The sequence below is a fragment of the Ostrinia furnacalis genome, unplaced genomic scaffold, assembly GCF_004193835.3.
Source record: "Ostrinia furnacalis isolate ACB-3 unplaced genomic scaffold, ASM419383v2 OfSCF0635, whole genome shotgun sequence".
Taxonomy (NCBI): Eukaryota; Metazoa; Arthropoda; class Insecta; order Lepidoptera; family Crambidae; genus Ostrinia; species Ostrinia furnacalis.
This window is the reverse complement of record NW_021130874.1, coordinates 618,010-685,245: the sequence shown is the minus strand read 5'-3', so window position 1 is coordinate 685,245 and position 67,236 is coordinate 618,010. Positions and strand designations below refer to the sequence as shown.

At 36.8% G+C, this 67,236-nt stretch overlaps 2 protein-coding genes and 1 non-coding gene across 3 annotated transcripts; 2 read left to right on the top strand and 1 right to left on the bottom strand.

Moving 5' to 3' along the window:
• Positions 1–8,980: 8,980 nt before the first annotated feature.
• Positions 8,981–9,053, bottom strand: TRNAA-CGC (transfer RNA alanine (anticodon CGC)). The gene has a single exon. It is a non-coding gene; the product is annotated as a tRNA-Ala (tRNA).
• A 21,681-nt stretch (positions 9,054–30,734) lies between these two features.
• Positions 30,735–37,020, top strand: LOC114366512 (uncharacterized). The gene is made up of 8 exons (XM_028323404.1): positions 30,735–30,865; positions 30,996–31,112; positions 31,226–31,362; positions 32,047–32,564; positions 32,847–32,946; positions 35,690–35,785; positions 36,668–36,826; positions 36,923–37,020. Exons 1-8 carry the CDS (start codon positions 30,814–30,816, stop codon positions 36,968–36,970), a joined length of 1,227 nt encoding a protein of 408 aa, XP_028179205.1. The 5' UTR covers positions 30,735–30,813; the 3' UTR covers positions 36,971–37,020.
• A 3,242-nt stretch (positions 37,021–40,262) lies between these two features.
• LOC114366511 (uncharacterized) lies at positions 40,263–45,863 on the top strand. Its single transcript, XM_028323402.1, has 8 exons — positions 40,263–40,375; positions 41,067–41,183; positions 41,306–41,442; positions 42,174–42,691; positions 43,903–44,002; positions 44,112–44,207; positions 45,360–45,518; positions 45,688–45,863. The coding sequence occupies exons 1-8, from the start codon at positions 40,324–40,326 to the stop codon at positions 45,733–45,735; spliced, it is 1,227 nt and encodes a 408-aa protein (XP_028179203.1). The 5' UTR covers positions 40,263–40,323; the 3' UTR covers positions 45,736–45,863.
• Positions 45,864–67,236: the final 21,373 nt, after the last annotated feature.

The following is a 67,236-nucleotide window of genomic DNA, read 5'->3' as shown; positions in this document are numbered from 1 at the left end:
AAAAATTTCGAGGACTTTTGTGCTAACTTGTCGTTAATTAAACAGCAAGTGGACATATTAGTTCTTACTGAGTGTAGATTAAACCCAGATATTCCGTTACCGCAAATAACTGGTTTTTGTGTGTATAGTACCACTTACAAAGTAAATCAAAATGATGGTGTTGTCGTGTATATAAATAGCGCACTTGAACATAAAGTTAAGGAAATCCTAATTAACGAAGCATCATGTCTGGAGGTTATTGTACACAACTGCCTAATCTTATGTATTTATCGATCACCATCGAACTATAACATCGATAACTTCATTTGCTCGTTAGATTCACATCTTGACTCAAATAATATAAATAAAAATATTATTATAACTGGCGATATTAACATTAATATAATAGAAAACGGCACTGACCCACGCAGTGATAAATACCTTCAGATGATGGCTCAGCATGGTTTACTTCCAGGACATAGGCTCAACACCAGAATAAATAGTTGCATTGATCACGTTTTCATTGGCCTTGACCCAAGTAAATACCGTGCCTCAATAGCTGTCTTGCAAACCACGGTTACTGATCACTTGATGGTTTTAGCCAATGTCTATTCAAAAAAAGCATTTATTTACAGCAAAAATAAAACCAAAACAATCACTGACTACACAAACGCAATTAATACTCTGCGTGAACTAAATCTAACTGAACTTTTGAATTTAGAAGACCCTAATCTTTTAGCAGACAAACTAGTAAGTAATATAAATGAATCAATTTTAACAAACACAAAAACAATTAAAATACCGAATAACCAACGTGTAATCAAGCCTTGGATAACTCCCGGGCTACTTAAATGCATTAAAAATAGAAACAAGCTTCAGAAACAATCACAACTGGATAAACAAAACGAAACACTTAAAATTATATATAAAAGATATCGCAACTTCTGCAACAATTTATTGAAAAAGCTAAAACGGCAATATGAACGTGATTTACTTTCTAAGTCCTTAAGCAATAACAGAATACTCTGGAACTCAATTAAAAATATTACCAATCTTAATACTGGGAAAAACAAAAATCATGAGCTGCTACAATTGTCTGATACTCCAATAAAGTCGGCCAACTTATTAAATAAACATTTCCTAGATGTTGGCAAGTCACTTGCCGAACAAATTATCTCCAAACGCGTAATGAATATTAACTCTTCTGACACAGAGGAGCAATCTAATTTTCTCCAACCAAACTCTATTGGTGTCATTGACCCGGATCCAGCTGAAATTGAAACAATAATTTGTAGCCTTAAGTCTGATTGCGCATCAGGTTGGGACAACATACCAACAAAATTTATTAAAATGGCAAAAAACTATATCGTACCTATAATTAATCACTTGTGCTGCCTTTGTTTTGCAAAGGGTGTATTTCCGACACTTTTCAAGCGTGCAATTGTACATCCTATACATAAGTCCGGGGATAGAGACGATGTCAACAATTACAGACCTATTTCTGTTCTTACGGTTCTCTCCAAAATTTTAGAAAAATTAATAAACAAACGTCTCCTTAATTTCATAAATAAATATAACATTCTATCAAACTCCCAATTTGGTTTTCGAGAAAAGATAAGCACAGAAGACGCAGTTTTGGCTTTGACCAATAGCATTGTTGACTATCTTGATTCTAAAAAGAAAGCGCTATGTATATTTCTTGATTTGAAGAAGGCATTTGACACCGTCTCTATCCCTATCCTGATTAAAAAACTTTGCAATCTGGGCATTCGCGGGCATTTTCTCAATTTGCTCTCTGACTATCTGAATAACAGGACCCAGCAAGTCAAATTAGATAGTAATACTCACAGTTCTGTAGAGACATGTACACAATATGGAGTCCCGCAGGGCAGTGTGCTTGGACCTACCCTTTTCTTGCTCTATATCAACGACCTGACTGAAACCAGACTAAGGAACGGCAAAATTTTTTCGTACGCCGATGACACTGCTTTACTGTTTCATGGGGAGAGTTGGGAGGATGTATACGATTTAGCTTCCAAAGGTCTTTATACGGTTACAAAGTGGCTTTGCAGAAACCTACTCACTCTGAACACCAACAAAACCAATTACATCACATTTGCTCTACAGAACTCATCACAACCCAGCAGTGATCTAAAACTTATAGCTCACTCCTGCGATTACTCCAGCTATTTGAGTGTTTGTGATTGTAAGCACCTTGAAAGGGTTTCTTTCACTAGATATTTGGGTGTTTACCTCGATCAGCAATTAAACTGGCACAAACAAATTGATATGTTCACACTTCGTATTAGAAAGTTGCTATGGTTGTTTAAATATCTTAGGCACATTGCTGACCGAGAACTACTTACGTACATCTACAAAGCGTTAGTTAAATCAGTCATAACCTACTGTTTGCCCATTTGGGGTGGTTCCCACAAAACTTACATGCTATCAATCGAAAGGGCCCAACGCTCGCTGTTAAAAGTGATGACCTTCAATAAATTTACCTATGGGACTTTCAAACTATACCAAGATTGTAATTCGCTGACAGTGAGACAGTTGTACGTTCTAAACTGTGTCCTTAAGATCCACAAAACACTCACACCGGATCCTGTAATCACAAATAAACGCAACCCACGTTCGGTCGTCACCCGTCCTATCGTCAGAACTAAGTTTGCTAGCATGCAATATACCGCTCAATCTATTACCTTATACAATGTAATAAACAGAAAAATTAATATTTATAATAAGTCCTTCATTGAATGTAAAAAATCTTTAACGTCTTGGTTGAAACTTCTTGATTATGACGGCACTGAAGCACTCTTGAATGTCGTAACGTAAAATTGTCTTCTATTGATTATCCTACGCTTTGCAATATCCAGTGAAAAAAAATTATATATTTATTCATTTTACGCTTACACCCGTATTCACAAACATTACTATGAGGTTTCACAGTGCTCGTGGACGCGCAGGGTGACACATGAACCAATCACGGAGCTCTATTCAGCGCCGTGCGTTCGATTTGCTGCTTCACTTAAGCGGGCATCTTAAATATTTACTGCTCCGCCACCCCTACTGGTTGTAAGATTGTAATTTTATACTATGACCTAAAGCCTTCCTTGATAAATGGGCTATCGAACACAGAAAGATTTTCAAATCAGACCTGTTGTTTCTGAGATTAGCGTATTTAACTAAACTAAACAGACTCTTCAGCTTTATATATTATTTATTTATTTATTTATTATATATACCTATTTGGATTAGTGTAATACATATTATTGTTTCCTCATTAATTTATCAGGCATTTAGTCTATTATATATATAATAATATATCAAACTTACATAATTATTTATAGTTCCCACCCTCCTTCGATAGTAATACAACACAATGGCAATGTGAAATGGAAAGCAAATTTGATATTTTACACCTACCTACCTTATTTTACGTATTTACTTACTTCTCACTTTAAAAGAGAAAAAAAAAAATTGTTTAAATGTTCACTTATTTTCTAACTTCTACAGTCTTATTTCTAAAGGCTGGGTTTCACCGCCAAGCTTTGACCTTGACTATGACGATGACCGTGTTTTTGTATGGAGTTTGAGAGATTTTTGGCGTCTGTCAGGGTTTGGGGTGAGATGGTGTAACCCGGCCCTAGTTGTCATACAGAAGAGCAGTCTCATTCTAACACAAGTTTTACAAACTTAAAAGGATGAGACTCACAATATCATTGTTAAGACTTTTATCGATAAATAAATAATTTTGAATTTTGAATTTTTGAATTTTTTGAATAATATTTAGAGCTGTAAAAATAAAAAAGCAATAGCAAAACATTTTAGTAATTTCCGAACGATACCTCCGCCGCCANCTTCTAGTGTTAAAACTTAGACGTTGCGTTAAAATTAAATAAACCTTTCAATATTTACTTTACTTACATCTACTTAGTTTATTTGTTTTGAGTGTGATTCAGTTTCTTAAAGCTGGGCCTTTAAATGTTTGTCTTAGACCGTTTTGAGATCTAAACTCAATAAAGAAGCACTTAGTCCCGATAAGTGAACTTAAAATCTTCTTTGTCTTGAAAATTGGGTTTTATTTCGAAATCTTTTTCTTTGTATGCTACAAAGTCATCGATTTCGTCGAATTCCGACTGTCAAAAGCGAATAAGTACAAATTTTGTTTTATGCCAACTTTTATACCTTTAGGCCCGGTTTCCACTAAAGCGGAGCAATGCGGAGCGGAGCAGAGAAGTTTTTTAAATAACCAATTAGATTCCATTATTTGCTCTGCCTCGGTGGAAATGGATCGAGCGGAGAAGAGCGGAGAAGTGTCGGGCAAACTTGTTTTTCTATAGAATTTGACAGCGGCGGCGTCGCGGCGCGTTGCGGAGAAGTCAAAGTCAAAGTCAAAATGTGTTTATTGCATTTCATGAATGTTTACAAGATGTGGTTATCATATTATCCAGTACACCATGTTACCCATTTAGGCTTAGCAATTAAATGATTGATTTAGTAATCAACGTGTAACGGATACAATAATATTTTTAATTTAAGTTTAAGTCACTGAAGTACTCGTTTAGGCTGTAGTAGCATGTTTTTATTAGTAGGTCTTTTAGATCTCTGAGGAATATTAGAATAGGAAGAGCGGAGCGATGCGAAGATCTGTGGAGCGGTGGGGTGTTTCATAGATAACAATAGACTGACAGCTGACACACATCTCCTCTCGTCTCCGGACCTCTCCGCTCTTCTCCGCTCCGCATTGGTGGAAATTAGGCCTTATACCTACCTCTGCAACAATGTATCTGAACTGGCAAAATAAACTGAAATTAGATACGGAACGCTGTAAAAACTACATAGAACGCAACAAAAGAAGCGAACGTCTAAGGTGACGACCCCATAAAGTTCCCGGAAGAATCTCACCCTTATTGGCACTAGATCTGGGATAAGGAATAATGGTCACAGTATACATGCAAGTTAAAAGTTACAGAACTTTGTTAATAAACAGAAAATATTAGAAAACAGGAATTTTTAGAAGATAAAAATATCAAATAGAATACACAAAATTAAATATCTAAAACAAATATAATATTAAAACAAACTACAAAACCTATAATAAAATATATTACAGTAATATTATATTAGTTATAATGTAATAATACACTGGATACAATAATTTAATATTTATTCTAATTAATAATATTTAAGAATCTAGTTTAATACAATAATAATTATTATTTTTTAAATTCCTCCTCTCCATTGTTGTTGTGCCCGACAGGGTTCATGGTGATCCAATTATATTTAAGACCTAATGTACACTGTGAAATGCAATAAAGATTTGAGTATTGAGTATTGAAAACATTTAAAAACATAGTAGGTAGGTAAACTAAAACGTTAATACGCGTCTGAGAAGTACCTATGTCTTAAGCCCGTTTTCACCATCAATCCCAAATTTTTAAGTAGGAATTTTGTTTTCATAGGGGTCACTTAAAAATTATCGATTGATGGTGGAAACGACCATTATTCTATGAGTAAACTTTCAAGACTGAAAATAAACAATCATCAAACATAAAACGTAGCCCATGGGAATCAAAATAAATAAAATATATTTTTTTTACCGGTCATTATTATCACACTTAGGTACTTATTTTATTGCGAAAATATCAGTCTGTCGTCGCATTACTTTAAACTGCCAGTTTGAGAATATTATTGAAGTATACAAAATAAGTTAGCTACGCAATATAAAATTGTATGAATAACAAGCGATTCATTTGAATCATAAATTATCGGCTATAGCTATACTAATGAAGATTTTTATAATTTTAAACTAGCTACTTCTATAAGTATACTGTGGCACAATGCAGCAGCCATCAAGTGGATTTGTTTAAATCGCGATTGTAGGTCAAAAGAGAGTAAAAAAGAAGTAAACTGTTTTATATTACGAATAAAAGGCAATGGTTAAAGTATCAACTTAATAAGGGCAAATGGTACGTAAACGAAATAAATTATTTGTTTAAAAACGAAGCATAGATTGAAGACTGCGATTGTTAAATTTGAATCGGATTCAGACCGATATAAACAATTTATAATTATGTATAATATAGATTGTTACAGTCAAAACGCATAATAGGTCAAACCCACTTTTGACCGCAAAAATCACTCAAAAATGCTTTTAACCAAGGACGTTAGTCACTCAAAACAACTTTTGAGTGCAAACAATCACTCAAAATTGATTTCGCCTGATTTAAAATTTTACCATTTACTCAAAATTCATTATAAAGTAATGATTAGTGTTTTAATGAGTTCTTCTAACTTATAAACATTGGAGAGGTTTATAAAGATAATTAGCAATTAAAACTCAAGGGGATCGGGTGAACTTAAAAATAAACCCAGTTCTAACTAACAAAGGAGTTTTATCTGGGATATAAGATATTACCCATCGGTGGATAAACCGTCTGATAAAAGCGAGGCAGTTTAATCAAGAGCCTTTAGACGTCTAATAATCCGTACAAAGGGTGTGTGGTAGTTCGATTGTGGATCCAGAAGTTTTGTGAAACGGCTAACTTCTAAACGAGTAGGTAAAAGGATAGAGATAACAGAAAAATACGAAGAAACAGGCATTTTGGAATTTGAATTACTTAAAATTTGAATTACTTAAAGATTATTGAAAAATATTTTTTTAAATGCGAAGAAAAATTGAGGATTATAAATCAAAATTAATACAATAATTTTGTATCATTATATTTTGACGCATTCATAGAGGTTTATTTTTGACCTATCCAATTAATTCTAGTCCGTAACGCCCGTAAACAAAATAAACAAATAATACTTAGATAATAGATATCTACACGAAGTTAATCTTTTTCACGCTACGTGTATCACACCTTGGAATAAAATCATTACATTTGATGCAAAGTTAACTTGGTAACTACTTGTCCACCCCGAGTCGAACCTTAACTTCGAACTCCTCCTGTGTTCTTCTGATTAATTTCGTTGCGGGTCCAATGACAGTTTAACTTTCCCCGGGACAGACTTGACCTCCACTGATTGGGTTTTATTGGCGGTCAAGCTGTAGATCCTGGCTACACAGAAGTTGCAGCGGTGGGAATGAGAGGTGGGAATAGTCCCGTAACTACTGGTTTACATGAGCGTTGATTTTTTTTCCAAAATGCTTAGTACCCAACGGGTTTTAGTCTTAGTTTGACAGCAGCATAACAGTTTTCAAATTCCCCTTATCTTAAATGTCTGGATAGAACTTAGCCATTACGCACACTGCCTTAATTTACCACTTTACGGCAACTCAGACACCAATATCCAAAAAAGAAGGGAGCGAAAAATAATAATACAATATGTATGTCGGGTGTTTTGACAGATAGCATGATACGCTTTGATGTGTTAATATAGGTCTGTTTGCCAAATAAGGATTCTTTTAGGGGAAACCCTCCCTTTGTTTGGTACAGACAGCATATCAAGATACTATAAGTTACTGTGCAACATAAAAATAGTAATAGGTGCGGTTTTACAACGTCGTTAGGTCTAATATGATGTAAAAATGTGTGTTTGAAATTCCAATTCCAGATTACAGTAAAATAAATATAAATTAATAGTTTAAAAAACTAAAAACACGCTTTTAATGACTGCACTAAAAAGTCAAAAACTCAAACTCGATGCGATTCCGCCGTTTTGTTCCGGAGTTCATATGGCCACCTTGGCCTTCCAGTCCCATCATCAGACCAGCTCGAAGGTACTATAATATTGTATTGTCATCTAATCTACAATAATTGCCAAGTTTCATGATGAAACAAGAATTAGAAGTGCTTATAATTCAGATTCTTATATTCCATTACATAGTTAGTTACATACACGACGTCCTAATAAAAGCGTGTTAAAAAGTAACTAAACAAAAAAATACATTTTTGATTCTTCAAGACAGGCAAGATTGGTGTGCTGTGAAGCCAAATTAAGAAATATTTATTTTTTTATTTATTTTCTTTATTAGGAAAACATACAGCTTATATTATGATACATGTAGAATAAAAATAATAAGTCTTACACAAGCCTATGAATATAGAAAGAAAGATACATTATTACAATGGACATCACACAAATACATGACAGTGGCACATAATAATGGAAGAAAATAAAAAATAAAAACAAGAGTAAACTGAGCAGTGCCACCCATTCACCAACAAGATGCCCACTGCAACGGGACACTCAGCATATGCCGTGGCCCACGGTGACGAAGGCCACGGCGCTGGTTTTCAGTGTTTCAGTGTTTCAATTACTGGACGTCAGTCTTTGACTGCTGGATAAAGGCCTCCCTCAAGGATTTTCATAACGACCGGTCCTGCGTCCAGACACCTCCAGCGACCTTCACCAGATCGTCAGTCCACCTAGTGGGGCACCTGCTTATACTACAGCTGTCGTCTGACGGGTTTACCTGCCTAGCTCGCACTTATTGCGTGTCATGTAAACTATAAATTACTATATTTTATTGAAAAAGAGGCTGACAAAGGTGACTCGAGTTTCATCCGCCACTTCTTTTCAGCACCAGCCCATATGTTGTCCCGAAGTGGTGGTAGAGCAAGCTATGTTTATTTGGGACGTGTATAATAAAGGGATTAGGTATGTACTGAATAAAATATTTGAATTTGAATTTTGAATTTGAATACTTGGTAGGTACACATTGAGATTTTCCATTGATACTCGAATTCCAAATAAAAGCAATTCGTTTAGTCCTCTACTATTGATCAGACCCCAGGGTGTAATAACGAAAAAACACTTATCTACATAATTGGCAATTAGGTAATCGTTACAAGCAGCAACTGACGTGACCTGCAAGCAAGGTATGGTAGTTATTCGACCAACTATTTTGGTTCTAACACAGAATTTTTGGAGCTGATTTTGAAATGGTTATACCAAATTGGAGAGGAGAGGAGGTTATTAAAAGTTCTTAGCGATAAGAGTCGCTTCTCAAACTAAATTTCAAATAAATAACTTGATAAAATCGAACTGCCTAAGGCGGGAATCGAACCCACGACCTTTCGCTTGCGGGGCGACTGCTCTTCCAACTGAGCTACATAAACATTTTTTTTTTTATCCACAACGAGGAAGCTCTTGGCCTGTATCTCACCTGATGGTAAGTGACGATCAGGCCGAAGGTGGAAGCGAGCTTCACCCGGAATCCTCAACCACGGAGGAACTGGCTATCTTACCTCTAACTGCCGGAACACAACAATGCTTTTAACATTGTTGTTATGGCGACAGACTTAGGTAAGATGGTGGTAGCTAGCTAGGCGGACTTAGAACAAGCCCTACCACCAACCAAACCGAACAGAAAAATCTGCCCCCACTGGGAATCGAACCCGGGACCTCTGCGTCTGAAGCAGGTGGTCTTACCACTAGACCACAGAGGCGGTTACTAGACCACAGAGATTGGATGAACCCGTCGAATTTTCAAGTGTAATACGCTGTTATGGCCGCGTTTTATTTCATCAATGTTGGGTAGTATTCCCCTAAACATCCAACGTGGGTTCGGTTATATTACAACCAATCAGATTTCGTTATTTCCCATCACCTCTTCGCTTAGGTATGGAAATATGACTGGACATTCAATTGGCAATTTATCTCTGAACTATCTTAAAGTCATCATTATTTTCTATGACAAACGACTATTTTTACATGTATACAGAATGTTTATATTTTTATTTTTATCTAAGCCATCAAAGATAAGCGACTGCGAAATCCTTTGTCTCAGACGCTGTTATACAGCGCTGTACAGCGCTGTGCAAGTCTGATACAGCGTGAGCTGCATAATCCCACCTCGTTTATTTGACCTCATAAACCTGAGAAAAATAAAATCCAGAGACAAAACTAATATGGAGTTTGAAAGAGCCCAATAAAAGAGATACGGGGGGAGAAAAGGATATTGTAGTTTTGCGACTTGTTTTTGTTTTTTTTTTTAACAAAAAACGTTCACAACTTATCTTGTATTAATTAGTTTGTCAAAGATACGACAACGTCGAGTAAATGGTAAATAATGAGAGAAAATAGAGTAACTTAAAAGTTACCTAAAAATAATAAAAATTGTATACGACCTATTAGCGGAAAAAATGATGAACATTGAATGAGGCAAAAATTAGTTTAATATGCAGATCATAATCACACTACCTATACGACTTTACTTCTTTGTCCGTGTCTTAAAATACATTAGTAACTAGTTACATTTATAATACTGTCGGCTCTATTGCGCTTGTAATTTGACTTATAACAACTTAGTACACTTTTAGGGTTCCGTAGCCCTGACAAGGAACCATTATAGTTTCGATATGTCTGTCTGTCTGTCCGAGGAAACTATTGGCACCAGAGAGCTGTAATTTTGTGGAGATATGTATATTAATCACGCCGACAAAACGGTAAAATAAAATTTTTTTTTTTTTGGTGTGGTAGCACCCCTACATTTTTTTTTTTATTTATTATTCATTATTGAGCAATTACATATTTGATCCAAATGTAAAGTGGGTATGATTTTTTTTTTCATCTTCTACCCCATCGCGTGGTGTATCGTTGGATAGGTCTTTTAAAATGGATTAAGGGTTTCTAAGACTATTTTTCCATTTAGGGATCTGTTTGCAAATTATTAAAGTTTAAAGTGCCAATTTATGTTCGAGTAGGGCGTCCTCTAATAACTAAACTGTTGGCTTGAAAAATCTGGAAAAAAATATTAATAATAATACTGCTTTTCATGAACTTTTAAGGAAAACTAAACGGTTAAGATACCAAGCTAACTACGGAATCCTACACTGCGCGTGACACGACACGCACTTGGTAAATTTTTATTGTATTCCTGGTAAAGCAATCTGCGACTTCTTAACCCTAAGTAATGGTTGCTTCAAACTCCAAGCGAGTATGTCAACGAAACCTTTCTCGAAACCCAGAATTGGCTGCCGAAGGCACAACTTTTTACGGTTATTAAGAATTAAACTCTGTGGCGGTCAAACCGCACTTTCCCCGCTCCCAAGAGAAATCATTCGAAGCTGGGGAAATTGTGAAAAAGATTTTCAAGTTACAACTCTTAATAATTGATTGCGATAGGCCGGGGAATGTCGGGTTTTGGTCGTTAAAGTAAGAAAAAATGGGGGCGTAGTTTTGTTTATTGAGTGAAATAGGCAAATACCGAATTTGAAACGTGTAGGCCTCCCAAGAAATTCGCTAGATTAAATTTTAATTCCCAAGCGGCTTGACTTTTTGGTTCTACAATAAATTCGCTAACATAGCCCGACGGATTAGTAAGCTGAAGTGGCAATGGGCAGGGCACATAGCACGCGGAACTGACGGCCGATGGGGTGGCAAGGTTCTGGAATGGAAGCCACGACGTACCAGCTAGCGCAGCACGGGACGTCCACCCACAAAGGCTGACGACCTCATAAAGGTAGCAGGAAGGCGCTGGATGCAGGCTGCTGCCAAAAGACCAATGTGGAAATCATAAGGGGAGTCTTATATTCTGCAGTGGACGGTATATGGCTGAAAATAATCACGATGATTGAAATTATATTAAAGAGCGTATGAGAAATTCACTCACTTTCATAATCAGTCATTTCTGTCAGTCAATCAAAATCGAAAATATTTATTTCTTATTTTAACCAATACTTGGCACTACTATGACTTTGCAAAAAAAGGTAGCACTTTCGTTCGTTTCAGCTAAAAGACGTCCACTGCTGGATCAAGGCACCTCCCACGACCTTCACCTGAAATTCAGTCCACCTAGTGGAGGCCTGCCCCCACTACGTCTTCCGGCACGTGGCCGCCACTCGAGAACTTTTCTGCACTTTACAATAATAAATATATCTCCTTAATTATCTTTTGGGCCTCACCAGCCCTTTGAGACAAACATAATGGGAAGCCGAGAAGAATCAAGACGGTAGTAAAGCAAGTCTTTGAAGATTTAATTGCGACAGGTTTCTCAGGTTCAATTTAAGGGTATACCTTAACCCCGAAAACCTATTAGACCCTGCCTCACAACAGCCAGGATTAAACTAAAACTCAATACCGGTCAAAACTAAATTTTGTTAACGACTAAAATAAATTACTAAACACTCCCAACGATATAGTTTGCCCTTAATCTCTTTAATTTTATGGTCGTAAGGGATTAATTGAGTTTATAGTGGAGTGGATCCATTTGGGCTTCATACTTAGAAAGTAACGTGAACCTTTGAAAATTCTGTGAAATTTCATCATTCATCTTAAATTGTAAAGTCCTTTTAATAATTTGTTCTTCAAATATAACTTTCAGGAAAAGAAATCGTCTGACGGAGCTATTACATCATCAGGTCATATCATCCCTACTTCAGGACTACGTTTTCTCTATTTCATCATCATCATCATCATCTCAGCCATAGGACGTCCACTGCTGAACATAGGCCTCCCTCAATGCTCTCCATTTTGCGCCGTTGGTAGCGGCGGACCACAAGGTGGACCGACGACATCGTAAAAGTGGCAGGAAGGCATTGGACGCAGCCTTCTTATGCGCCGATTTTGTTGTTTTAAAACAATTTCATGAAAACACTTCGAGGAATAATTGTGTACAACTGAAACTCTTGAAATCCAAAAATAGCATCGCATGTAGGAAAAATCTAGCAACTCTCGCTTGTAAACCCCATTTATTAGTCCATCCCCTCCCCTAGCTAGCCCCTTTATCCAGATCCTCTTTTTAGTTTTTTAATTAGCACCGACCGATGGCAAAGGAACACCAATTCAGGTCAAAGCAATTAGATGCTTGCTTTTATTTTGCGTCTCTGCCAAAATTTTTTCAGAAAACAAAAAATGAGGCACTTTTTGAATGGCCGCCAACAGTGTTAGATTAACTGATGCTGTAAGAACAGTGGAAGATGAGGCGGTAAGTTTATATTCATTATACTTCCAAGATACAGCAATGAAGTCAGTTAAAATATTCCAAGAATTTGCATTGGCATGTACCTATTGTACGTACACACGACAGCACGTCAGGTACCCATTTTTGTTGCAAACTCGCCCCTATAACAACTGCACAAGAACCCACAGTGGTTACGTTGACGTGCCGTCGTTTGTACATAGAACATAAGGCCTGCAAACATCTTACCTGGAAATAGTACAAGGACATAAGGGAATAAGCACAAGCATAAAGAAAAGATAAAACTTAGAAGACGAAGTCCAAAGCATGATATATGTATACAGTTTAGTAGCTTACTTAGCTTAGTTCTGAGGATTTTTAATAAAAATCGTTAACGAACAGACGGACACTCTGATTCAATTTACAAGTAGCCATAGGTCGAGATGTTCATGATAGAACGAATAAGAAGAACCCGCTGCATCTCACTCTATTGTGATGTAAGTTCCTCTGGCGGCTGGCCAGTTAGTTTGGCATCACTGATTTATATGGACGCGAAAGTGTGACATTGGAAGGTGGATTTAGGGTCTTTACTCCATACTTGGTAAGGGAAGTAAATATAGTATAGGATGCCCTACAACTAGATGGACTGACAAGTCAAGGAGACAGTAGACAGTGATTTGACAAAATAGCGCAAGATCAGTCTTTGGCGTACAAGGGTATTACAATACAACTAGATGATAATGAGAACAAAGTGTATGATGATGTATTGTTATGATGGGCTTGACTGTAGGTTTTTGGGAATCTTTCGTGAGCGAAAACACGAATGTAATTAAATATTAGGATAGTCATCCGAAGATAGCAAGTCTGTTTTCTTTTTTCTTTTTCTTCTTCTGTCAAGGCTCACGATACTATTATAAAACTTGTAATCCAATAATAGATATTTTATTATTAAAATTAGGACTTTTGATTGCATTTTTCATACTATACGTTACTCTATCTTTATCTCTATTTGATCTTTTTCTATATCAGCCGGACTTTATAGCTTTAAATTCCATAAAACGTCTAAGTGGCAGCATGAGGTTAAGGGCCAATAACTGGAGATCGTTTCGAAGCATTAATCCTAGGTTTAAACCCATAAAACACCGTAGAAAGACATTTAAGAAGATATTAACGCGCTAAAATAGGTGATAATTCAAGTAGTGCAACTGACCGTTGCTTAAGTCTTCGTTAAATTAATCGGTCAATGGAACTGGCTGGAAGCCAAGGTTCAAAGTTTGGAATAGTTCGACGTGACACTAGCACAGACGTATAAGGAAGTAAAGGTGTAAACACATTGGGACGGGGCATGTGCAGTGCGTTCGATGGATATAGTTCGTTCATCCACGAAGATGCGCCCAACCATTCTTCCGCGAATGTTTGAGTGTTGAACACGCTAAATTATCCATGGCTGGACACGCACACTACAATAATGCCGCTCGGATTGCTCGGATCAAACTCCCCGCACCCCGCGCTTCCCTCGACCAAAAATTGGTGGGGCGCGTCTTCGTGGATGAACGATCTGTAACGTCTAAGCTACTTTGAAATCTATGAATAAAAATACAGTTTAGAATCAATGGGTTTTGAAAGGAGCTGCTTCTAATTAGGTAAAATTTATGAGATTGAATGTTGAAATTACCAAACGGCCATGTCCATAACTTATGCAAGAAGTTAATCGAAATTTTGAACTTGGAATAAAATATTTGTGTCATTTCAAAACCATCACCATTTTCGTCAATGAAATATGTAGGTACTTTATTAAGCAAACTAGCGGCCGCCCGCGACTTCGTACGCGTGGATCCCGTTTTAACCCCTTAGGGGTGAAGTTTCGTAAAATCCTTTCTAAGCGGATGCCTACATCATAACATCTGCATGCCAAATTTCAGCCTGATCCGTCTAGTGGTTTGGGCTGTGCGTTGATAGATGTCAGTCAGTCAGTCAGTCACCTTTGAGTTATACATACGAGTATTTAGTTTATTTGTAACAAGTTACGTTATAGGCATAACCCAGTCCGTTTTTTATGTCACAATAAACAAAAACTAATAATCGAGTTGATAAGCACCATTTTTTTCTATTACATAAAAAGAGTATAGAGACATTATACCGAATCCACATTACTAACGTAGCGCCTTTTTAATGTTTACAAAAAGCCTTCGGCGACCACGGTAGTAATTACGTTAATAGTTATTACGAATTAGACACGGTTGCTGTGTGGTTTTTGCTTCTGGTACGGGTAGAGGAAAGTACGGACATCTTGGATTTTGTCTGTGTTAGTAAAGTTTGTCGCATCGTGAAAAAAATGTAGTTTGTCGATATTCAATTGTTTTAGTTGACTTTATTAGTGTTCAATTGTTCTTTTTTGATGCTGTTACGGGACTATTCCCACCTCTCGTTCCCACCGCTGCAACTCCTGCGTAGCCAGGATCTAAAGCTCATAGGCAATAAAAAACCCAACCAGTGAAGGTCAAGTTGATGTCTTAAAGTACACCTAGATAAACTAATGAAACACGTTGGGCACATCAATTTAGGAATGCCAAAACCTTTTTAATTTACCAAGGGCAAATGGAGGATTTGACCATATAGGTACACAAAGAGAGTTTGCAAACTTTACATTATTTATCTTGGTGATAAAATACAGAACCTTTAACTCGAAAGAGTTGAACTTAGTTAAGGACTTATTTTGAGAGATATCTCTATCTAGAGAAAACCAATTTTCAACGCGACATTTTTTATGAAAAAAATATGAGTAGGTACTTACAGCTTAGCGTTTTGGCTGTGGTGTTATATGTAGCTGTGGTAAAGTTGTAATAGAACGCGAAAGTTTAAAACTTATCTACCGATACGTACTAATCCTCATTGTATATGGACTTATTTAATTATGTCTAAAATGAAAAATGATTTGATTTGATTTGATTAACCCTCAAAAATAAAGATCCGTACTTTCTCCCTCCCACATTTCTCTGTCAGACAGAGTCATTACATCGAATGTATCCACAATTGAATTAAGTTTCTCGACGCTTGCTGGGATGAAAACATCATACGAATGTGTGTTGCTATAATAATACGTACGTTCAAATATCTCTAGACTATTCTAAGAAATGTGCACGACGACTTACACCGGAATTCACAAACTATGCTTGCTTAAGTGAAGCAGCAAATCGAACTCATAGCATTGAATAGAGCTCTGTTATTGGTTCGTGTGTCACCCTGTGCAATGTGCATCCACGCGCACTGTGAGACCTCATAGTAATGTTTGTGAATACGGGCGTCAGTTAAGTTAAGCAGAGGAGAGGTAGGTATCTGAGTGCTCAATCAGCTGATGGTTGTATGTTTAAAAAGTCTCAATCCGTATAGAGTCAAAATAACAGACATTGCCTGCAGAATTGCCAAACTAAAGTGCCAGTGGAAGGAAGGCATACGCTCGTATTCACAAACATTACTATGAGGTCTCACAGTGCGCGTGGACGCACAGGGTGACACACGAACCAATAACAGAGCTCTATTCAATGCTATGAGTTCGATTTGCTGCTTCACTTAAGCAAGCATCGTTTGTGAATACGGGTGTGTGTTCAATTCAGCTGGAAGTGTCCTGATTCGTATAGGAGAGTCAAAAAGGAGAGAGGTGACATTGTTGATTTTTGGCAACCTATTATCTATCAGCGAGCTCGCAACTGCGCGTATTTATTAGCTCGGGACTAAAAACGCGCGCTATTACGAGCTCATCATCATCATCATCATCATCATTTTAGCCATAGGACGTCCACTGCTGAATATAGGCCACCCCCAATGTTTTCCATATTGATCGATTGGTAGCGGCCTGCGTCCAGCGCCTTCCTTCAACCTTTATGATGTCGTCGGTCCACCTTGTGGGTGGACGTCCCACGCTGCGTTTTTAATATACTAAATAATTTTGAAGTTTATGTTTTGTGAGAGCGCATTTAAGTTTCTGATTTGCAAAACATTTCACGAACCGTTGCCTTGAAATGTACAAAGGATTTGTTTTACAAAGGATGTGTATTGTTTGTGATATTTCTGTCTAGTTAGCCAGACAAAGCTATGGAAAGCTGAACCATATAGCTCCCTACTCAGACAGGCCCTGAGGCGGTCTAAGTAGAATTTATTCATTTTCTAATAAAATCTTCATATTCAAATAAAATCTAGTACTAGGATTTCGCGAGAGAGATTAAATAACATCTCTACATGCAAGAATGGTTAAGGATGATACGGCTGTGATGAGGTTCCAAAATAATAAATTATTATAATTACATAATTATTAACTTTTAAGGTTTTTGTATTATTTGTTTTTTGAAACTCTAATGTTAGGAAGCGATAGGTGGACCAACCACTTTGATATTTGTTATTATTATTTTTGATACCTTTTGTTTTAAAGTTTTGAAGTTTATTTTTTGATAGCCATCTGGGCATTTTTATGCAAGAATAAACCTTTATTCAACCGAAAGTATTTCTTATTTTTGCCCACCCGAGCAGCTGTCCACTACATCTATGTTTATTTTTTTTAGTATTGAATCAGAAAAATCACACGCTACAGTGATTCAAAAGTGTAACAACGCCATCTCTTAGTCTCCATAAGAACTAAAACCTAACTAAAGCAAACTCTCGCACGTAAGCAAGTCAATGAAATCTTACAGATCAAGTAAATTATATTATTGTGCTTTTGTAAAGCCTGCTCTACTTTCTCCAAATATTACCTTTATAAACCCTTTTGTCGCCAAAACAGTTGCAACCCAATAAAAACGGTATACGAACACCAGAAAGGCTTCACAATTTATTTGTTTTACCGTATAAATAAAGGGGAAATATTTTCTTATTGGGTAAAGTAGGGAGTGGGTTAAGGTGACTAAGTTATAGGGCACTGACTTACGTGAAATTATTGAAGATATTGGCTCTTTTTGTGTGCTTTTAATAATTCAATAAATGATTATACAGCAAAAGTAGATGTATTGCGAATATACGTCAGTATTTTATATTATTTTTGATTAAGTAACGCTTATGTTATAAGCCTTAATGAACCTGATAATCCCTATTTTTTTTAGAAACACACTATCGTGCCATTACAAGGCAATAAAGTAATACCAATCAAGATAATTACAGAAAGAAGGAGGCTTTCTCATAAACTCTAAACGTAAGTTTGCAAACCTAGTTATTGTCGGCATTAATGTTGTTTATAGGTAGGAATTACCACTTCTTCATTAAAAACATAATTCACTATATTTAATTTCATATTAAAGATATTATGCTTAAACATCGCTGTGGTAAAATGTCAACGTCACGTTTTAAACTTTACCGTATTCCCAATTAAAAATTACAAAAGGTTACCAATAAAAACAGCTTAAAATGGTTTTCGGTAAGACTTGTATCGGTAACAACAAAAAATGTTTACGCGTCGCGGGTCAAGCTTGTGGGTAATTATCGTGACAGTATATGTGAAGTTATGAGATGATTCATGTTTAATACTCATAAAACTCATTTAGTTTTGTAAGTGGGCTTTTAAAAAGCACTGTGCTGAGAAGAAGCAGCGCAAGACAAACAGAACAATGACAGACAGATCAATGAGAAATAAAGCTTATGCCCGTTTTCACCATCAATGCCTAATTTTTAAGTGACCCCTATGATGGTAACACAACAGGCAGTTTGTTTTCAAAAGGGGTTACTTAAAAATAAGGGATTGATGGTGTATTTGTTAAACTCTATTTTGCAATAATCAGGTAATACAATAAAGTCCTTAGCTTTTGTCTTTAGCGTAAAACAGATTTGAGGTTTTAAATTAATCTAGTTTTGAACCAAATGCTATTCCTTTAAAATGCTTTTTTTTCTGAAATAAGTATTATCTTCCTTAAAAATATTTTTTCAGTTTTATATCCATGTTTTAGACTAACCGCATTTGAAGCAGATAAAGATTTTCTTAGTATTATTCTACACTTTCCGTTTACTACATTCCATTTTAATCTTGAGCGTGCCGTCAGACAGAGAGAGTAGTATTTTTTTATACTCGACAGAAAGAGACGGATGATCCGAGCGATCATTCGTAAAGTGTGACTGATTTGTGCCGTTATTTATTTTTGGTGACAATTAATTGTACAGTGACTTATAGCCCAGAGAGAGAAGGCAATCCAATTTATATTTTAGGCTCGCATTTGACTTAGATTATTTATGTAATTTGACTGAGTTACTAGGTCGATTAAAAATAATGCAAAACAAAAAAAAACCCAGAGAGGTAACAACCGTTACAACGTTGTCTATGAAGTTGAAAGCTACTTATTAAATTTTTACCATGGATATGGTAAGATTTTTTTTCAGAAACTTACTAGTAAGAAACTCAAACACAACTCACACAGGTAGCAGGTAGCCTCTCTTTATATTAGGAGAAAACCCAAAAAAATGAGTACCTACTTACCATGGTCATTGGTCATTATCATCATAATAATATGATTTTATGTAATTATACTAGCGGCCGCCCGCGATTTCGTACGCGTGGATCCCGTTTTACCCTCTTAGGGGTGGAGTTTCGTAAAATCCTTTCTTAGCGGATGCCTACGTCATAACATCTACCTGCATGCCAAATTTCAGCCCGATCCGTCCTGTGGTTTGGGCTGTGCGTTGATAGATCACTAGGTATGTCAGTCAGTCACCTTTGAGTTATATTATTTAGATACCAAGTAAATGATAAGGTCTGGCTTTTCTATTTGCGATAAAAACATTTTTTGCCGACATTAATTTCAGAAATAGTAATCTTGCTGGGAGGCTAATTAGGTGACGAAACTTTTTGATCGTTTTAATTAACATCAGTTAGTGCTAATTTTTATCTGCAAACAACGCCCGTATTCACAAACATTACTATGAGGTCTCACAATGCGCGTGGACGCACAGGGTGATACACGAACCAATCACAGAGCTCTATTAAACGTTGTGCGTTCGATTTGCTGCTTCACTTAAGCAAGCATCGTTTGTGAATACGGGCGTTAGTGTAGTCAGTTAGGTGACTAAACAGAAAACATTTTTATGTGCATATGTTTTATTACACACTCAACAATAATTATTAATTTCATAACAACTCTCGTCTCTCATTTAAGAACACTTATAGCTTCTGTATCTTATAATGAAGTATAGTATACTTGAAGCTGACATATTTCCAATATGAATCATGCATAAAGTATGTGATCCAACTAAATAGTGTAGATATAGAAATACGATCTAAAAGGTCCACATGCAAGGCACTTGTATTTTTTTAGATTTCGTGATGAGCGAGTGAGTCAGTCAGTCAGTGACCTTTCGCTTTTATATTATAGATACCATGCATATTATTTTATTTTGCTTTAGTGGCTTTTACTGTGTCGTTTTTCATGTTTTCGAAAAGTAAGCGCTTAGGTGTATGTACATATTTATTTATTTTAGGTTTTGCAAGACAAAAATTACTGCTCAATCCCAAATTTTGAAAATTTCAGGTAAGTAATAAATGTGCAGTGGCGTTAAAACTTATTTTCATATTGAAGCAAAAAAACTGGAATTTGCGTGGGTAAAGAATCTTTATAGCGTATCATCAGCACTGGAACAACAGCTTTAACTCATCCCACTCGTTAGTCACCTAAAAGCCCCAGAATCTCTATTAATGATTATTATTTATCGGAATTTATTTATGAGCTTTGCCTTCTGTTACTTAGGTTTCGTAATTTGTGTAAGAAACAAAGTATCTGGTTTATGAGTAGGTATTTTACTAACACCACTCACCACCATGGTAGGGAAAGGCAGGTTACTAACGGGACTATACCCACCTCTCGTTCCCTCCGCTGCAACTCCTGTATAGCCAGGATCTACAGCTTGACCGCCAATAACCCAACCAGTGAAGGTCAAGTTTGTCCCGGGGGAAAGTTAAACTGTCATTGGACCCGCAACGAAATTAATCAGAAGAACATAAGGAGTTGATCTACATTCCTAACACTGGCCAGAAGAGTTTTGGAGCCCTGATTTTTAAGATTATTAGCAATTGTATTGCACAAACTACTAATAGTCCCGTTAGCCCCTCGTGGTAAGCTACATAAGCTTGTGTTATGTGTGGGCTCACCACAATAGTCGAGCGGCGGTGGGATTCGAACCCGCGTTCCTCGGATCTCGAGTCGGACAGTCCGACCCCTTCACCGTTCAGCTATCGTAGCCCTAATGTTTGATTACCTATTTCTTCCGTAGTCGCCTCTTGCCACATCCACGAGTGGAAGGTAGTCTTATTTTATTTTGCTGGAACCACTCAGCTACTTGCCCACTATTTTTTTAATTCCATAAGTATTTAAACCAGTTTATCTAAGTATACAAAGCTACCAAAAACGAGGTATTTTCTCAAAGATGTTACTTTGACGGATTAATTTAATTAAATTAACTCAGTCCACTTCGACTGCCTGTTTTACGGCGCCAGAAATTAATGCCACAGTACAAAAGATAGCAAGTAGGTTTAATTATTAGAAAAATAAGTCTATCACTTGTAATAATTATTTTCAATATAGTTCCAAAATACTGAACTGTCCTATCCATGACATTGACAGCGGGGCGCCACCGTCAATACCGGATCGCTGGTTCCGATTTTTGCCATGTTGGAAACCATAAAGTTGAACGATGGTAGCGCCCCCCTGTCATTGAGTTTGGTGGGACAGTTCAGCGTGGGTCATCTATACAATAAAATTGTAAAAGTATGCATGTCAGTTTTGTAACATGGCGATGGTAGAATTGATGGCCGTTGGGGTATAAAAGTTCTCGGGTAGCGACCATGGCCCGGAAGACGTAGTTTAGGTAGGTCCCCAACTCGATGGACCGTGGGCCTGTTGGTCATTGTCCAGCAGTGGACATCTTATGGCTGAACCAAATAAAAAAACGATGTTTCCGCAATCTTACTAATATTATAAATGCAAAAGTTTGGATATCTGGATGTTTGTTACTCTTTCACGTAAAAACGACTGAACGGATTTTGATGAAACTTTACAGTATTATTGTTTATGAACCAGAATAACATATAAGCTATAACTTATGACGATCTGTGACAGACTAAATTTTCCGCGGATGAAGCCGCGGGCAAAAGTTGGTATTTAACTAATTTAAATATTTAGTTCAATCACAGGCCCAAATCTTTAATCGAGTTTTGAATTATGTTTTGTATTACAGACGTTAATGTTTGCTATACAAACTAATTACTGCCTTATGTTTTACTGTGGCATGTAGTAAAAACGAGTCATTTGTGGTTTGGCAAAATTTCACCAACTTTTAAGTCCTATTTCCCGTTTATATTGTTTTAATTTCTATTATATTATTATTATTTAATTTTATATTCATTCCCGTGAGTAAGACTTACATTAGAATAATATAAAAATTATATTTAGCCGTGCAAATACGAGTATTACGCCCGTATTCAAAACGATGCTTGCTTAAGTGAAGCAGCAAATCGAACGCACAGCGTTGAATAGAGCTCTGTGATTGGTTCGTGTGTCACCCTGTGCGTCCACGCGCACTGTGAGACCTCATAGTAATGTTTGTGAATACAGGCGTTAGTCCTTGTATAAGTGGATTTTTTTTTATTATGTAAGATGGATTGTAATAATCTACTTTTAGCACAAAAATAGGAATCTATTAACGAAATCATTTGTATCAAACTCTCGTATTCACAAACATTACTATGAGGTCTCACAGTGCGCGTGGACGCACAGGGTCGAACCAATCACAGAGCTCTATTCAACTCTGTGCATTCGATTTGCTGCTTCACTTAAACAAGCATCGTTTGTGAATACGGGCGAAAGTTTACTACCATATTATGACTATTTAAAAATAATAGTAGGTACTTAAGTGAGTGTGACTCATCTTGTGCTATAAATAAAATTAATTTAAAAAATTTCCCACATTCACTGCATAAATGATAAAAATGGTTAATAATTCATTAGCCTTGTCTTAATAAGGCTTTTGACAGCACGTCTACCTAACTTACCTAAGTATCGATGTATTATGAACTTTATGCTGAATGTCAAGAGCTCTGACTGAACTGAGTGTGGATAAGAAATTACATGCTCTTCACACAGAATTTTTAAGGTTGGAGAAATTATAAGCATACCTACATAAAAATTTCTAAAATCGGTAAATGAAAGTTATTCCTCCCATAACGTTAATTTAAAGAAAAATCTAATAATTATTGTTGTTAATTAGTCATAATTAAATTAATGTTTTTATTAATTGCATTGTAAAATGTATAATATGCATTTTCATAACAAGTATTGTTATAAAAGCTACGATTTGATTATTAGCAAAAATAACAATATTTTTTCGGCAATATTCTGGTATAGTTGTTGCAATTCACGAAGGCGAGTGAGCTTTACATATGTGGTGGCTCGCTACTGTTCGTTTTTCAAAAGTTTTGATAGACATTACACTATCGTTATGTGCATGTACGTACACACACAAGTATAACTCAGTCGCCTTCGTGAGTTGTATGATGCCACATTGTTCGTTGTGTTTCATTTTCCGTCTACATTAAGTATGACAGCAGGTTTGCTATACTTTAATATGCATAATGTAAGCCAGGTAGCTTTTAAGTGTCTCGGCACAATACAGCGGCTTTCTCCTTGCTACAATAATGCACACAGCTTTCCTTGCGATGAACTGGGAGTGCCACGAATCATGGAAAGTTTTAGGAGAAGGCATTTTAGAGGTCATAAGAAACGTTAATCTATTTGTAAAAAGGCTTTTATAAAGCTCTTCGTTATGGTTACACAATACTACTGCTTTAAAGCCACGATAGCCCAACGGTGAAGTGGTCGGACTGGCCGACTCGAGATCCGAGGAACGCTTCGAATCCCACCGCCGCTCGACTATTGTGGTGAGCCCACTCGTAACACAAGCTTATTTAGCTTAACACGAGGGGCTAACGGGACTATTAGTAATTTGTGCAATACAAATTGGTAATAATCTTTTTTTCTTAAAAAAAAGCATGTATATTTCGTTATTTTCATTTAAAGTACATAGTGTGTAGAGCCTTTCCAGGGTTCCTTTACAGGTCCTAAGTATAGATTGCCTGCCACCACTACGGAGCGACTTAAATCAGCTGAGGACGGAAGAAATATTGTAAGGGATTTGTGCTCTTTATTTTCGTGGCTGTCGAGTCTCCACACCAATGTCCTAGCCCAGACTAAGTAGAGTTTTATTACGTAACGCGCGGCCGCCCGCGAATTCGTACACGTGGATCCCGTTGAGTTTCGTAAAATCCTTTCTTAGCGGATGCCTACGTCATAACATCTACCTGCATGCCAAATTTCAGCCCGAACCGTCCAGTGGTCTGGGCTGTGCGTTGATAGATCACTATGTCAGTCAGTCAGTCAGTCAGTCAAATTTGTGTATATTTAGACAAGACAACAAAATGTCCAGCAGTGGAATTTAGAGATCATGTAACAAAATTTCAAATAGATACCTAAATATATATACACTTACATACGAAACACGGTGCTAGTAATATTACGTTCATTACTCTTACGCCCGGTTCACACATGTCTCCGTTTTACTGTTCCGTTTTATCGTGTACGGTATTTTTTTCGTCGATGGCGTATGTACCTAGTTGTATGAGCGACTTCACACATGACACAGTATTCTGTATACAGTAATACATACAAAAAACGTACACGATAAAACGGAACAGTAAAACGGAGACATGTGTGAACCGGGCGTTACATTTAATTTTGTTCCCAGCGAGATTCGAACCCACTACTGTAGTTGAAATGAAGTCAAACCATCGCCAATTTCAATTGCAAGCTTTTACACTCACAATATCATCATCGTACTCCGTTACAGCTGAATGCTCCAGTTGTTTTGTGAACAATTCAATTGTGAATTGAAACTATCGAAAACTCAATAATTTGTAGTCCACGTAGCTGTGTTTTTGCTGCAAAACAGACTCTATTACAATTGTATTAGATGCAACATTGTTTAGCTTGTAGTGCAACATTTCAGGCAGGCGTACGGTCTCTTTAGAGACTGTACTGTAGTACTGTTTAGGTACTGATGAATTTAGACTTACTAGTTTTCGAGATAGCTGCCTATCAAAATATATAAATGATAGGTAATGATAAAATACTAAACTAGATCAGCATAGTTACATTAATTAACACTTATTTTCTATGTTATGTGTTCCGACAGTTATGTATTGTGTTCCGGCAGTTGGAGGTAAGATAGCCAGTTCCTCTGTGGATGAAGATTCTGGGTGAAGCTCGCTACCACCTTCGGTCTGATCATCACTTTCCATCAGGTGAGATGCAGGCCAAGAGCTTCCTCGTTTAAGATTAAAAAAAAAACCTTCGCCAACAGGTCAACCTACTATAAAAAGACCTAATTCCACAAACTGTTTTCAATATTCATTTAAATGATTATTGCCCGTTTTCACCATCAATCCCTAATTTTTAAGTGACCCCTATGAAAACAAAATTCCTGTTATGTGTTACCATAGGGATCACTTTAAAATTAGGGATTGATGGTGGAAACGGGCATAATTATGACTGTCCTTTGTGACTTGATACTTTATATGAAGTGAATGAAGTACGATTTCTCTCAATGCATAAAACAACATTTACTCGAACCCTACAATCCCATTCTATGCCATTTTGTCACGTACAGCCGCCTCATTGCAGTACAAGAAAATAACCTTATTGCATTAATATAACAGAATATCATTCAATAAAATTTAATTATGATTACGTACAATGGTAATCTAATTCCCTCACGGAGACTCCTATGAACAGTGAAGCCAGAATCTCTACAACTTGATAGCCAAAAATATCTTACCTATGAACGTTATCTACTTAATTACTAGTAACAGACTCTACTAACCCAAAGCTTAGCGTAACTTTTTTGAACAAACTTGAATAAAATATGTGGTCCAAGGTTTGATTCTCAGCTGGGACATAAACTCACTGCGTGTTTGGTATTGAAATATTTCAAGCCTCTACTGAACTGAGACTCAACTATCTGAAATGAAAATTATTTTTGTCAATCGAGGCACATCACACCTTTGGTCACACAAAGTGAACAAGAATATGAAATGACTTGCTGATGATGAATAAAGGGTGCATCGCATCAGATTCTTCCACCAATAAAGGTTAAGAAGCTGCAAGTCAAATCCTCCAGTGGTAAATAAGAGAGGCTCTATCCTACACTAGAAAATGACCTGATATGAATAAAGGGTAAGGTAAAATTGCCACATCCACATTTACCAGCTCTCCTTGAAGATATTCTCAAAGTAAGCCAATTCCTCGCGCACAATCCTTTGTGACTCCAGATTGTCTCAGCACTGCGCGAGGGAGATTGCCGGGAGGTGCATAATCCTCCCTTTTATTTGAGCCATCTACCATACTGATGGCCGTTGGGAAGAAAAGTTCCCGAATGGTGACTTAGGGCAGGCATCCCACTAGGGGGACCGACGATCTGGTGAAGGTCGCTGGAAGTACCTGGATGCGGGCAGCGAAGGATCGGTCGTAGTGGAAATCCTTGAGGAAGACCTTTGATCAGCAGTGGACGTCATTTGGCTGAAACAAACGAAAGAACTAATCTACTTTGTCAAGTCTGCGAGAATGAGATTTAAGAGATTAGAATAGGGATGTTTCCTGGGTCAAAAAGCAAGAGTTTTAATTAGTCCGTCAGTTAACTTATCAAAAAATACTCTACACGTGTTTTTCACTTTTCCAAACTAATGAAAATTTAAAGAGATAAAGCGCGCCAAAGTTCATAAGAAGAGGCCCGTGACGTCAATGCTTGCATAAAAGTGCCGCACGTTGTGACGTCGTGCGGAACTTCAACGCACCATAACTATGTAATTATTTGTTAGATTGACAAATAAAAATATATGTGTCCAATATTTTTTAATATTAAACATGAAGGACTAAAAAAAAATTTTTAGGAAACTAGCCTATTTCAGCCATATTAACCATGCCCTGATTTTGGTTCTCTGTTGGGACACAAGCCTTTAAGTCTCTCTGTTCCTAATTTGATTACGATCTTGCAGGCTCTTATTAGCCTAATGTCAATGAATAGTATTTTTTCCATTTTGACATATTTTATTGTCAAAATTGCCGCATCCACATTTACCAGTTCTCCTTGAAGATATTCTCAAAGTAAGCCAATTCCTCGCGCACAATCCTTTGTGACTCCAGATTGTCTCAGTACTGCGCGAGGGAGATTGCTGGAGGTGCATAATCCTCCCTTTTATTTGAGCCATCTACCATACTGATGGCCGTTGGGAAGAAAAGTTCCCGAATGGTGACTTAGGGCAAGCATCCCACTAGGGGGACCGACGATCTGGTGAAGGTCGCTGGAAGCACTTGGATGCGGGCAGTGCTGGACCGGTCGTACTGGAAATCATTGAGGAAGACCTTGTCCAACAGTGGACGTCATTTGGCTGAAACAGACGAAAGCACTAACCTACTTCGTCAAGTCTATGAGGGATATAAATGAGGCAATTTTTGTCTCAGGTGCAAAATTTAAGGTGGAGATTACGTTTTCAGCCATAGTAACCATGCCCTGATTTTGGTTATCTGTTGGGGGACACACCTTAAAGTCTCTCTAATCCTAGTTTGATTACTATCTCGCAGGCTCTTGTTAGGCTAATGTCAATGAATAGTATTTTTTCCATTTTGATATGCTGGTAAAATTGCCGCATCCACATTTACCAGTTCTCCTTGAAGATATTCTCAAAGTAAGCCAATTCCTCGCGCGCAATCCTTTGTAGCATAAGTCCAGTATGTCTCTTTCTTGATACCTTGTCCATCCTTGGCCTTCGTATTGGTCGACTCACGTCAGACGCCTTTTATGGCACACTGACACCAGATCAGTGATAGTTATTTCCAGTACTACCTATGCTACATAATATCTCTTTTATTTTGGTAAAATTGCCGCATCCACATTTACCAGTTCTCCTTAAAGATATTCTCAAAGTAAGCCAATTCCTCGCGCACAATCCTTTGTGACTCCAGCTTGTCTCAGCACTGCGCGAGGGAGATTGCCGGGAGGTGCATAATCCTCCCTTTTATTTGAGCCATCTACCATACTGATGGCCGGAAAGAAAAGTTCCCGAATGGTGACTTAGGGCAAGCATCCCACTAGGGGGATCGACGATCTGGTGAAGGTCGCTGGAAGCACCTGGATGCGGGCAGCGAAAGATCGGTCGTAGTGGAAATCATTGAGGAAGACCTTTGATCAGCAGTGGACGTCATTTGGCTGAAACAAACGAAAGAACTAACCTACTAATGGTTTCCGCAGAATAGCAGCGTCATGTTCTCGGTTTTACTACTACAGAGCATGACTGAGAGGTGGTCAATTTTGGTTCAAACTACTTGTACATTCTTACTTTTAATCTGTGTTGTTTTTGTTAAGTTGGAACCAAAATAAATGTTTTTCTTTCTTTCTATTTCGTTAAGTCTGTGAGGGCTTTAAATGAGGCTATTTTTGTCTCAGGTGCAAAATTTAAGAGATTAGAATTTCAGCCATATTAACCATGCCCTGATTTTGGTTATCTGTTGGGACACACACCTTAAAGTCTCTCTAATCCTAGTTTGATGACGATCTTGCAGGCTCTAGTTAGTTTAATGTTAATGAATACCTAGTATCTTTGCCATGCTGGTAAAATTGCCGCATCCACTTTTACCAGTTCTCCTTGAAGATATTCTCAAAGTAAGCCAATTCCTCGCGCGCAATCCTTGGTGAATCAGTCCTGTATGTCTCTTTCTTGATACCTAGGCCTTCGTATTGGTTGACTCACGTCAGACGCCTTTTATGGCACACTGACACCAGATCTGTGATAGTTATTCCCAGTACTACCTATGCTACATAATATCTATTTTATGTTGGTAAAATTGCCGCATCCACTTTTACCAGCTCTCCTTGAAGATATTCTCAAAGTAAGCCAATTCCTCGCGCGCACAATCCTTTGTGACTCCAGAATTGTCTCAGCACTGCGCGAGGGAGATTGCTTGAGGTGCATAATCCTCCCTTTTATTTGAACCATCTACCATACTGATGGCCGTTGGGAAGAAAAGTTCCCGAATGGTGACTTAGGGCAAGCATCCCACTAGGGGGACCGACGACAAGAGGACCTCTTTTTTGTCGATAAAAATAGGTCTAGTTTCATCTATTTTCATATGTACACTTTAACGTGACTCACACTGTATAATAAACGTCAAAAATCTGTCAAACTCCATACAAAAAAGACCGGTTATGTTAATTACGGTTAATGTTCCCTCGGAGTTTCCGAGATCTGCGTGATCGAGTTAATGAGAAGATCCGCAAGAGAACCAAAGTGGCCAAATAAAACAATAATAAAGTGCGCAAATTCATATCTTTCATGATTAACAGCACGACCAAACTATAGCCGACTAAAAGGCTGAAGTTTTCGATGTGTTTAAAAGCCCGACCAAACTATCGGCCGATAAAAAATCTATAGTCTGCAGGGACTCTAAAAATGAAGGATCAAGATACTTTGGTCGAGCAGCAGTCGATTCGGGTGCACTATCTCGTAATACAATCAGTTCAATTGAATGGTAATATGGGGTATTTGATAGTCCCTAATTTATTTATTTCAACTTACTGCATTTGGGAGTTTTCTAACTATTGTAAGTTTCATACGCCCTTATTCCGAACATTACTATGAGGTCTCACAGTGCACGTGGACGCACAGGGTGACAATTCTTTCACCAATAGAAAGCCACATTATTGCTGAGTGTCATAGGTTACATAAAAAACCGAAAAATTCCACGTGGGCGAAGCCGCGGGCGGAAAGCTAATACATTATAAAATTAATGTTATGTGTGTTAATATGAGAGTCCAGTTTTGAGGGATCCTGCATTACTGGATCCCGCAAACCTGGATTGTCCTGGGAACGAAGAATGAGTGGCTAATTGCAATGTGAATTTCTTCCTTTGAGTGACAGATGTGAATCGTAAGGCCCAGACCACACTTGACTGCTAATCAACCTTCATTAACCAACTTTAAATTGTTTATTATGTTAATAGCTTATTTATTAATTTATAGAAAACAAGAGCCAAAAATAATTAATAAATAATAATCTTTGGACAATTTCACACAACACCATCTAGTCCCAAAGTAAGCAACTAATATGCTTGTGTTATGGCTGGGGTGCTAACTAATATACTTTTTTTAATTCCATACATATTGTACATAGTAACACCCAGACCCGTCACAGAAATTAAAATTCATCATTTCACTTTCTGCCTGGCCTGAAATCGAAACCAGGACCTCTCGACATAGTAGTCCGTTTCGAACTACTACACCAAATTAATATAATACAAATTATAAATCACTTGAAAAAATCGAACTGCCTAAAGTGGGAATCGAACCTACGACTTTCTGCTTGCCGGGCGACTGCTCTTCCATCTGAGCTACTTAGCCTTAACCGCCTTATGTAAAAACGAATGGTTTATTTAATATATATATAAACTGTATTATATATAAAATATATATAATACAGATTTTATAATATATACAATTAAAACAGTTTTTTAAAACTTAGTTTCGTTGCCCGGCATTGTCCCAAAGCGACATTTTTTTAACCCTGACTACAAAATTTCTGTACAAAAGGACTAAGCCGAGAAAACGGGGACGGATGGCACCTAAACACTCATTACTGACATATTAATTTGCTTATAATAATAATAAATATTAATATAAAGAGTTGACGGGGACAGATGAAAATAAACAAAGATCGCATTCATGTGGCTTGGTCTCATTAATAAGTTATTTACAAACCTTAACAATACTAATAAAAATATTTATGCTTGTTTGCATTCACAAAGCATTAATATAATTGCAATTAATAATTCAGACTAGCCTTTGTGTAGGTTCCCATACAATATTGTCTTGATTTACACTTTCTCACGAATATACGCATTGCGAAAATAAACATGGCGTTGATGGTTTATCAAAAGGTTTTAGAAGAAAAAATCACTGAGAATGGTAAGTCTAGTATTTTTATTTAATAAATATAATAGAAAGAAAGAAAGAAAGGAACATTTATTGCTATAAGATTGAGTTAATAATTAATTTTTGTAAAAAATCAATCTGTAAAGTCTTCTGTAATTTACAGATGAAGAGATATTCTTCAAACCATTTGAAGAGACATTTACCATTTTGATATTTTCCATGGTCTTTGGGATGATTTACCCCAGCGACAGAATGAAGAACTGGCAGATCTTGGGTTTTTGTAAGTTTTTAATTATTCAAAGTGTACCTATTTGTATCTAAATCCTGTGTTACTGAATCCCGCAAAACTGAATTTCCTGTGAAAAGGGCCTTTACATGTACTTTTTGTTACAGTTGGTTTTATTATCATTATGATACCCGCATTGTCGGCTGTCTATTACGATATGTACTTGGCGTATCTAGACAGAGACATGGACACAATATTCCGCCATCTTATAGTCATAGGTCCGTTTAATGCACTTTATCTAAAGGTAAGTAGAAGGGAATTTTGTTTTGAGAATACTTTATAATTTTCTTTATTTATTTTTGTGGACATGTTTTTTTTTTCAGTTAATAATATCCTTACTGTTGTGGTCTCTTGACAATAAAAGTTAAAGCATCCACAACGTTAAATAAACACAATTGACAGAACACCTCATGTGATAGTTCCAATTAATTCATGTCATGTTTTTTCTTATCTTTTATTTTGATTTTGATTTTATTAAGATACCGCAAATCCCGGCGATACAAAACTTGCAGTGATTAGAACAAGATGTGCGAATTGATTAATTGGATCTACCCCCAGTGTACTAAAGCCATATATAGAAAGTAACTGTAGACCAAATCCACTCTTCTCGTAGTTGTCGAAAGTGACTATAAAAGGAATATGCGAACATCAAGCCACCCCAAACCTGTCAGGCAAGCGTGGGGTGTGGGCTAAATCCTTTCTCTTGCCTTGGATTTAGACAGGGTCCGTGTCCTGCAATATAGACTAAAGCCTGGTCCGTGAGCCCGTAGAATTTTGTCCAATGACCCCAAGCTACCCATCCTTATCGCTCGCGCGTAATTATATTGATAAGGATGGGTAGCTTGGGGTCATTGGACAAAATTCTACGTTCTCACGGACCAGGCTTTATCTAATAACAATCAAGAAGTGACAAGAAATTTTGTTTTAGTGGGTGTATATGTACTACTATCGACAACAGAGCAAAGATGCGATAGAGGAGATGAATAGATATTTCGCAAACTTGAACTTCAAACCGATAACACACAAGCGCATCGCTAAGAAGTGGCTCATCAGATCTTTCTTTTTGGAAAAGAGCTGGGCGTATTGCTTAATAGTCAGTAGCTTCTCATTCCCGGTGATGGCTATCTGTAAAACGACGTATAGTACCTTATTTGATGAAGAACCTCGACGGTATTTCATACATGAATTGCGATCGCCCCAAGGTCCAGGAATGAACTACGAATTCCCATTCTTCGAAGTGTTGTTTGTGAACACGTGTATAGCCAGTTGCATGTACTTTTTGAACTTTTCTGGTTACGATGGATTTTTTGTTCAGCTTATTCTGCATACATGCATGAGGATGGCTATTTGTGGGGAAGCCGTGAAGGATTCCTTTAAAATTGATGATAAGGCAATGAGAAGAAGCGCTCTTCATAAAGTTATTGATGAGCACATTGCTATTTGTCAGTAAGTATTACTTTTAAAGAATCTATAACCAAAACAAGGTCCTGCGCTGCCCGCATCCAGGTATTTTACACAACCCTACACCCGATTGTCGGTCCGCCTAGTGGAAGGCATCCACACCTACATTTTCCGGCTCATGGTCGTCACTTGAGAACTTTTCGGCTTTGTTCTAAGAGCTACGTGCCCCAGCGCCTACTTAAGCTTGGCAATGCTGCGGGCTATGGGGGTGCACCACGATTTTTGTTAAAGTAACTTTTAAACTTATCAAAATATCTTTCCTTTCAGCTTTATGGACAATATAAACTGCATATTTGTACAGTGGATGAGTCTTTTTACTGTAGCATTGACTATACACGTATGCATATGTGTTTTTCATTTATCAGAGGTAAGAAATTAATAAAATATCACTAAAATGTTGGCTTAGCTTCATCTTTTACCTACTTTTCTTCACTGTTCATCATATTTTATGAAAAATACAAGAATATTTTTACAGTCCATTTGTGGGCTGAGTGTGAGTTTACATAAAACGTTCTCACTAGTGAGCACGTTAAAAAAAATGTATGAAAATTTTAGTTCTTGAACGTTTCCGCTAGGGGCGCTGTACAATCTGTCATACATTAGATGTCATTTTTTGACGCGCTCACTAGTGAGCGCTTCAAGATGTTAACTCACACTAGGCCCTCTGATCTTTTTTTACTGCTAACTTAGTGCAACTGGCAGTGTCACGGGTGTAATAATAAGTCTTTTCGTGATAACCACTGCATGTTCCCGAATGTTTTGCTAGTGTTGTTGGTGTTGTCCACAGCCTAAAATTGAAGGCATACTGTTTTGTTTTTTTTTTTAATTGTACATTTCGTAAAATTGAATGTTGCACAGTTGATTTTTGCTATTTTTTATTTTTTTATCTGGTCTGTGTTCTTGTATGTTTATTGATATTACTACTTTTGTTTTGTGACTACCTACATAATTTATAATTTTCGTTAGATTATACGGGCAAAATGCCAATGCGTTTCTTGTTACCGCTCTCTCCAACAATGGCTTCCGCAGGATATCAGCGTTATGTTCTGAGTTCCACCTCAGAGTATGATATATTTAACCGCCTCTGTGGTCTAGTGGTAAGACCACCTGCTTCAGACGCAGAGGTCCCGGGTTCGATTCCCATGGGGGCGGATTTTTCTGTTAGGTTTGGTTAGTGGTAGGGCTTGTTCTAACTCCTAGGCTAGCTACCACCATCTTACCTAAGTCTGCCGCCATAACGACAATGTTAACAGCATTGTTGTGTTCCGGCATTTAGAGGTAAGATAGCCAGATAAAATACTGAGCGGTTGCTATTTTTGGTTCTATTCGTTGTACCTATTTACTTAAAAGTGACATTTTATGTAAGAGCCAACATAAATGCTTCTTTCTTTCAACTATTGAAGTGATATAAAATATAATAAAATTTTATTAACAGTAAAAAAAGGATAAATAGTACATAATGCGATATCATCCAGACCAACATCGGGGTTATTACGGACCTTCACAACCGGTTGCATGTTACTACAATAACAACATGACTGCTACAAATCAGTTAAAAATTCTAATTAAAAAAAAAACGTTCCAGTCGCGTTGCAATGGGGATGTTGCCTGGGTCAAAAAGCAAGAGTTTTAATTAGTCCGTCAGTTAACTTGTCAAAAAATACTCTACACGTATTTTTCACTTTTTCAAACTAATGAAAATTTAAAGAGATAAAGCGCCCCTAAGTTCATAAGAAGAGGCCCGTGACGTCAACGCTTGCTTAAAAATGCCGCACGTTGTAACGTCGTGCGCAACTTCAACGCACCATAACCACAGAATAAGTAATAGTACAGGTACAGAAGGATTACTCCGCAAGACGATTTAAATAAATGCGAGTCTTGCTACGACGCGATACGGTGGAATTCAGCTCGCACAGCACTACGTACCTACAATTTTATTCACCTACAAGTTTTGTCTCTTTCTATCGCGTGCCTCTGAACTCTTCTTACGCTGTTAGGGTTACTGTCTAGTGAAAAAATAATTAATCTACTTATTTGTAATGAGGTATGTATGTAGGTAAGTATGCATTAATTATGGAAAACCTTCATAGTAGGTTAGGTTCCTATACTATCCTAAGAATTATTGATTACCTACATGGCCAACATACCTTTCAGCATCTTTGGGAAGCGAAAAAAAAAGATAAATCCGGTAGATTTCTTTTCGAATTTAAACACCCGAACGCCGCACATTATTTCTTTCTCTTTATGTCCATTTTTAAATAATACTTCGATCATAGAATTATAATCATACTACAACGCACGCCAGCGTCCTGACGAGCGCGCGCGTGACACTCGACTGATATAATACCCGCCGGCGGGGCGCTTCGCTGTAGGTAATTATCAGATGTACCGCGCGGAGTGAGCCAGGCCTGCCATAACTATGTAATTATTTGTTAGATTGACAAATAAAATTATATGTGTCCAATATTTTTTGATATTAAACATTACGGACTAAAAAAATTTTATACACTTAGGCTGAGTTGCACCACCTTATTTTTAACCTTAACAATAACAATAAATGGTGCTTTTTGTATGGAGTTTGAGATATTTTTGGCGTTTGTCAAAGTACAATAAGCTGGTACAACCCAGCATTAGCAAAGGGTTACCAAGAATTTTATTTAAAAAATAGAATAATAATAATAATAAATACACTTTATTGCACACCAAACAAATAACATAACAGAAGAAAAGGAACACACAAGGTACAATTAGGCGGTCTTATCGCTATGAAGCGATCTCTTCCAGACAACCTATGGTGAGGACAGTTACTTGAAACAAATATGAAGGGGAAGGCGGTGTCGACACTAAAGAAATAAATTATAATAAAAGGCATACAATTTAAACCAAAATAATACATACAAATAATACACAAAATATATTAATATATATATATACATATATAAATTATAATATATACTTACATACACATACAATTCTTGATACGAACCAAAGATAGAACTAGATAGCCAGCAGAAAATAGATGGGAATTTTAAGAAGCTTAAAGGAATACAGATGTAGGGAAATTAAGGTAGCAGCGTGAGGAAGTGAGACTTGAATTGTTATGTTTCCAGGGAACTTATCAGGACATGGAGTTTATGTTTGCGTTTACTGCCGCTTTGATATACCTGTGCATGATTACATCATGTGGTGGACTTGTTGAAGAGGAGGTAAATATACTGATAAAATATTGAGAATATTATAAACAAAAGACCCAAAGTTATGCGTATAAGCTGATGGTTGATTAAGAAATGCACAGGAAACATAATATAATCTTCAATAAATTTCGTGACAAAAGTGGTTCTCACAATCTAAATCAATTAAAATTTTTCAGCCTACATTAATGTTAGTCCATGTTTTAGTAGCAATATACTTTCAATTATTTAGGTTACTTTTATCTAAACTATGAAGTTGAAGTCAAAAGTTAGTCACAAATATTGTTTTTACGTTGCGCACAATACGTAAACTATATCTTATTTTATTGAGAAAACCAACAGCGTATTTATACAAAGAAAAACCAACAGCGTATTTATACAATATCATGTACAATGTACATTACATTACATCAAGGCTGCTCAACCCCAGGCCCGCTGGCCACAGTGTGGCCCGCAAAAGAATTTTAAGTGGCCCGCGCATGTACAGTTTGAAAAAAAAAACGCACCAAATTAAAAAATTCCGCCGCGCACAGTACATAATAATTATATAAACTTTAAGACCTCTCTAAAGTTAGCTGTCAAAAATGTAAGTGGCCCGTCGTTAACGACTGAATCCACCGTTTGGCCCGACTCTTCAAAAGGTTGAGGTTGCGTTAAATAATACAGAGGTCCTAGTATGAGTTTTCATCAAACGTGCTCACTAGAGAGCGGGTCAAAAAATGACATTAACTGTATGACGGATTGTACAGCGCCCCTAGCGGAAAACGTTCAAAAACTAAAATTTTCATACATTTTTTAAACGCGCTTACTAGTATATTAGGTCATATTTGGTAAAAAAATTAAAAACTGAAACTAATTGGCAAGTCTGTTTAAATAATACTATATTTTTGTTTGCAGTCAGAAAATTTAGCAGATGTTTTCTACCAAAGCGGCTGGGAACGAGTGTTAGACACCCACTGCAACTATCTACTGGTGTTCATGATCGCCAGAGCACAGAAGACCTTTAGAGTCCGCACCTTATTCCACGTTCATGTCAACCACGAGCTTCTTATTGCTGTAAGTAATCTTTACTACGAAAAATATTATATTGTAAAAATCTGGCTTTGAGGTAAAGGATAATCGTATTAATATACCTTATTCTTCTTTTTTCAGATTGTCAAAATGGCGTATACGCTTCTAACTTTCCTAAAACAAACATAAATCATTCAATTTTATATCACCTACACTATGATTTATGTACGTAATATGATCACATGCATTTTTGCAAAAAAATATACACTTAAGACACTATGTTTACTTTTACTCTGATTCAATTAGTTTTATAATTTTGTCAATTTTCATAAGTTTGCTAAATAAAAGTTTTTGAATGTTCAATATTTTTTTCTTTTAACTTAGTTGTGTCCACTCTACTACCTACACGTTGACTTTGTCTAGGGCGAAGCTAAATACCGGCCAAGGGCGAGTCAGAATCGCACATGAAGGGTTCCGTACGACGTTTTTTGTAGTAAGAGAGCGCCTTTAAATACAGGGTGTGATTTTGTAAAACAACGCCCTTCTCAGGGGTGGGTACACTGATTAAAAAAAAATATTTAAAAAATACCTTAAATTTTAATGGAAAAATCTATGAAACCAAAAAAAATAGTAAAATAACTACTTTCATGTGCACTATCACCCCTGAGATTGGCGTTGTTTTACAAAACCACATCCTGGCTATATACACAATGTGTGATGTGTGTGTTTGTTTCTATTTATTATATAAATAATATATGTAATCATGTCGTGTTATATATAGATATAATTATATCTATATTATATATTAAATTATATTGTTTTGAGTTTTCTTTACTATAATTTGCATGCTTAATTCTCTGGCTAAACATGTCTGAAACATTATGAATATTCCATCTTTGTATACCATGTTTACTGGCAAATAAAGATTTATTATTATTATTCTCTTTATTAACTTTGGTTCTTCATTTTAAATATTTTTTTACAATGTAAATTATCAAAAAAAAATACATTATAAAAAAATACTTAAAAATAGTTATTCCGCTGGTAGCGGAGCAGGGCCCAAGCTACCGGTGGTCAGGGTCATAGGCTGAGGAACCTCCGGACAATGCGTGCCGTGCTGAGGATCACCGCCTTTTGCTATTATTATTATTATTATTTGTAATAGTTATATTATTAAATTATGTATTTTTATGGTTAATGTACAGTAGGGTGGAGCGAAAAATTTTTTTTTACATTTGCGTTTGTGAATACCTCTTAAAAGTTGCATCTTGTTGCAACGGTTACGAGAAAAATAAATAAAAAAAATTTGACACCATTTTTTAGCCCTCTACTGGCTTTTGAATATTTCATAAAAATGAAAAAATAGGACTTTATTGCAAAAATCATAAATTACCTTAGAATAGGTTTTATTTGATAAATAATATATTTTTGTAACTTTAAATATAATATACATCGTAAAAAATATTTGTAAATCATTATAAACTTGTCATAAACTTAAAACAATACAATACATTATTAAAAGCGCCGATTATAAACAAAACTCACAGTCAGCGCGTAACTTTGCAACTTGAACTGTTGACATCAGAATTAGTCCAGTTACCTATTTTCTTCTTTCTATCTTTGTCTTATGTCTTTATCTTTAGTTGACTGATATGAATCAAGTAGATAGTTCATAATTGCATTGTCTAATTTTATTCTTCCAAAGTCAAAATAAAATCGAAATTAATCACTCGTAGGGACCTATTTTAGGATTTCCTTATTTGTTTTGTACCTTAATCAGTGTTACCACTCACACCTGTTTTTTTTTTAATTAGATGGAGTGATTCAAGAGGAAGATTTTTAAGACAGTATAATACATTACGTTGTACCTACCTATGCGAAGCAGGGGCGAGTCGCTAAACGGAAATAATAAAAAAAGGTAAACAGCCCGTTGTATTTCTCAAATTTTAGTCGAAACTAATAGGAAAACTTCTTAGCCTGTTGTTATGTTACGATACAACGAATAAAACAATTGTTAAAGTGTTGTTCCAATAAGTATTCACATTTCATTCGCTTTCCATAACCAAAACAATCAGATAACTTCAACGCTAAAGTACAGCAATGTAAAAAATGCATACAAGAACTATTAGATAGTTTTCTTATAAATCTAGTAATTTAAGCGCTTGTAATTGTCCAAAAGATGAGAAATAACATTATTAGAAAGAGCATTTTCACTAGATCAGAAATTAGAAAAATAGCAACAGGAAGTTTAAATCAGATCAAGCAAAGCAAGACTGAAATTGATAACATTTTAAAGTCTTTGTAATCAAATGTTAAGAAAATTACTTACTTTAATTAATTAAACGAGTTATTCAAAGAGTCACGTTTTTTGCACACGCTAAGCATATTTTGTTAGCTTTGATGTAGGTACTATAAAAAACAATTATGTATATCAGAGAGCTTGAGACAAATAATGGCAGCAAGAAAAGACAACAAAGTATTAGAGCATTAAAAAATCGGAAATTCATTGATATGAATTAATTTTAAAATAGTGAATGTATCTAAGGCATTTGTCGTGGCATTCTCTACTGAGATGCTACGACACCATGCTGAGTGGATACCTTTTCAGTATCATTGTAATTACCTTCTCATTAAATAATAATAAGTATTGTAAGTGTATTGTCGATGATACTGAATAAACATTTTTTCTTTCTTTCTTTCTAATGCAAAATATAGATTTGGAAACAACTGAACTAGCAATATAATGGCATCTTTCAATATCAATTGAATTGCAATGTTCTAAATAAAATTTAAGAAAAATCTAATATTTGTGATTTTTCCATATATTTTTTAATTATTTCTAATAGTGTTTTTTCGAATAAAACTTTTTAATTCACAAAAATTATTTTTTATTTACATAACACATTTAAATTAATTCTATTTTCATTGTTCTGTTTAATAATAGGCAGATTTTAGAAAATTGCCATACAGTAAAAAATAATTAAATAAAAACGACGGTAGAGGGCTAAAAACATATTTTAAAAATAAAATAAAAATACTTGAATACCTGCTAAAAGTTGCATGAGAGCAAAATTTGTATTGTTTTGTTTTAAACTGTGCTTAGGCACTTTTTGGTCACTGTGGCGCGAATAGTTCAGTTACATCCCTGACTTTTGTTAATAGATGAGCACTAGGCCTAGCTGATTCAGAAGTATTTACATCCATAAAACGAATGTAAACTAAAATCCTCTATGTTGTAAAAAAAGTCATAACTCGAAAACTAACATAACAATAGTCACTTTAATTTGAGTAGCCCTAGTGATGTACTACTTCTGGGCTTCAGATTGACACTACTTTTTGGGACACCCAGTATACTAGCAGTTACAGTATTTTTCCCATTAATCAACTATGTATACATCAAAGTTACTACTAAGGATAAGCATTAATAGGAATTTAATTAATAATGCAGACTAACCTTCGTAACTCCTGGTACCTATACAATAGTGTTCTGGTTCACACAACAGTTACACTTTCTCACGAATATTCGCATTGCGAAAATAAACATGGCGTTGATGGTTTATCAAAAGGTTTTAGAAGAAAAAATCACTGAGAATGGTAAGTCAAGTAATTTAACCGATTTCTTATTTAGTCAAATACTAGATTCCCTAATCGAATCAAAAATAAAGTGACCCAACATTATTTAATTGGTTGTAAATGCCCTGAACCATAAAATCACTTACAAGTTCACTTATCAATAGGGTTGTTTTCTGGGTCAATAAGCAAGAGTTTTAAATAGTCCGTCAGTTAACTTAAAAATACTCTACACGTATTTTTCACTTTTTCAAACTAATGAAAATTTTAAGAGATAAAGCGCGCCAAAGTTCATAAGTAGAGGCCCGTGACGTCAATGAGTGCATAAAAGTTCCGCACTTTGTGACGTCGCGCGGAACTTCAACGCACCATAAACTAAGTATATAATTATTTGTTAGATTGAGAAATAAAAATATGAGTGTCCAATGTTTTTTGATATTAAACATGACGGACTAAAAAATTTTTTTTAGGAAAGTAGCCTATTCACCTAGTTTTTGTTTATCCACAACGAGTGAGCTTTTTACCTGCATCTCACCTGATGGAAAGTGATGATGCTGAAGGTAGAATCGAGCTTCACACTGAATCCTCAAGGAAAGAGGAACTTACTTAGGGCTTTTTTAACTCCCGACTGCTGAAACTTAGCAATGTTGTTTATTTTGACGCCATAGAAACTCCTTTCTGGTGCTCATTACAAATACTTGATTTTGCTTTACAGATGAAGAGATATTCTTCAAACCATTCGAAGAGACATTTACCATTTTGATATTTTCCATGGTCTTTGGGATGATTTACCCCAGCGACAGAATGAAGAACTGGCAGATCTTGGGTTTTTGTAAGTTTTAGTTATTTAAAATGTATTTGTATCTAAAACCTGTGTTACTGAGTCCCGCAAAACGGAATTTCCTGTGGAAAGGGCCTTTACATGTACTTGACCTTACACCCTTTTTGTTACAGTTGGTTTTATCATCTTAATGGTACCCGTATATTCATGTATCTTTTACGATTTACACTTGGCGTATTTAGAAAGAGACTTGGACACACTATTCCGCCACCTTATAGTCATAGGTCCTTTTTCGGCACTATATCTAAAGGTAAGTAGACCAGGGAATGTTGTTTTGAGATTACATGTTATTGATTTCTTTATTTATTATTGTGAATAAGTTTTTTTTATTCGTTACTAGTATACTTGCTTCTGTATTAGATTTGGCTTGACATTATCGTGGTCTCCATACAATAAAATTCAAAGCATTCACAACGTTAAATAAACACACGTGACGTGACAGAAGAGACACGGGCAACCCGTAACCCACAATGCCGTCAAGGCATTTGCCTGGGCCACGATGCAGGGGACATCTTTAAAAAACCCCACAGGTGGGGCCTGGCAGGGCGTTTGCCCGGGCCCACTCTTTGGAGGGCCGCTCTCGATACTTCTCCTATCAGCAGAGCTGACTGAGCAGCGGCATGGAGCAGAGAGTAAACCGCTATGGCGGGACAGGGGTTCCCTCGAAGCCAGAGAGCCTCGCTCGTGAGCGAGCCTCTAGCCTGAGGCGGAGCTGCGGACGAATGTCCCAACTAGGACAATAACTCGTGGCTCAGTTTCTTTGGGCTCTGGTGGAAATCGTCGGGTTTTAGTGGGTAGGCGGGGAGAGTCCCACATAACCCCATCCCCATCGACCAGTGCATACCCAATGCATTTCCCGACGTAAAAAAAGGGGTGTAGGTTAAATCCTGCCTTTTGTCTTGGATTTAGACAGGGCCATGTCCTGCAATATGTAGACTATCTAAAATAATAATCAAGAATTGACCAGAAATTTTCTTTCAGTGGGTGTATATGTACTACTACCGACAAAAGAGCAAATATTTGATAGAGGAGATGAATAGATATTTAGCAAATTTGAACTCCAAACCGATAACACACAAGCGCATCGCTATGAAGTGGCTCACCAGATCTATATTTTTGGAAAAGAGCTGGGCGTATTGCTTAATAGTCGGTAGTTTCTCATTCCCGGTGATGGCTATCTGCAAAATGACGTACAGTACCTTATTTGATGACGAACCTCGTCGGTATTTCATACATGAATTCCGATCGCCCCAAGGACCGGGAATGAACTACGAATTCCCATTCTTCGAAGTGATGTTTGTGAACACGTGTATAGCCAGTTGCATGTACTTTTTTAACTTTTCTGGTTACGATGGATTTTTTGTTCAGCTTATTCTGCATACATGCATGAGGATGGCTATTTGTGGGGAAGCCGTGAAGGATTCTTTTAAAATTGATGATAAGGCAATGAGAAGAAGCGCTCTTCATAAAGTTATTGTTGAGCATATTGCTATTTGCCAGTAAGTCCATAATACTTTTAAAGAATCCATTTAAAACCTACATAAACAACAGTTAGGATGTGTATTTGAACTGCAAAGTTCAGTTTGATTTGTCAACGACAACAATTTATTCAAAAGTGAAAAGATTTAGTGAAAGAAAACTTTTACCCGAACTTGAAGGGAATTTTTATTAAAATTCGTTCGTCCGTTTTAGCCACATGACGTCCACAGCTGGACAAAGACCTCAGACAGAAGGATTTCCACAGCAACAACCGGTCCTGAGCTGCCCGCATTCAGGTACTTTCCTTCGCCAGATCGTCGGTCCACCTAGTGGGAGGCACGGTCCACACTACATTTAAATTTTTCGGCTCGTGGTCGCCACTTGAGAACTTTTCTGCCCTAGCGGTGATTCTACGTGTTATGGTCCCAATCCCCTGCAAATTTAGCTTGGCAATGCTGCGGGAATTATGTGGGTTACTTTGACCTGATTTCTGATTTGATCACACAGGGAAACTCCAAGCTTAGCACATTCAATCGCCTTTGGGTGTGACCTAAAGCCCTCTAATGAGACCTATAAGAGTAGTAAAGCAACCACGTGTCTGGACCGACCTTTATCACACTATTCACTTTTTCTTCTTGAGACACTGCCACCAGCCGAGTTGGATTCGACGACTGCCATCTTTCTCGAAGTTTGACCTATAGATAGTGCCATCCACGAAGACGCGCCCCACTTTTTTGTTCAAATCGTTTATAGTTTATGTCAACATGCTTCCGCTAATGTTTGAGTTTTATCGGTACATGATAAATCCATGAGTCCACCTGCACACTACAATAAGTCGCGACTGACGCTTGGATCTTTCCCGCACTTTCCTCGACCAAAAATTGGTGGGGCGCATCTTCGTGTGTGGCACTATTTATAACTAACAGTGGGCTGAGTGTTTTTACATAGTGAGCGCGTTTAAAAGATGCATGAAAATTATAGTTTTTGAACGTTTCCCGCTAGGGGCGCTGTACAATCCGTCATACATTTAATGTCATTTTTGACGCGCTCACTAGTGAACGCGTTTAATGTAAACTCACACTAGGCCTTCAGGACTGTTTGTCCCAGGTACACCATAATCACCAACAACTTTGAGCATAGTCTCCATCCTTCAGATGAGTAGGTATAAGACGAACATCGGACATGATTTTTGTTATTGTAACTTTTTAACTTATTACATCTTTTCTTTCAGCTTTATGGACAACGTAAACTACATATTTGTACAGTGGATGAGTCTTTTGTCTATTGCATTGACTATACACATATGTATATGTATTTTTCATTTGTCAGAGGTAAGAAATTATTTTAATATCACTAAAATGTTGGCATAATTATATTATAATAATATCACTAAACGGTAACTAAGAATTGTATTTAAAAATAGAATTACTGTGTTTCCAGGGAACTTTTCAGGACATGGAGTTTATGTTTGCGTTTACTGCCGCTTCTATATACCTGTGCATGATTACATCCTGCGGTGGACTTGTTGAAGAGGAGGTAAATATGTATACTGATATTATTATTGAGAATCTATCTATATATATAAAAGAAAGTCGTGTTAGTTACTCCACTTATAACTTAAGAATGGCTGAACCGATTTAGCTGAAAATTGTCAGGAAGGTAGTTTAGAGCCAGGAGAAGGACATAGGATACTTTTTGTCCCGTAATTGATTGCCATTAAGGCGGAACAAAGTTCGCCGGGTCAGCTAGTATATATATTAAACTAAAGTGTAAAGTTTTGTATAATATTACAAAATAACATTTCCTTCTTAATAATGTGTCACGAAACTTATTGAAGTTTCGTGACACATTATTTCAAAGATTTATTAAGATTACAAAAATCATTCTCACAATCAAACAATCACATTTTCGAATTTTCTTTATTTTATTTATCAACCTACAGTAGTCTGTCCATGGACTAGTAGCAATAAAATATGATTTTTTCTCAACTATGAAGTTGAAGACAAAGGTTAGTCACAAATATTGTTTGTGCTCGTCGTTGTGCTTATTTGGTTTATAATTGACAATTGTACAATACGTAAACGATATCAATATTATCATATACATAAATACATATTACTCCTCATATTTGGGATATAATGTACAGTCACGGAATGAAAAGGTTCGTCAGTTTTCAGATTGATTCCTTCAACGAATCGCGAGCACATATTACCTTTTGAAACTATGTTACAGAATAATCTCGAGTTAAGGAAAATAATCTTTAACTGTTCGTCAGTAAAGTTCAAAATTATTCAGATCAGTTGTTTGACGATTTATCTTGTCAAGAAGATTATTATGATTCATAAACTAAAACCTTCTTGTTGGTTCAACCTGCCATTATTATTTCTATTAAATAAAAAAAAACTATTGTCAATTGGTCAATGTCATCATTGCATTGCACTGATGGGATAGAAAAATAAACTAGCAAAACCTTATTCGTTAGCAAACGTCATATTTATTTAAATGTTAGCAGCACTGTTTCTTGCACTGTTATGTTGGTAGGTTTGACTCTTAAAGTACCTAGTGCAAGCGAAAACCGACACTAAGGTGACGAACCTTTTCATTCCGCGACTGTACCTTGAATAAAACCTATGAATAAAAAATTAAAAACTAAAACTCCCTGGCAAGTGTGTTTATTTTTGTTTTCAGTCAGAAAATTTAGCAGATGTTTTCTACCAAAGCGGCTGGGAACGAGTGTTAGACACCCACTGCAACTATCTACTGGTGTTCATGATCGCCAGAGCACAGAAGACCTTTAGAGTCCGCACCTTATTCCACGTTCATGTCAACCACGAGCTTCTTATTGCTGTAAGTAATCTTTACCTATTAATTATTAGTAAAAGTCTGGCTTTTTGTCAGTTTCCAAAATCAATTTGGATGAATTTTGTTGCACGTGTTGGTCACCGATCCTAATGTCTTTATTTAAAAAGATACAGTTAGATATTCATACTAATATAATTGTATTCTCGTTTTTCAGATCGTCAAAATGGCGTATACGCTACTAACTTTTCTAAAACAAACATAAATTATTCAATGCTATTCTATGCACCTAATATTATCACTTGCATTTTTCGCAAAAAAATATGTATAAATACACTTAAGACACATTATGTTTACTTTTACTCTGATTCAATTAGTTTAATAATTTTGTCAATTTTCATAAGTTTGTTAAATAAAAGTTTTTTATGTTCAATATTTTTTACTTGTAACTGAGTTGTGTCCACTGCTACTACCTACACGTTGATTTTGTCTAGCTAGGGTAAAGCTAAATACCGGCCAAGTGCGCAAATAAAAACCGACTCCAAAAAACAAACACTAAAAAGTAGAAAAATAATTACCTACTAATTACTTATTTATTAGGACGAATTAATATTTATGTTAAACCATGATTGATACTTTTGGAGTCGGTGCCAAGATTATGAAACGTGTGAAGTTTGCCTGCACCGACTCCAAAAGTATCAATCATGGTATAACATAAATATTAATTCGTCCTAATAAATAAGTAATTAGTAGGTAATTATTTTTCTACTTTTTAGTGTTTGTTTTTTGATTCGGTTTTTTTTCATAAAAATTTACTTATTTCTTGCTTTTTACTTAACTAATTATTACCTTGATGTTACCACTGAAGGTAGGCAGTACATTGAGACTATATTCTTCATGTCAAGTGTAAAATAATATTCCCTACAAAATACAGGTTATCATATCGGCAACCTAAAAAGACCTTAAACCGTCAGCCTACCTTAAAAACATGAAAGAATACAACTGTGGGTCTATTGTACCTATAAAATTTAAAAAATTATCCTCCCACTCCTAAGCGTTAAGGAGTTGTACCTACCATGACCAGTTCATCATGATGTGATGATGACTATCTGATGCAAACACTTGAATATAGAAACTATAGTTATCAATAAAATTAAAAGAATTATCCTCCAACTCCTAAGGAGTCCGCATTAAGGAGTTGTACCTTCTATTATCACCTCATCAATATGAGATGATGATTTCCAGGAGCAAATACTTGAATAACTTAAGAAAAAGTTTGAAATACGATATACGTGCCTATAAAATTTGAGGGTTGCCCTCAATTTCCCTAGGATCCCATCATCAGATCCTGACTTGGTGACAATGGGACCACCTCAGAAGTGTACCCTATCGAACAAAAAAAGAATTTTGAAAATCGGTCCACAATTGACGGAGTAATCGGTGAACATACATAGAAAAAAAAAACATACATACAGTCGAACATATAACCTCCTCCTTTTTTGAAGTCGGTTAAAAAAAGCGGTTGAAAACACGCGAGAAAAAAAAATTAAGCAGTTTTTAGGTAAAATTTTGGAAAAAATTCAATAAAAATAAAACCAAAAATATCAATTAAAAAAAGTAGCTCACTTGGGGTCAAATGGGCGAACTTGTATTCTTAAAATGACATTACCTATACACCTACGAAGTTTGTCTAACATTCCGCCAAACACCCTGTGTATTGTGTATATAACATATAACAGTGTGTCCGGGACTACGGGCATGTAGTGATCAAACTTTTTATCGATGAAAATACTTCGGGGCTCGTCCCATTTTCAAAAAATTAAGAAAGAAAGATACATTTATTACAAGGATTTAAGTTTTTAATTTTTAGTTTTCACCTCCTCTTTCAAAAACAAGTGACAGCGTGTGTAACTTAATACAAATAATAAGCAATTTTTTATATCATGCGATAGCCAATAAAATGACGCGAAATATTTGTTAACGGCAACTTTGGGGCCCTGTAACTTTTTTATTTGTAGAGATATTTTCATGATTCTTTCATAATTATTGTTGGTTTCTTGGTACTATTACTTATTCTGTGGTTTTACTTATATTTTCAAGTTTTATTAGTAGAAAAAATTTGAAACTTTTCCATTGTATCTACCATTGCAATGCAACTGTGAAAAATGTATGGAAAGTAGCGAAGTCATTGGTTGACGTAGCGGTCACGTTGCTAGGGGCTTATTATGAGTTTTATCAAACGTATTCGATATCGACTGCGTAAAAATGACATTAATTTACAGCGTCCCTAGCGGATACATTCAAGAACTAAAATCTTCATAGACTTTTTTGATGCAGTCGATATCGAATGCTTTTGACGTAAACTCACACTATGCCCCCTGGTCGCTAAGATTTATAATACGCATGCGGGCATTAAAATGAGCAGTAATAATTTGTTTGAACAATGTTCACAAAACCTACTACGGAATAATTTAAACTGCTATTAATTTATACGGAACCATTTAATTATGCGTTGGTAATAATATAAATATTTCACAATAGACTTGAAAATGCTTATTTTAGCCAGGTGCTACATTGTTGCTATAAGAAATATTCGAATTTCAAACACCCACTTGTGTATTCACACGACAGTCTAGATTTGCGGGATCCTGCATTACTGGATGGATGGGAACGAGTCCTTAGGTAACAAGTAATAATAAATATCCTTGGATATTTTTTACACTACGCCTCTAGTCCAAAACTAAGCAAAGCTTGTACTATGGGTACAAGACGGATATAAACATACTTATATACTTTTGTTTTGTAAATATATACATAATATTATAAATAATATTATACATAGAAAACACCCAGACCCGTCACAGAAATTAAAATTCATCATTTCAATTTCTGCCCGGCTGGGAATCGAACCCGGGACCTCTCGGCATAGTAGTCCGTTCTGAACCACTACACCAAACGGCTGGCTAACAGAACAATTATCTAGCAAAACGTAGTTATAGAAAAAAAGTAGTTTAATAAACAAATAAATAAAACAGTGTCTGCACCCTCCGTTTGAAGCGAATTGGCCATTTTATGGAGGCTTTTCCGATGCACCCCTACAAAAGGGATATTAGGTTAGCTCCAGCAATGTAAGGGATGGATACATTTGCAAATTATCCACTCCACCCTCACTGGGCATATTTTGCAAATACGCAAACATAACCGTGTTTGTCTGGCACTGTACGTACAATGCAGGACAATGCAGTAGGTAAACTTTTTTCTAGATTGTCAAACTGGAGGGAAGTCGAACCAAAACTCTACAAGGTGGAAACGATAAGTGATCTCACTCGATTATTTCTAAACTATACAGGATATCAAAAAACTAGTTAGTGATCCTGAAAGTGCTTCATGAGCTCTATCAAAAGGTATTAATAATAGGTTACAGAATAAACTGGATCTATCTGAAAATTCAATGTTTCCAGCTTCTGTAACCTATTATCGGTGCCGTTTGATAGAGCTCGTGAAGCACTTTCAGGATCAGTAACCAGTTTTTCAATATCATGTATAGTTTAGAAATAAACGAGTGAAATCACTTATCGTTTCCACCCTGTATAATGCTTCTGATTATTTTCGTTACGGGTCCAATGACAGCTTAACTTTCCCCCGGGACAAACTTGACCTTCACTGGTTGGGTTTTTATTAACGGACAAGCCAGGATCTACAATCCTGCCTACGCAGGAGCGCAGCGGTGGGAATGAGAGGTGGGAGAATTAAGCTGGAACTTTATATTTAAGCCCATTTTTACCATCAATCCCTAATTTTAAGTGACCTCTATGGTAGGTAACACATAACAGGAATTTTGTTTTCATAGGGATCACTTATAATTAGGGATTGATGGTGAAAACGGGCATTAGACTCATTAGCTCAATGACTTGACTTTCCATTTACGGGTAGTTTATGTGGAAATCTTTGGAAGATACTTTTCTCCGCCCAGTCGAAATCTTGAGTAGAAAACGTATTGGCGGTACGAAGTTCGCCGAGTGAACAAGTACTTAAAATAAGAAAGAAAGAAATCGACTTTATTGAACACAGTAAGCACAAATTATAAACAATAACAACACAAAACGAATATAGAAAATAGTGGGCCACTGTGTCAATAGGTTCCCGCTCAGCATTTGTCCTGACATACACAAGGTCATGTCAAGAAACTGGTCTTCCGCGAGAGACCTTGTTGTGGCTTAGCGCATCCCTTCGGAGAGACATCGACTCGAGTTCGATATCTCTCAAAAGGGGTGAGCAAAGAAGGGACACCGGACATTAACAACACGACGTGCATTTTGCAACAAACACGACGTGCAACAAAAACAAAAGTATCAAGCTATCAACAAAAAACAAAAGAAAAGAACAGTATAACACAGAAAATAAATAATTATGTGGCAGATTTGGTATTATCCAAAAAAAAAAACAATTAATTTTAAAATTTAAATAAAATCTACTGCATTAATTTCTATTATACGCAAGGGGAGAATCGTAGTCTAGTATTTTTGAATGGTATCGATGGGTAAATTGGCAGTAACATTTTGATACGTAAATCAAGGTGATACGGTTTAAAATCTAATTTCCTCGCGTCGATGCGTGATGCCTTTGAATTGAAGCCAATCATCGGAGTGCTTTTTGAGTGAATTATTTAGTATGATTGATTCCGAATAGCTTTTAATAAGAGTTTATTATACGTTAGTATGATGCACGTTCAAAGGGTGATTAATAGACTTTTCATTATAGATTAATAGATTTAGAATCGTGTCAAAAAATGATGCGCGGTTTTTGGACTAAATAAAGAAAACTGATTCTTGAAGGGTAGTTTAAGAGGATAAAATGAAGCGTCATCAATTGTTAATTGATTTCATATAATGTTAAAAAAATAAAAAATTGAGATCCTTGTACTTTTAATTCAAACATGACTGTGGCGACTGCCAAGCGTGTAAGGAAAGAATCGACAAGAAAAAAAACATAATTCGATGGGTGCCTGGAATAAAGCCGCAATAGCCATAGCAGCAGTTTTCCGATTATGTGATTTTAGTAAACTGCGGGTCCCTATACACCTTTTGAATTTTTTTCAGAATGTTATCTTTGAAACTGCCTGATTTACCAAAAGTACTATGGATATTGAATCGTTATTCCCATTCATCATTTAAAATTTGTTGACCGGAATAATCGTGCCATATACAATGTTAAAACTTGTATGTAAATCTTCAACAAGCAAACGGCTATTACTGTATCCTTCAGATCAGCGCCTGAGGCTGCAATACACTATTGCTGTTTGATTAATTGCACACTTTTTACCGGAATAAAACCACAATGGACTCTTACGGAACGGACTTTCAATGTATGAAGCGGCAATATGTATTTCTACCTTTTTTAAAGTATATTCTAAGCACTATAACCTTATGCACATTCAATGTTACTCCAGAAAAAATAACGCATCGTTTGATATACAAACCGTTTTGATACGCCTCGTAGTTTAGAATTATTCAAAATTGACACTAAATCTCTTCTCCTGTAAAATTGTGTTTTGTCGATTGTGGCTTTATTCCTGGCACCCATCGAATTTATTCCAAAAACCAATATGTTAACTATCTATACTTATAATATCTCAATTAATCATCTCATTTCTATAACAAAATATTAAGTATTATTAGAATCTAATTAGAAAATACTGTATCATTTTTCCATACATCTGCCAGAGAAATCGATAACATCCAATATGAGAGGTTCACAATACGTACATCAACTGTTCGATATAATGAAGTAGGAGTCATATAGAAAATGAAGACACTTTGGTGCCTCCGAAAAGTAATAAGATTATCTGGAAACATAATAATGGCACTGATTTTCCTCCAAGGAATGGGGGCTTGGAGACACGAAAACTTGGATGTGGTATTCCAAGACTAAATATAGAAATAGAAAATGAGAATTTATTGACACAGTGATCTGGTGAAGGTCGCGGGAGGTGCCTGGATGCGAGTGGCGCAGGACCGGTCTTTGTGGAAATCATTGGGGGAGGCCTTTGTCCAGCAGTGGACGTCTTTCGGCTGAAACGAACGAACAGTGATACTTTACAACAGCACAGGACAAAATAATGGTAGGTAATACTGTGCCACAAATCTCCTGCTCAGCATTTGTCTTGACATGTTTGAAAGGGACTGGTATGGAGAATGGAGAAATCTTTATAAATGCGAAAGTTTGAATGTCTGGATGTCAGGATGTCCTTATGTTTGTTACTCTTTCACGCAAAAACTACTAAACTGATTTAGATGAAACTTTACAGTATTATTGTTTATATAACCCAGAATAACATATAGGCTTTTTTATGACGATCTGTGACAAATTAAATTTCACGCGGGTGAAGCCGCGGGCAAAACCTAGTGATCTTATAAAGCTTTGATGGCTGGAAATCATTAGGGGAGGCCTCTGTTCAGCAGTGGACGTCTTGTAGCAGGAAGGATGATGATAAATAATATTAAGCAATACACAAAACGTACTACATTTACTCTTATAAGGACATCACCGTTCTAAATCAATCACATTTTAACACCATCATTATCAGGCCCTTTATTCTCTAAAGAGTCAGAAACAGTCTCTTAAGTACATACTAAAGGTAAACGGAGGATTATCCTATACCCCACACGTCAGCCAAAAAGGTTGGGGAGACTTGATGTTTTCCTTAGCCGACATCCACGCGAAGAGTTGAAGTTGTCTGTTGAAAACAGACAGAAATAAAATAATACCTTGTGAGCTACAAAACCTGCCATGTGGGCGGGGCACATAGCTCGTAGAGACAATGGTCGTTGGGGCAGAAAAGTTCTCGAGTGGCGACCACGGGCTGGAAGACGTAGCTAAGGCAGGCCTCCTACTAGGTGGACCAACTATCTGGTAAAGGTCGCGGGAAGAGGCTGGATGCAGGCAGCGCAGGACCGTTCATTGTGGAAAACCTTGGGGGAGGCCTTTGTCCAGCTGTGGACGTCATTTGGCAACGAACGAACGAATGAACGAGCTACAAAACAAAGTTAAATTTGCCATATCCACTCCCCATACCTCCATGGCATAGCGTGTACATCAGCTCCGAAGCTTGTTGGACTACACGTAGTGTATTGCTTTTATGTAGATTCGACATCGTGTAAGAATACATTTTTGGATAGTAATTTACGCGGTCCGCAGTTATTACGGACACAATGTGCCTCATACAATATTATGATGGTCATTTTTCTTAATTTCCTTGTGAGTTGCATTTTTGTTATCCACAACGAGGAAGCTCTTGGCTTGCATCTCACCTGATGGGAAGTGATGATCAGGCCGAAGGTGGAAGCGTGCTTCAACTGGAATCTTCAACCACAGAGGAACTGGCTATCTTACCTTCAGGTTACTAAGCCTTTGTTTGTCACCTGTCATCCGCTTTTCAATGGAGGGATGTCGAACCTTAACTTCGAAGTCCTCCTATGTAGTACCATTACTACACACACACCTATACAAACAGTTTTATCTTCTTGTTAGTATTCTTTTCAGTAGTATTCTTAATAAACGTAGTCTTATCATCCTTACCGATTTCCCGCCTTTTGTATTTATCTGTACACTAATATTACTATTTATGTATGTTTAGAAAATATTATGCAGCTCACTATTTTATTTATTTTACCAATGGTCCGTGACCCTCACTCGGCATGGGGCACACTGAAAACCAGCGCCGTGGCCTTTCGTCACCGTTGGCCACGGCATATGCTGAGTGGGGTCCCGTTGCAGTGGGCATCTTGTTGGTGAATGGGTGGCACTGCTCAGTTTACTCTTGTTTTTATTTTTTCTTCTTCAATTATTATGTGCCACTGTCATGTCTATGTAATTGCCTGTATTTGTGTGATGTCCATTGTAATAAATGAATCTTTCTTTCTTTCTATGTTCTTCTGATGAACTTCGTTTCATCATGTTTTCATAATTATTTTTTTTTAAACTAATCTTTTACAATTATCGCTTCGGCCTTTTTTCTTCTATTAATTTCGTCGCGGGCCCAATGACAGTTTAACTTTCCCCCGGGACAAACTTGACCTTCATTGGTTGGGTTTTATGGCGGTCAAGCTGTAGATCCTGGCTAAACAGGAGTTACAGCGTTGGGAACGAGAGGTGGAAATAGTCCCGTATCTTACCTCCAACTGCCGGAATACAACAATGTTCTTAACATTGTATTTATGGCGATAGACTTAGGTAAGTTGGCGGAACTAACTACCGTCATCCAGGTGGAGTTAGAACACCGAACAGAAAATATGGGCCCACTGGGAATCAAATTGCAAATAGGTAGGTAGGTTAATTTCATAATTTTAAACTACGAGTATTATAAGATAGATGTTTAAAATAATGTAGACTTCCTTATCTTGAAATTCAAACCCGTTAGAACCTAACAGTTCTGTTTTATCTACCTTGAAACGTAAGACCTAGCAAGCCACACCCATTTGCGGGTAGTATTCTAGTAATTACATACACAACACATACATTCATTAAGCAAATCCCCCCCGGTCCGTACACACGTTTTACACACCATTAATTTTGGATTGCTCTCGAGTCGCTGTTGAAATTAAAGAGTTTCCAGGCCTGAAACTGGTCGTTTGGCGCACAATTCGTTTAAAGGATAGCTGTGTATAAACAAATGACGGGTGTTGGTTTGGCACACGAATGACTGGTTGCTGGTTCGAATCCCAGTTCTGTTTTTGTATGAACCGAATAAACTATTTTTCTTCTTTATGTACTTTATTTCCTCAAAACCCTCCACTGTAAGTGAGTTTTTTGCCCATATTTCTATTTTTAACAGAGAATTTTAATTTAAACAATGCTTTGGTTGGTGATATGGCTTAGATAGAACAAGTGTTCTAAGTCCATCTGGCTTGCTACCACCATCTTCCCCAAACTTATCGCCATAATTATGTTTCCCGAACATTATAATTATAATCCGGACCTCTTAAGGCGGGACTAAATAAGCACTCACAGGGTAAATATGTAACATCCTAGACAGCATTTCACTTAACATCAGGTGCGATTGTGGTCAAATACCTGCCTTGTTCTGCATAAAAAATAGAGGTAGGACAGGCAGAAAAGCTTCCTCGTAGTGGATAAATAAGAAAAAAAGTAAGATAGCTTTAGTACAGATTTGCACTGTCAATCATTTTTAACCAACGTATAGCCACTTAAAGACAAAAACCGAAGCAATTTTTCATCAATTCCCACAGTTTGTCTGAAGGCTGTTTGCTTCAGATTACGAGGCAGCCTATGTGTGGATGAGGAAAATCGTTCCCAGAGGTCTAGTGACAAGACAGCATACACAAAATAGTTAGGGTGTAGTAGATTCGCTCCCGTAAACGATATTCACTAAAGACAATAATCTGGAAGTCACTGGGAGAAGGCTATATTCTGCAGTGACAGCCTGTAGCTAAAATTGTGATGTAGGGCGTGATATATGGGATATCAGGCCTCAGCAACCCCTCTGGCCAGCTTGGGGAGTGTAGGTCAAATTCACCATATGCCATTGGTAAATTAAAAAGAGTCGAGCTCTAGCTTTGGATCCTAAAATGACTTGATGATGGTTAAAGAGTGTCATGGAGTCTCTAATCCATAAATTCACGCAATCAGAGAAGTAGAAATCTTAGTGTCACCACCGCAATTTGGCAAACGAAACGCTTTTCTCGATGGGCGGATGACTTCAAAGCAATGGCTGGATGAAAAAACGGAAGACTACCTTTTGGCTTTCCTTGTACTTATGCTCATTGTCCAGCAGAGGACTGCCATAATATAAATAGAACTTTGATCATAACCTTTTGAGTTTTTTACGGTCTAATCAGGAAGATCGCAGGATCACCTAATGCGGACAACGTACGGCCGGTCACTGTGGAAAACCGTGAGAGAGGTCTTTGGCCAGCATTTAACGGCTATTTGGCAAAGAACAAACAGTGTAAATGTATAAAGCTTCAACCACACCAACTCATGCAGATCGCCATCGCCGGCGCGATCACGGCGCGATCAAAGGCCAATGACAGGTCGCGTGAACTGTCATAGGTCGCGCGACCTGTCATTGGCCTTTGATCGCGTCGGCGATAGCGATCTCCACGCGTTGGTGTGGTTGAAGCTTTAGAAATAAATATTATGAATTCGAGAATCTACTGCCATAATTTCGATTGCGGCACAAGCTTGACTTGTGACGACTTGTAATAGTGGTGACAAATGATTCTTCAGAGCTCATCCATCAATATTGCGGAGTTTGTTCTTGTGTGACGGATTTCGGGGTCTCGAGTGAACTTGTCACACGATAGAGAAATAAGTTGCGGGTTTATTGGTCATTACACGCACTTTAACGATAGATAGATAAAAAAATATTGATACTAGTGGATTCTATAGTATTTTAGTTATTTGAGGCAGTCCCTTATAATATCTCAGAGGTAAGTGATTATACATGGAGAAAAAATTGAGTTCGTAAGTTTTTGATGCTATGTTACTATTTGAAAGGTACAAGATTAGTCCAGATTGTGGTATTACGTTTATTGTCGTATACCTATTCATGCGGTCAAGATGCTGATAGTGGAAGTCGTTGTGGGAGGCCTATGTTCAGCTGTTGTGGACGTCTNTTTGTTTTTTAATACTACTACGCTGAATATTGTGTGCGGATTGGGTTGTCGTACAGGGGTACTACATGGTAAAATAAATCTCGGAGGCGAAAGCAGGATAATTATAGAATAGAGACACTGTACAATTCCTTCATATTAGGATAGGAATGTTGTGAACTGCAGTAACTATATGGAACGCAATATGGAAATTGTAGACGTAAGACATGCTATTGACTTATACATACACATTGAATACCGTGCCATTAACCTACCTAATGAAATGGATTTTCTAAACTTGGATTCAAGTTAAGTATAGTAAAGTAAGTTAATATCTAGGCTCCAGCTAATAAAGATTGCAGATAAGAATAGAAAGAGTTTTAATATTATTTATGAATAAAAAATAGATATCCAGTTATTGCATTTATATTTATTTTGCATAAATTATTTTACAAGAAGTCACATCAATGCAATAAATTCAATACTGCGGGCAATTGTCAAACACTAATCAAACAATTGGACAAGGCCTTTGTCCAGCAATGGACGTAATTTCGCTGAAACGTATCATCAATATAATTCTTCCTAAGTACGAGTATCTTGATAGTACAAACACCGTCTCATATTAAACTAATCGCATATGAAGTAATACACTCCTTTCACCTTTGTCCCAAAATGCATTTCAAACCGTCCACGTTACATTTAGCTGGTAAAACTACTACATTACGCTGGACGCTGGTCTGTGGCAATTTAATATGATAATGAAAATCGCTATAAGCGCCGCTTTCCGCTCATTTACATGTGCGCTAAGATATAATAGAATCAGATGAAGCAGTCTCTTAAAACTGCTAACTTTGGCTAACACTCGAAACTCCGAGTATAGCATGCTCAATCACCCTTTGGGTGACCTTGAGCCTTCTTATGAGGCCCATAGTAAGCGACCACGTCTCAGATCCGTACCATCACTGGCAACACACACTTATCAAAGACTTTTGTCTTGAGACACTGCGGTATTTCGGACGTGAGAATATCGCGAAGCTTCCCGAACGCTACCCAGCCGAGTTGGATTCGACGATTGATCTCTTTCTCGCTCGAGAGAGCCGGGATATTGCCTCTTAACAAACATCTATTAATAGAACGTGTAGTTTTAGACCTTTATTAGAAAATGATTAACAAAGTTAGTCCGTTTCCCACTCAACGGAAACATAACGAGAAAATTGCTCAGAATAATCCCCAGGTCAGGAATATTTCCAGTAAAATTCCATGATGCTGGGAGCATGCGAATATTCCGCGAAAGCTGAGTTGAAATTTTCCTAGGTCAGAAAATATCCGTTAATGTTCTTTACCTGCAGTATGTTAAGAAATGACACATTTCTCGTGATGCCTTTTTGGAGCTCTTTAGACCTTGTGCATTTCAACAACCTGCACGGTACACCAGCACAGTTCAATTGCTCCCTGCGGGAACTAAACCCACTACCTTTTTCCCAATTGCATCAACGATCTCAACGCTCCTGCGGTTTGTTAATCTTTTAATGGAATTAACCCCCGCCCAGCGATGTCACTAGCAAAATAGCGAGGCGAAGATGTATTTGGGGTACTGGAATGGCAAAAAGTGTAAAAAAAACCTAACCTAACGACTCCACTAAGCTTGGACGATTTCACTGAGACTTGGTGCTTGTGAAACATCGGTATAACTTTATCGGGTTTTTAAATTACTACTGGCAGAAATGTTTTCGAATGGCGTTCACAGACTGAAAGACGTAGTATAGGTAACCCTTCCACTCAGTGGACCGACGATGTGGTGAAGATCGCGGGAAGTTCTGTTAGCTATTAAGATGTTTGGAATAAAAAATAAATAAATGTGGGCAGCGTAAGATCGGTCTTTGACGACTTTGTCCAGCTGTGAACATCATTCGACTGAAACGAACTTCAGAAGGAAACAGATTACTGTTATCTTACTATCTTACCTAAGTCTGTCGCCATAACAACAATGTTAACAGCATTGTTGTGTTCCGGCAGTTAGAGGTAAGATAGCCAGCTCCTCCGTGGTTGAGCATTCCGGGTGAAGCTCGCTTTCACCTTCGGCCTGATTGTCACTTACCATCAGGTGAGATACAGGCCAAGAGCTTCCTCGTTGTGGATATAAAAAAAAATTGTCCAAAAATTTATATTTACCATGTAAATGTTTTTCTTGAATTTCACACGGCAAAGTCACAGGCAAGTGCTAGTTTCAAATGCTATTTTTTATTTAAAAAGCCTCCAGCCGCTTCCATCGTTCCTAATTCTTATATCGCCTAGTAGATTGTTTCGTTCCTTGCATAATTACTTAGCTTTTGTTACTTAATTATGGTGCGGGGAAATGAGGTTTTTAGCACAACGAGACGAACAGAGAAGAGACTGATTTACGTTCTTTGCCCTCAGGATTATAGGGTTGCCAGCATTACCGTAAATTCGCAATGATATCTAATGATAATTGCTTGACGAATTCCAATTCTGTGCGGACGGGTAAATTGTTCGATATATTTTTTTGGAAATTAAACGGGAGTGGAAGAAACTATTACCTTCTTATAATTTTCTTCCTAGAAATCAAGAATTGAAGAGACTTGAATTCCTAATGTGTATAATAAATTTGTGAATGTTTGTGAAGATGGATGGATATTTTTACTAGTTTATACCAAAACTACTAGAATTTCGAATCTTTACAGCAAAACTAAATACTCTTTTTACATCACAACACCTGCCTACATCATAATAAATTACGGGCATGTAATTTAAATAAACTGAATTTAGGGCGGTCTAAAGCTAGTAACTGCATTAAGAAAACGCCATTTCTATGATAAACTCCGCCAAGGCCTGTAGCACGCATATAACTGGTAACCCTACGCTTTTTACCCTTCATGGAGAAGACGGGAATGTTAACGAAACCACTCGGTATTCGTTTCAGCCAAATGACGTCCACTGCTGGACAAAGGCCTCCCCCAAGGTTTTCCACAATGAACGGTCCTGCGCTGAAATATACCACTCGGTATATTTCAGGTTAATTTGGAAAAATGGCCTGAAGGTTTGTGCTTTGGAATAATTATTTTTCTAACTAAGCCGGGTTTTTAGACAGTGGATTAGGAGTTGTTTAATTTGAATATATTGAGGACGCTGAGAAAACAATGTTTTGTTTTTGATCTTAGTAAATCTAGGTATAATATTTTTTTTAAATTATAAAAGCAAAATGACACTGACTTACTCACTCACTCAGCACGAAATCTGAGAAACAACAAGTGCTAGGCATCTCAAATTTTGCATGGGGTTTCCTTTTAGAATGTAGATGCTCACTAAGGCCCTGTTTTTTTATTCATAGTTAAAATGACAAATTGTTAAATTTTGCTACTAGTGGTTAAATAAGGGACAGTCCGCTAATTTGGACCAGTTTTTTTCAATCCCATTTTACACCTAGTTTTCTTTTGTTTTTGCTAATGTCCATGGTATATAATAAAAGATACATTATTCAACTTACTATTTCATAAGTATTAATTAACATGATTGTTGTATATTTCGTACAAATCAACAAAGTACGAGTTCAGAGCTTCGGTCCAATTTAGCCAACCGGTTCGATAATTTGTACCACAGGGTTACTAAATTGAATTTCAATAAATTTCAAGCTTATAAAAAAACTATGGCAAAATATTATACGATACATTCTTAACTAATTAGGAAACGAAAAGGAACAGTAGTTAATAACATAGAAAATCGATATTGTTTTACACGTTATCACGATTTTGAGTACAAGTTTTGTGATTCCAATTATCGTAACGCACACTTGTACCTAATCTACTTTTGCTTTCATTTATTGTTAGTCAAACATAATTATGCAGTTATAACTTCAAAATATGATTTACTAAAAAAAATTCAAAATTCTTTGGTTAAGTTCCATACAACTTGATGTGGTACAATTTAGCCGACTAGGTGATAGTGCTTTTAAAAAATCGGTATAATGCTTATAAATACCAAAAAATGTTTCAAATAATTGAAATCCACACTAATTTACGCTTCTAAATAATATATTAGAATCACCATAATATGACTAAATTTAACAAAATTACAAACTAAACATGTATTGTCAAAAGTTACTTGAAAACAATCAAAAAATACTTTTCAAAATAAAACACACATGTTTGTTGTCACGGCAAAAACCACATGGCCGATATTAATTGATTTTAGTTGTGTATCGCTGAGTGTTGCAATTATAGACATTCAATAAATACTTTACGAAATATGAGGGTGGTACAATTTACCCGGCGGTACAATAGGTATACCGAACTCTCCCCCATTAAGAGAATGTTTACTAACCATTGTTCGAAAAAAAATTTTTTCTGATGTTAACCACTTGTCAATTTTGATTTGAACTACGAATCAAAAAACCGGGCCTAAGACGAGATTTTGCAAAATTCAACCCCTATGGGGGTAAAACGGGATCCACGTGTACGAAGTCGCGGGCGGTCGCTAGTAGGTAAGCCTATATTAACTAAGTCCCATGGCATGCACAGACTTCACTCTAACTTCATAGTTGGGATCATACTTCATAATTTAGAGGCCATAAGGCAAGCAATGTGATTTAAGGCAAGTGCCAACCCTATTGTTAGATGTTACTAAACTATTTAGAAACATCTGACTTGGTTTATTCTAGATGGCAACAGTGTGTGGCTGAATAAATAAAGAAGTCAATCTTAGATAATATGTGCCCTTTAGTGAAATTTTTAAAAATACCTACGCTAAGACGCGGATTCAATTTATGTAAAAGCTACATACTTAATTTGATTTTCATCATCTATATTAAAATTTATAAAAGGAAAGGTCACTGATTGACTGACTCACTCACTCATCACTAAATCTCAGAGGTATGCATGCATGAGGGTTCCTTTTAGAACGACTAGGTGCTCACTAAGAACGGATTTTACAAAACTCCACCCCTAAGAGGGTAAAACGGGATCCACGCATACGAAGTCGCAGACGGCCCCTAGTACCTAAGTGATAATACTCCAAATTAAATGTAGTCTAAAAATTAAGATATAAATTCATTCAATTCCAAAAACAAAGTCATCCATAAAACACCCTAATTTTCTCAAAGGTGCCTCCAAAAGCCCATTTAACCCTGCAAAGTGCAAACACCTTAAAAACCACGTCAACTCCAACCCTAAACAAAGATAACGAATGACACTCGATTTGAGATTGTCCGGCCAAACGGACCTGATGAATTCATTTGTCCGTTGAAGGGTTAAGTGTAGACAAATGAAGTCTGTAGACACAGATTTTTTTTTATGTGACATGAGGCAAACGAGCAGACGGATCACCTGATGGTAAGTGATTACCGTCGCCCATAGACACCCGCAGACCCAGGGGCGTTACGGGTGCGTTGCCGGCCTTTAAGGTGAAGATACGCGCTCCTCTTGAAAGCTTGCAGGTCGTATCCGTCCGGAAACACCGCAGACGACAGTCCATTCCACAGTTTGGTTTTATGGCCCGGTTCGTTCGTTCGTTTGTTCGTTTCAGCCAAATGACCTCCACTGCTGGACAAAGGCGGTCCTGCGCTGCCCGCATCCAGGCTTTTCCTGCGACCTTTACCAGATCGTCGGTCTACCTAGTATGGCCCGGTATGAGAATAAACACAATGACTTGTAACTTTTGTTGGTCTTGTGTGGATAAATGAATACCTACTCAAAAATATGAAAACTTTTCGTCGAAATTAGATCTTATTATGACTAAAGGGTAAAACTTTAAAGTAAAATTAAAAATAAATGGCATATACCGCAAAAAAGCTCCCAAATTGTTTTTCCTGTTTAAGAACTATGATTCTATTGAAATAGCTGAATTGATTTCGGTGAAACATTTAAATACATACCACATTATAATGTGTCCATTGGTTTAGGACCTACAGTAAATAGTCACACATTCACAGAAACTTATGATCAAATAGATAATTTTTCATTCTTTCTTTCCTCCTTTCTTTTTTTTTTCAAAACACTTCTTGCGCGGGGGGTTAAAAACTTTTGATTTTCTTTGAAACCTAACATCCACAGTCACATGCGGCGTCTATGAAACACAACTCTATGGTCGCCAGCGTTACAAATGCCCTTAAAATTAGATGCCGGGCTCACAGGGCCCGACCTTCAACTTTTTAACTTCACCTATAACTTCAATAAAGTGGGATCCTTAATTAATAAATCATTAATAACTCTATGAATTTTTCGAAAATTTAATAATCGGCTTAATATTTGTATTTTTAGGGTAAATTATGTATTTATGTTCATCCGTCCGTTAAAGTATCATCATCATCATCATGAAGCATCATATTTTTTAGTCCACTGCTGGTCATAATTATGCCTCTACTGTAGTAGTCTGGGTTGATGATGAAGGAGTGAGAAGATTTTATTTGATTTGATTCCGTTATCGTTACTAGCAATTGGCCAAGACTATACACCACTAAATTTTTATCACCGAAAAAATTTTAACAGGCTATGTAGAAACGTGTGGAATATTGCAAGCAAAAGAAAAAGAAATGGTTTTCATGAAGTTAATTTTTTTATTAAATTTTCGTTAGTCCGTATTTTACGCGTCACAGCTGGGTCACTCCGCTGCTCGCTAGAGTAGTCGTACGCGCTCGCACGTTGCATCGATCTGTCTGTCTCGCTCACGCCTCGACCACGCTTCCAGTGTTATTATTACATACTTAGCTAACTTAGACCATTTTTAATTCTAATAAGTGTTACATTATCGTACTTAAATAGTGCTAGCGACGCGTGTGTCAATAAATTACCAATTTTAGGAGGATATTTTGAGTAACTTTATTTTACTCTTTTTTTTGCACAAATGGAATCAGTATCAATAACTCATTACCCAGAATTTTCTTTTTCGGTGATTAAAATTTAGTGGTGTAGAAGTATACTAAAGGTTCAACACTTAAACTCAGTCAGTGCCTAAGGGCCTAAGGTATGGGAGAGCGTGAGAGGGTGTTTTTTAGACGTTAAACGTCAACGGGGTTTCTAATTTCTTTCATAATGCTCTTATCATGTCGTTCGTTCTTTCGTTTCAGCCGAAAGACGTCCACTGTTTGACAAAGGCCTCCCCCAAGTATTTCTACAAAGACCAGTCCTGCGCCCAGGCACCTCCCGCGACCTTCACCAGATCGTCGGTCCACTTAGAGGGAGGCCTACACACGCTACGTGTACCGGCTCGTGGTCACCACTCAAGAACTTTCCTGCCCCAGCGGCCATCAGCTCTACGAGTTATGTGCCCCGCCCGCCCACTGCCACTTGATTTTAGCGATTCTATGTCTTGTCACGTCATAATATTATGTCAATGTCATCCCTCCCATGCCGCTTCCACACCTCAAACACTGATTGAGTTAAGCACTAGACTTATAGAAAAGATTTACGAATTTAAACTATATTGACGTTTACTGACGTTAAACAATGAACCATCTCAAATGAAGGCTACATTCCATATCTCGGAACCACACGCGTAGTCATTAGCCGATCACAACAGCTTCAGTTGGACAGTAGTGATGTGGAATTGAATAATCGAATTGAGAATATTCCGAATATTTCGAACTCAATATTCAGAAAATAGTAGTGATGTGGATTGAATATTCAAACTCAATATACTACGAATATTAGAATAGAGTTAGTGATAATTTTGTTTAAAAAAACTGGTCAAGACCGTGACTTTACCTGCGTGAATTTTGACCTGTCACAGAAAGATTTTATTTCCTTAAAAAACAGGGATAAAAACTATCCTCGCAGTCATCATCTGACCACAACAAATCTTCGATTGGACGTTAGAGATATGGATTAATTAAATATTCGAACTCAATTTACTCCGAAGTCCGAATATTCAAATGGACAATAATTTGATAGGCCTGTGATTGTGATAATGAATATCGATCTCACGATATTCCGAATATTTCGAACTTAATAAGAATATATGATTAAAGAGTGATAAAATATCTAAGAACAAACTGACTAGGCCATCGGCTGTTTCTTGTAGATTACGTTATAGAAAGAGAAATGATACAACGAGTCTAGTTAGGAAGTTATAGTTTAGTTGGACTTTTTCCGCACTTGGCCTCTTGATTGGGCCATTGTGCGTTTTTCCTTAGAACCAAGTACCAACCTAGGCCAGAACGCTAGAAGTCCTTTCAGCCTATTAACGAAGGCTAAATTCGATATTATTCGTCTATTTGTGTAATATGGTTTCTTATTAGTATCTAAATCAATCGCTATCATTAGTATTCTACCGCGATCGAATCAGAAATGAGGAGATACGTAAGAGAACCAAAGTGACTGATATAGCCCTCAGAATTGCTAATATTAAATGTCAGGTGCGCGGAGCACATAGCTCGTAGAGTTGATGGCCGCGGAGACCGAAAGTTCTCGAGTGGCGACCACGGGCCGGAAGACGTGTGGGAAGGCCCTCCACTAGGTGCACCGACGATCTGATGAAGGTCGCGGGAAATATCTGGATGCGGACAGTCGTTATGGAAATCCTTGAGGGAGGCCTTTGTCCAGAAGTGGACGTCATTTGGCTGAAACGAACGAACGAAATATATTTTATCTTCGAATATTCGAATCAGATTCATTCGCAAACGTAACTACGAGTTCGCTCCATCACTGTTGGACATAAATCGTCTGAAATCAGGGCTTGTTTATTTCTATGCAAATTCAACCTTTGTTATCTGTTCCGGACAACGACTCAGATGCTCGCAAATAAATTTCAACTTTGAAATGGACGGTTAAAGTTGAAAGTCGTTTGGTAGGGTGTGTTGATTCGGCGTGTATGGTTTTTGAGCCATTTCTCATGACTATTAGGTGTCCGTAATGTCGATATACGGGCACGTCAAGCTTTACACTTCGGTCTTTAATGTTATTGCAATAGGGGTTGTTTTGCAGTAAGAACGTATACTTTGTTGTGCTTTCGACTGTATTCTATTAAACTCGCAAATGGGCCTTGACTTGCAATTTTTGACATTTTGTGTTATAATTTACTCGTTTTGGTCTGTTATAGAATGATCTCTTATAATAATATGTTACACGTTTAAACGATAGTAATTTTTATAACATTTTTACCCGACTACCGACTACGGCAAAGCAAAAGGAGGGTTATGATTTTTTTGACAGGCTATGTATGTATGTATGTATGTTCATGTGTTCCCTCGTAACTTCTAAACTACTTATCAGAATTCGACAAATGACATATCATTAGAAGCGTCTTAATTGTCCGCTAGTTATAGGCTATATGGGGTTTTACAAAATCGAATGTGGCGCCCTATAGCGGACAAAACATACAGAGTAAAAAAATAAAGTTAAGATAAATATGCCGTGTTTAGTATCATTTGAAAGCGCTTCACTTGTACATTTCGAATATATATATTACTAGCATTTGCTTCTGACTTTACCTGTATTCATGGGCTGATTGCATATAATTCACATCTTTTCATTCATAGCTTCTTTACTACTTATTAGTTCATCAATTTAACTTTTGTTAACCCATTTAGACCTACCGTACCCTATGTGGTACGGTATATTATTGAAAATATTTTGAAGTACCAAACTGTTGTTATTTTATAAAAATGATTCTGACAGTAAGCTTAAAGTTATTATTTTTCATAAAAATATTTAAAAATGCGTTTTAACAGGTGGTTTCGGAAATATTTTTAAAATTCCTCGACAGAAAACAAAAAAAATAATTACAATGTATTCAAGAAGGTATATTTCATATTATTCATGGTAAAATATATTATTTATCAATTTGATTTCAAAAATAAAGTACAATAGATATCATAACTACGAAAAAAATATTATTGAGATTATTTTTATACCATTTTTTTGAGTCTAAAATAGGTGTACCCTATAAGGTACAGTAGGTCTATGCATAAGCAAAATCATGCGAGAAAATGTAATTTAATTTTTATTATTTTTCATTGTTTTAGGCTATTGATGCTTCACTTGATTGCCACAACTCTAGAAAAAAAATATAATTTCAGCAAACAAAGCAATTTTGTTATTTTTTTACTGCTTTCTTATCAGATGACCGCTAATGGTGATCAGACTGACGAAGATTCAGGCGATAAAGATAGTGTCAATGTAAATAATTATCCTCAGAGTTTTCTTCGATGGATTTGCTAAATTTCCGTCATCGTATTGTTAAATGCGGTTATTGATAGCAATAAACGTAACAAGTCAGAAGAAGCCAGGTCTTCTTCAGCTATCCTTACTAACTTTGGAGAAGCTAGGAAAAAAGAACCAAATGTGATTAGTGCCACATAAAACGTCTTACAATCTATGCCAAGAGTAATACTGGTGATTATGTGANTCAGTCAGTCAGTCAGTCAGTCAGTCAGTCAGTCAGTCAGTCAGTCAGTCAGTCAGTCAGTCAGTCAGTCAGTCAGTCAGTCAGTCAGTCAGTCAGTCAGTCAGTCAGTCAGTCAGTCAGTCAGTCAGTCAGTCAGTCAGTCAGTCAGTCAGTCAGTCAGTCAGTCAGTCAGTCAGTCAGTCAGTCAGTCAGTCAGTCAGTCAGTCAGTCAGTCAGTCAGTCAGTCAGTCAGTCAGTCAGTCAGTCAGTCAGTCAGTCAGTCAGTCAGTCAGTCAGTCAGTCAGTCAGTCAGTCAGTCAGTCAGTCAGTCAGTCAGTCAGTCAGTCAGTCAGTCAGTCAGTCAGTCAGTCAGTCAGTCAGTCAGTCAGTCAGTCAGTCAGTCAGTCAGTCAGTCAGTCAGTCAGTCAGTCAGTCAGTCAGTCAGTCAGTCAGTCAGTCAGTCAGTCAGTCAGTCAGTCAGTCAGTCAGTCAGTCAGTCAGTCAGTCAGTCAGTCAGTCAGTCAGTCAGTCAGTCAGTCAGTCAGTCAGTCAGTCAGTCAGTCAGTCAGTCAGTAAGTCATCTTGGAGTTATATATTTAGATTGAAAATTCGGTTGCTTGAGATGGGACTTGAATCTTCTACTACAGAATAAAAGTAAAGGTCTAGCACTTAACTCAGTAAGTGCCTGAGGCATGAGAGCGGCACGGAAGGAGTAAATTTGTCATAAATTATAAATGACGGACAGAGCATACAAATCTGAAGTTTCGCTGACATTGACGTAACAAAAACATACAGGTACTGACTGAATAAGCGCTAGT

Coding starts and splice junctions, on each gene's coding strand:
- LOC114366512 (XM_028323404.1), top strand. CDS start 30,814: ATGGCGTTGATGGTTTATCAAAAGGTTTTAGAAGAAAAAATCACTGAG. Junction 30,866..30,995: donor AGAAAAAATCACTGAGAATG/GTAAGTCTAGTA, acceptor TGTAATTTACAG/ATGAAGAGATATTCTTCAAA. Junction 31,363..32,046: donor TTAATGCACTTTATCTAAAG/GTAAGTAGAAGG, acceptor ATTTTGTTTTAG/TGGGTGTATATGTACTACTA.
- LOC114366511 (XM_028323402.1), top strand. CDS start 40,324: ATGGCGTTGATGGTTTATCAAAAGGTTTTAGAAGAAAAAATCACTGAG. Junction 41,443..42,173: donor TTTCGGCACTATATCTAAAG/GTAAGTAGACCA, acceptor ATTTTCTTTCAG/TGGGTGTATATGTACTACTA. Junction 44,003..44,111: donor GTATTTTTCATTTGTCAGAG/GTAAGAAATTAT, acceptor CTGTGTTTCCAG/GGAACTTTTCAGGACATGGA.